This window comes from Etheostoma cragini, chromosome 20, assembly GCF_013103735.1.
Source record: "Etheostoma cragini isolate CJK2018 chromosome 20, CSU_Ecrag_1.0, whole genome shotgun sequence".
Taxonomy (NCBI): domain Eukaryota; kingdom Metazoa; phylum Chordata; class Actinopteri; order Perciformes; family Percidae; genus Etheostoma; species Etheostoma cragini.
This window is the reverse complement of record NC_048426.1, coordinates 19,518,250-19,590,338: the sequence shown is the minus strand read 5'-3', so window position 1 is coordinate 19,590,338 and position 72,089 is coordinate 19,518,250. Positions and strand designations below refer to the sequence as shown.

At 39.0% G+C, this 72,089-nt stretch overlaps 2 long non-coding RNA genes across 2 annotated transcripts; both read right to left on the bottom strand.

Annotated features, from left to right (window-relative positions):
- Positions 1 to 36,227: 36,227 nt before the first annotated feature.
- Positions 36,228 to 49,670, bottom strand: LOC117935834. Its single transcript, XR_004654830.1, has 4 exons — positions 49,492 to 49,670; positions 42,630 to 42,636; positions 39,737 to 39,740; positions 36,228 to 36,237 (listed from the first exon to the last, which is right to left on the bottom strand). It is a non-coding gene; the product is annotated as an uncharacterized LOC117935834 (long non-coding RNA).
- A 1,365-nt stretch (positions 49,671 to 51,035) lies between these two features.
- On the bottom strand, positions 51,036 to 67,214 carry LOC117936315. Its single transcript, XR_004654917.1, has 3 exons — positions 67,071 to 67,214; positions 54,312 to 54,315; positions 51,036 to 51,048 (listed from the first exon to the last, which is right to left on the bottom strand). It is a non-coding gene; the product is annotated as an uncharacterized LOC117936315 (long non-coding RNA).
- Between the last annotated feature and the right edge of the window lie 4,875 nt (positions 67,215 to 72,089).

Genomic DNA, 72,089 nt, shown 5'->3' with positions numbered 1-72,089 from the left:
TCAGGTTGCCCAAGCCAACTTGTTTTTTAATACTGGCACTCTTAAACTGAGCTCCAGGGTCAAATGAACATGTTAATTAAAAACCAGCTGTTTAATTAACAGGTTATGTCTCAAAGAATATGCAGAAGACATTTTGCAGTGTTACAAATGTGCCATTTAAACAAATTGTTTGGCAAGGCATAGGGTTAAATATAAAATATTATAAAAATATTCTTGTCTTTAAATTTGTTGCATCTCCAACAATCATGGTCCCATTACTGTTTATTGCAATTTGTGCTGCAATTTGTGCTTTGTGCTGCAAATTTAATCAGAATTACCATAAACACAACACTAAAATAAAAAGCACTCTAGTGTTCTTGATGGCTCAGCAGATTACAGCGCACACCCAGACACACAAACACAGAGGTTGCAAAATTGAAATTTAAAACAGGATTGCAGGGGAAAAGTCAACTTCCTACAAAGGTGCTCAGCATACAAGAGGAGCTGCCCCTCTGGACCAAAACAATTAAATAGCTATAATGAATTATTTACATAATAATATACTTATAATTATTAGTAATATAGCTCTTGTCACTTCCGCTGGCGTCAGTGTTGTAACTATTTTTTTTAACCCAGAGGTGTACCAATTTTTTTTTTTTTACCATTAGGTGGGGTTGGATTGTGTTGAAGGCACTGCTGAAGACTCTTTGCCTCAGCAGTGCATCTTTAACCCCACTCTGTGCACGATAGGCAAATTGGTTTCGGTCTAAGGATGGTGTGACCTCATATGAAAGCTGTTTCTGGATTCATATTTCAAAACATTTCATTACTGTAGATGCCAGGTCAACAGGGCGCAGGTCATTAGGTTCCCTAGGTTTATTGTTTTTGGGTACGGGCACGATCAGAGATTTTTTTTTCCATAGACATGGAACTACACCAGTGTCTATTGACAGCTGGAACAGCCTTTTGAAAGGGCTGTGCCAACTGATCTGCACACCCTTGCAGGACCTGCTGCTAATACCCTATCGCCCACTAGCTTTATGGGGATTTACATGTCTAAAGTAATACTTAACATCGTCAATGACCCCACACTCTTCAACACCACAATCCCTTATGTGATGTGTCAGTGTGGTCTTGTTCATCAGCTAACCACGCCAACTTCAAGACATCAGACTGAAATCATAAAAATTAGCCATGGACAAATACAGATTATATACTTATAATATACCATACTTACATTTAATCATTTTTCCTACATATCAAGCTTTGTTCAAACACGATATCTCAAGTGATGTATTCGACCCCACTGGTCAGGTTGTCACAAAACTGGGATGAATGATGTGAATTCATATTGAATTCCAGAATGTAAAATATAATGCTGAAATGCATAATAGTGAAAGTCATAAAACATTTAATTTCCCTTTGCGGGATCAACAAACTATGTCTTATTCTTAATAAAAGGTCAAAATAAATTGTTAAAAATAAAACTTCTAATCTCAATTCTTACTGGACAATGTGAATCATGTAAGCCAAGCTTTTCAAAGCCTTTCATTTTAGCCCAAAGGTTTTCTGCATCATTTATAATATGGATAAGATTATATATCCATTATAAATGATGCAGAAAACCTTTTCTTAGTTCTTAGCAACTAAAAGCAGTTAGCTAACTCTCATGGGCAGTAGAGAGACACCCACAGTATGATATATTTGGATACAGGACACATTGGTCAGCTAATCAGAACAATCAATTACTTCCTGCTTCTCCACTTATATTTCTGCTCCCTGAGGAGTGTATGACATGGGCTGGACTGGCGGGTTGAAGTTTCACCTTCATTAGGCTGATCTGGAATCAATACCAGGCTCTGATGTCCCACAGCAGCTGAACATATAGCAGAGGTCGGTACAGAAGAGGAGACACTGCCGGAGTTTTCACTTTATCTTACGTAAGACACATTTTGCTGTAATAGAAATTGAAATCGATTTAAACAAAATTAGTATGGCAAGGTATACATACATTATATCCATAGATGCACACCGATGGCTAATGAAACATCAGGATCAGCTTTCTCACAGCAAAGTTTCAGTAATCTTTAATAAAAAAACATGCAGGAAATGGTCACTGTTCCCCCTCAAACCCTGTACCTTCTGCGTCGAGGCATACACCTCCTATATATGTGCGCCTTTGTCTTGAAAACTCTTCTGAAAGCTGTACCATGTTGTTGATCTGAATGATGGCTGTACTCACTGGTCTGGTGGTCTCACTCTGAATAAGGCTAATCAGAATCTCCATTAATAACTTTGAACTGAGCGCTTTTGTGTAAAAGAGTATCTCGCCTTGATAAATTGAAACAACAAGATCATTTGCATTCTCAGCAGTCAGGTTACTCCCGTTGCCAGTGTGCTGTTTTTTCTGCACAATATGTCCAGTTTGCAGCGAATGTCAAATGGTTTTGGAGTTAATACATATAAACTCCTCTTAACTTGTCTTTAAACACCAGTTTGTTCTCCAGAGGTCTAGTCACTTGCTGTGAACGGTGTGTGTGTGTGTGTGTTTTATTTCTCCCTTTCTTTCTCTCTGTAGTATTCAGCTGTTCACAGTTGAGTCTTTACATGATCCTATTAGGACACTGTTTGCTCCTAACTGACACAGCAGCTGCCTCGGCTGCATGCTTACAGACACAGAAAGCCTTCCTTTCAGACTAACCATTACACATTTTTACCATCAATGCTCCATTTGACCTTGTTTAAGAAATGATCTTTGAATTGCGAATTTCTCTCCAAGCTTCAACAAAGCAGCCAAGGACTTTTGACACCTACTATAATTACGTTATAAATTAGAAGTTCTATCAAATAAACTTTTTTAATGAGAAGGAGTAGCTGTTTTCTCAAGATGGATAAATATGTGGATAAATCATATTTATATGCATTTTAATATAAAAATCCAGACATTTAGCCATGCTAGCAGCTCTATGGACAGCTATGGCAATGTCAAAATTGTTGTTAATTTCTTTGGTTTATTACCAAATACCTGCAAAACTAATGACATTATCACTTTTTAGTGATAATTTGCTTATGCTAGCATGCCAAAAATGCTAAACAAAGTCGATGAGCCTGGTAACATCATATCTGTTAAACAGCAACATGTAGCATTGTCCTTGTGGACATGTTAGCATTCTGATGTTTCAGCTCAGCCAGTAGCATGGCTGTAGACTCTTAGGCTTGTTCGAATCTATCTAAAAAAATTTAACTACATAAAGGTCCCATGGCATGAAAAATTCACTTTATGAGGTTCTTTTAAGCCTGCCTGCCTGCCTGCCTATAGTTTCCCAGTGAGAAGAAATGGTGATAGGTGTAAACCGTGCCCTGGGTATCCTTCTCTGCCTCTGAGAAAATGAAAGCTCAAATGGGCCAATATAGAATCTTGACCCTTGTGAGGTAGTAAGGGGCAAGATTACCTCCCCTTTCTCTGCTTTGCCCTCCCATGACTTTCAAAAGAGCAAAGTGGCAGTTGGTCAAGCCCCTTTTTAAATGGATAACATGTCCCAGTGGTAACTGTGGTTAGCGATTTAACCCTTTTTCTTAAAGTTTAACATCTATGTGAAGATGAGCAGGCCTCGCCAAAATTGCTGAAGGCATGAAAGGGGTACGGGAAGAAAAACACAGTAGCAAACAGTAAAACAGGGAAAGCACAAAGACAACCAAAACACCAGTGGAACCAAAGAGATTTTCTGTTAGATACAAATGAAAAATGCTTTAATTGACTACGCATAACATCTCATAAGGAGAGCACATAACTAATTCAAAAGGGATCACAGAGACATTACTAATTAAATCAGCATTACAAAGCTTTGTGCAAAGCTGCAGTTTCAAAATACTTCACATTTCTACTGTTCTGTATTATATCCCTTACCTTAACGTATATTTTGTCTTTACTCAGTTAAAAGGTCCTTATGTCCAGGGACTTAACATATGACGTCATGTTAACATAAGGCAAACCATCTGTGGGAGGCAGTGTACCGTAAAAAAGCACATGTGCGCCAACAGTAAACCCTCACTGATCATTTTGATTCCAGAAGAGCAGGTTGATATGTGTGCATGTAAGAAACAGATGTTTGTATAAGAGGAAAAGCCTCTGCCTCTTACCCTGTATACGGCAGTTATAGTTGTCTATGGAGGTGGTTTGTTTTCTCTTGGTGAGCTGCCTAATCTTTGGGGTTCTATGAAAACCTGTGTGGTGGAAGGAATCTGTCGTTTGGTGAATGTAGACGGCATTCAGCTCCCTAACAGCTGCTTAATGATATCCATAGTGGGCCCAATGAAGGTTTACCTGATTTATTACACTAAAGTAAAATAAAGTTACTGAGACTAAAAGAAACTATTGCCTACTAACTATTACGTCTTGACATAATTAAACCACTTCCTGCCTTGCAGAATGTGGAGAATCACAATGCTTATTTCTGAGTCAACTGACTTGTCTGGAACCAGGTTTGAAAATTAGCACTTGCCAAATGCGAGTAAAAATCTACATTGGCGAATTAAATAAATGAGGTTGGCAACTCACTTATAGTTGCTTGCTGGGATGGGCCTACTTCTCTACAAGCTCATCATGACAACACTTTTAAATAAATTTGCCACGTTTTGTTTTTGCATAGACTCTGCACACTTGCACACAATGGTTGCATGCTCACAAGCTTACTTTCTTATTAAGCTTTAATGTGTGATACTAGGGACTATTTAGTTTTTTTTAAATTGGGGGGAAATACTAATCACTCAATGACAAAAAGCTGAATGGCCACAACAGTAGGGTGGGTCCAGTTATTCACAAGTGCTTCTAACATTCAAACCTGTTAAAAACAATAATAACAATACACATATTTGAATGCTGGGGGTAGGTCCCTCAAATGTTCAAATTTGCTGGTTTCTGTTTAATGTCATAGTAAATTGAAAAAAGTTACTACAATTTAACTGCTCACAATTATTGAAAGACCGATTCTATCGGCCGGCCAACATAGCAAAAAAAAAAAAATCAGTATCAGCACTAAAAACATCCATATTGGTCAATCCCTGCTAAAAATCCATTGACATGCCCCCTTTTGATATGGGTTTGCATGTAGACATTACAGTGCTTATAACGTTTTTCAGTAGGAGCACATGGGCCCCCAACTGAAGATTTTAGGAGCGCATCTAGAAAATTTAGTGGCACACTCCGTATATTACCAAATATATATATTTCTACTAATTTCTACTGTATTTCTAATAAATAATAATAGATGCAGAAATTACAATATGCTATTTCAGCTTCAGTGTCACTATTTTATTCAGTTCAATTTTATTGTGCACTGTCATGACAGCCCCATTGGTGTCATGACAGTACAAATATTAAAATATATACTGTATAACATAAGTATAATATACCATACGTTCAGAATATTCCATTCCTTATCCTTCTTACAGTCATTGGCCTGCCACAGATTCCGAATACATTGACGTGCCCCTTCCATGTGTCTAAAAAAAAAAAAAAGGGGGTCAAATTGACTGATTAATCCGACCATTTGGTTGCAGTCTGGAGCCCTGGTTAACGTTTGGTACCAAATCAAAGCAGTGTTCACTTTTAGCAAAAATGTTAAGTATTGTCTTATCGTTCTTTAAGTCAGTGCGGCTGTATGTGTTACTCAGCCATGTGTAGTGTGTAGTTACGTACAGGTGCCAACAGATGGCAGTAGCTACATTGGATGTAAAACGGGTCTTATTTCGTGACAGCAGCAACTCGGGTGAAAACGTTGGGAGACGTTTTGACATTGACCCCAGGAGAATCCGAAACTGGAAAAAACAGAAGGATGAGCCAACAAGATTAGCCGACAGGAGCAGAGCACAGGTAGCTAGCTGGAGGTGGGAGGAAACAAGTTAGCCTGGAGCTAGAAACGAGCTAGCTAGCTACCGTCTGTAATGTTAATAAGATACTGGGGTGCTGCAAAACAGCATGCTCTACTGCAGGGGTCTTCAACAGGGGGTCCGCGGAGGTACTGCATGGGGGTCGCAAAAGTTTTGGCTGATTAGACTTTTTTTTTTATATTTATTTTTTCCACTAATTGAAATGTCTTTAAATACACATTAACATGAATTCAACACACTGTAGTAAACAGATAAATGGAGGCAGAAGATGTCTTTCAGTCATCAATGCACACATTAAGCGACACACAGGAGCTCTTTCAAGCTGGGCACCGTTTCATTCACAACATGAACGAAATTACTTTTGTTACATTACTCCATATGTTATAGACATTACTTACATATATTAAGAATATACCCTACTCACTGTGCCTCGCACATAAAAACAGTTTAAAATAAAAACATGAATATATGAACCTGTGTATTATTTGAGTGTCTTAGTATTGAATGCACAATAACAAGGTACATTTACACATGGTACTATAGGACCAGTTTGATATAACACAATTTTATACAATATATATAATTAGGGGGTCCCCGCTCCATCTCGCCATCAGTTTGGGGGTCCTTGGCCTGGAGTGCTCTGTCGCCCTTCTTAGCGCTATATAAATAAAATTGGCTTGTGAACCAGGCAGTTTTGTTTGCTGTGAAACCATCACCAAGTTTTCTAAAATTAACAAAATCTCAGTGGGAATGCCTTTTTCTAAATATTTTGTCTCAGACTGGCATTCTAGTGCGTTTTGGCTCAGCTCCACCCCTAGTAACACCACAGAACGACACATATTATGCAAATCTAGTAAAACATGCACAGGCTGCTCCGTGTATCTCCTTTTGTGCACAGCTGCATTACTCTCAGTTTTCATCAGCAGCTCAAGCTTGTGCATTGGGATTCTTTTTTTCTTTTCTTTTTACAGTCCATTTTCATTCGCTTTCACATCCTTTCTGTCTTACTTTATCACGGCGCTGTCTGTTAAGCTGCTGTCATTGTAGCCGTGTTTGTATACTGGTCATGCCACTTATAGCTTGAGTCGACAGGGTTTTTTTCTTTTCTTTTTTTCTTGTTTTCATTCTGTTGTTATTGTTGTTTCCTTGGTCGTGCTCCAAACCAGCATTGACCTTTGTAAAGGGATAATCCACTAAATCGCTCAGTCGGACATAAAGAGCTTTTTATTTACCGCACACTGTCTCGTGGCATTTTAAACCCGCCCTCTCTGTCTCCAACTCTCCCATGATCCTCCCACTCACTCTCTCCCCTTCTTTCTCTCCTCTAGCTCCCTGAGTTGTACCTCACTCACTTGAACTCTGATCAATCTTAATCTCTTTTTCTTGCCCTTCTTTTGTACCATTTTCCTCATATTTCCTTCATATCCTTATTCAGCCTTTATTAATCCTTTTTATTCTTGACTTCTTTCTCCAACTAATACTCTTTTCTTGCTGCACATTCTCTCTTTTCACCTGCATATACTCACTTCCACAAGTCTCCCTCTTACCTCGTTTGGTGTCTGAATGTGCGTGTGTGTGTAAGTGTGTCTGTGCCGTTGTTAATTTTGGGAGATTTAATTATCAATCCTCTAGATGAGGGAGTTGGCACATACAGTTAAATTATCGCAGACTGCATTAATTCACTCAGCGTAGAGAGATAAGACATAGACAGGCGCACACACACACACACACACACATACACACACATATACAGAAAAAACATACACCTAGTCAGAACATTACACACACAAGTACACAGACATGTGACTAGTGTGTCACAACCAGTTAGACAGATACAGACATACAAAAACACCCACACAGTCTGAGCCATCGGTACATACACAAACAGTGTGCCACAAGCAGTTAGATGAAGACAGACAGAAAAGTGAGACACACACACACCAGGTTAATACACACAAAAGTCTGTCACAGTGCATTACAGGACATAACTAGAAACATGCACAAGGTAATCGGTGTGTGTGTGTGTGTGGGTCATGGAGAGAGATTCTGCATCTCAAATACACTACACTGTGCTGTATTATATTTTCCACATTTTTGTTGTTTTGCTGGCGAGAATAATCCATTGTGTTGCAATATGTGAACCATAACCAAAGTTATTTAGACAGCCAATACACATTAAATGGATTCATATTTAAATACAATATGGCATACAATTTCTGATTGTTTTCTCAACTCTAAGCGTAAGCTCGTACCATAGCTGGAAAGTGGATGCTGGAATGGAGGTTTGGCTGATGAATATACTAAGAAAACACCATACGTAGCCTAAAATGAACTGTGCATATATAAAGCGTACTACACCGATTTAGCATTGCAATCCTCACAAAAGACAAAACAAAAAGAATAAAAATCAATGAAGCCGTACCGAAAATATTGTCTTTTTCTTTCCATGCATTCTTCTTCCTTGTCAAAACCTGGCACCCACATTACCTGTAATGCAACCCAACCGCACACCGTGAAAATGGAACGCTCTATAACACGGCCGACTCTCTGGCCAAACAGTCTGCGTCTTTCTGTCTAGTTTTCTCATATTATACAAATACCAAACAAACACACACACACACACACACATTAATTAACAATATTAGCATTGCTACATTTGAAGCTGCCTCTACAAAAAAGTGCACACAATAGAGTTATCTGTGGTGTTCTAGGACTTGTCGGATTGCTTTTGACACACACAGATGCACAATAAGACACATGGGGAAACATAGTTGCAGGTGGTGCTTGTTATGAACAACATGACACTGATGATCAAATGTAAAGGGGGAGATTTCAAGTCTGGTTAACGGGTCTTGTGAGCTTGTTTCAACTTATTACGTGGAAAAATGCTAAACAATTTGCAGAGCCGTTTTGATATCAGGAACCATCTCTATGTCTATTTAAAAAGGTTTAAAGTACATTGTGATCAAGCCTGGATAAAAATATCAAAACCCTTATTTATAACTATTCAATGTCTGGTCACTGAAAACTCTGACATTGCGTAGTGCAGGGAGGGAGTTCTGATTAATCGCAGTCCAATTTGTTAAATTAAACCTTGAGATTTTAGTGGATGGATTTAAAAACCAGTGAAAGGCATTTCTTCAGTACAGGGACAAACATCAGGTTGTCAATAGCTAACGGATTCTGAACTCAGGAAAGGCGTGTACCACAGGATCAGGCGGCTTCAAGCGGCTGCACCTTTCTGATGCCCAAGCCAAGTTGAAAATGAAGGTATCTAGCTGTCAGCAGAGTAGCTCTTATAATAATATTAGAAAATGCCAAAGAGACAAAAACAAATGCGTACCGTCATACTATCACTTGTTTAGAAGTTTTCCGCCTCCAAAGCTATAGAAGACTATCTGCCTGCCAACATACACAAAATAAGTAGGTTTGAGTAGTAAGTTGTATATAATCTCCAAGTCCTCCAGACGTTGTGGGGCTTATACTTTGTCTGATTGTTACTTAGATAAGGGGAGAGTTAGGAGCAGGATTAAGAAAGCATCTGTGGCTAACTACTTCTTTATAAAGGACGTTTCATTAGAACCCTCTGAAATGCAAGTTTTAAATTAGCTTGGCATACAGTCTCGGTCATGGGAATTTGACCAGCCAATAAAATTGTGCTGACAATGGACACAGAAGCATGGCTGATTTTTGAAAATGGGTTGTGTAGGGAGCAATCTAATGTGTTTTCTCTGGCAGGTAGGTTGAGAAGGAGCAAAATATCCACTAAACCATTGTCAAAAAGTACCTATTTAGCTAGTGATGCTTTCCCCATAGTGAAAGGAGAAGTTACTGGGATTTAACCTTTAATAAAGTCTGCTTCCAATATGGCCGCACTAGTCTCGCATTGCCAGACCTTCCACCACAGCGCTGCGGAGAAGGGTCTGGATAGTCCACACAACATTCCGGGATGAGAGAAAAACTTTCCCAGGGTTAATTGGTATATTTTTAAACCAACCACAATTGTCTTGGGCAGCGCGAAGCGTAAGGCTCAATATCACTGCCCCTGCAAAATCACCTCGGGAAGGAACTTATTTTGGTGGAACATGCATACATTCAAAAGTTTTTTGTAGAAAACTTGGAATGGGAGAAAAACATGCTCTCATTTCTTTAAAGCAATCACATTCACCTTAGGTGGTGCTAAGTGCCGAGCGGAGCCACGGCGGCAAAATGGCCTTGTTCAAACGTTGCTTTAGTCGTGAACAGAAAATTGAGGACAGATGGTCTGGCTTTCGTTCTGGATTTACCCTGTAAAGGGTCTGAGGAGCAGTTAACAGTAGTCCTCGTGAATCCAACAGGGTTTAAAATGCCAACACAAAGAAAGCCAAAGGGGACGGATATCCGGCGGAATTTGGTTATGCACTATGGCCACACGGTTTTTGTTTTTAGTGAGAGTTACTTTGTGACTTTGCCGGTGGTATATATAACGACTCAACCACATCCTCATAACAACCCTGACTAATATTTGGACTGGCGTTTCACACTTCAACTCCCTGTCCACAGGATTAATCTAAAAAAACAACAATAGATGATTAAGGGTAATCAAGGCTGTGCTCTGATGACTTTGGAACTGAGGGTTTGGTGTACACTTTTTATGCCTTGTCTCATGGAAAACACTACCCCTGATTAAATACTTTTGGAAAAAACTTACAACCTGACAATCTCTCTAGGAAATAAACAAAAACGTTTATTTTAGTAGCACCTTTTTTTTCTTCAGGTCATCAGTTTTAATTTGGGAGGCAGTGGGTTGTGAGACCTGCTTCTGAGGTGTTTGAGTGAACTGTTAGCCATGTTTTTCCGCGGTAGTTGGATGCTATTTCAGTGTGATTGGGTGGTACGTAGGGACGTCTTGTTGCATATAGAGTTACCATTACAATGTTGAATCTGTTTTAATGAGCCACTACTGTATATCCCAGGATCTTAAAAACAGGACAAGAAATGTAACGCTTATCAGAGTGGATTTTTATGACTCATTTGATTTATTCTATTAGAATCTATAGTCTGTGTTGGGATCACCTCAGGTTCTAATATTTTGAAGATGTCTTGGTATTAGTGTCTATCCATTCTTTCAAAGCATCTAAAACATCTGTGGTATTGGGGGGGGGGTGGAAATAAATCAATATTTCCTTTAAATTTAAGTGTACAGAATGCTATTGTTAGTGCAAATACAGTATGAATCACAAACCCCTCCACACAGAGCCACGGCTTTATTTGATTTTGTGTGTGTGTGTGTGTGTCTTTAGTTATTGTCTTGGAGGCGATTCCCCTGACAGACCCTAAGTGTTCCCTCACACATGCACATACGACCCTCACAGCTATCCGAACGAGCTGACTAAAAAGGCTTTGATTCCATACGGGCCTGTCTGTCAATGCATCAGCTCCCTCTTTTTTTCCCGCGCTCTCATGCACACACATACACACTCACACACACACAAATTGGAAGGCTGATCAAGCATTTTTACTCATGGGGTTTCTCGTTGTGCGATATAGAGGGAGGTCAGAATGAAAAATGAGGAAAGAGAGGTAAATTGGACATCCACACTAAGCTGGGTAAATAGGAAATCTAGGCCTTCCATCCACACAAAGCTGGCTTCCATGGAAAACGGAGCTCCAGAATGGAAGAATCTGAAAAAGACAACCTCAGATTTCAATGTAGGCAAGAGAAACTGCACAGTCAGAAAACAATGAATAGTGATCTGGGTCTGTGAAGCTGCAGAGTTCAAAAGACAATTTTATTTGAATCCTAACATAACTCAACTCAATTTTATTTGTACAGCACTTTAAACACAACACAGTTGATCCAAAGGAAATGCAGCTGTTAGACTTCTAACTGGTACATGAAAAATACAACACATCACTCCTGTTCGGCCTCACATGCATTAGAAAATACAGAATTGATTTTGAAATGTTCTTATTTTTCTTTGAAGCCTTAAACTGATTATCGCCACAATAAAATACTGACTAGGGCTGAATGATATTAGGAAAATTAATCTATTTGGGATTATTTTGACTGATATTGCGATTGCGATATGGTTTACGACATTGGACGGAATGATTATTTTTGTATCATCATTCTCATAATAAAAAATGAAGAAAACGTTTTTTTTTGTTTTCTGTACCAACCAAATATGTTTTCCTTTAGTCTGTAGGCTAGGATTTGTAGGCCGGGACGTCTCTGCAGCACCACAATACTATATTTTGGAATGGTTTGAAAACATGTTTTGCCTTTAACAAATATTGCGTCCCGCTCCTGCGATTTCGATATTGCACTATTTCATTTCTCTCAGATCATCTTCACAACAGCTCTCCTAACGTCCTTCTTCTTGACTTGACTTTGGTGTCTTCATATCAGTTGTTTTGTATTACATTTTGCATTGTTGTTTGCTATGTACTTTGTATCTATTTAGTGTTTTCTTTGGATGTAGATGTCAAACCATCTGCCTTGTTTGTAAAGCCCTTTGGGTCAACTTATGTTTATTTGTATATCTGTAATAATCCAACTTTGCACAGGGAAACCGTTGATGTCCACTGTTTTCTCTTTAAAATAAGTTTTATTTATTTTTATTTATTTCTGTAGCCGCATTTCAAGACCCCAGTAATTACTTTTTTGAATACAAAGTTAGTATAACCAATAGAAGCAGAAGCAGTGGCCCAAGATTTAAGAGACAAATAATGATTCAAACCGCGATGCTTTTTTCTTTTGTCCAATAACAGAAATAGAAAGCCACTTAAATTAGAAACAACTCACGGGTTGTTTCACACTCTACCAGATGTTGGCTGTGGTGCACAATGATATCAACAACTAAAAGGACAATGACGAAGACGTTCAGCTGCTTTCTTGTTGTTTTAGTGTAGATGGAGACCTCTATGTCAACACTCTAAAAAATGCTATGCATATTGTTTGCACACGTAAACAGCATTTGTTTCCGATTTAGCTGGCTTAGAGTGGGCGTTTGAGAAAAAGGTATGGATAGGGTAGGGAAAGGGCAGACAGAGCGAGCGAGAATAGTGGAGGCGTACCAGGAAGGAAGATTAGTTTGAGTGTAAGGGTTTGATGAAATACAAGGAAACAGAAGAGATAGAGGAGAAGAGCAAGAGAGGGAGAGCATAGACTGACGTGAGAAAAAGAGGATGAGATTGAGGAAAGAAAGGCTTTTGAAGTGGCAGAGAGAGAGACCGAGAGAGACAGGAAGTGAGAGAGATCTATCCTGTTACCACTGTAGAATGGGTAATAGGATTTTGTGTCACATTGCTCCAGCAAATTGCTGCTGGCTTACAGAGCATAGCCACTGCATCTTGTTGACATAGAGCCAAGCAGAGACGGACGTGGGACCCAAAGGTGCTCTATTGCAAAGTTTAAATGGCTGTCCGAATCATTCAACATCATTTTTTTCCTGGGGTCATTCTCCATAGATGCATCCTCCAGGGTGACCTGGCCTTTAAAACTCATAATTCATTATGCAAAATGGAAATTGTGTGCACGATATATAAACGGACATGAACAGATCAATGAGGTCAGTCCCTGTGTTTGTATGCACATTTAATAAGAATGAAAAGGCCCTAAGAGTAGGGCACTTTGCCATGTTAAAGTTGACCCGGAATTTGTTTTATGTAAGGACATTTAAATGGATAGATTCACAGCTATTGCACATACATTCTAGATTTTTCAAAACGGGATGAAAACCTTTTTGAACAACTTCTTCTTGGCTCCCCTGGGTGGGCGTTTCCCATGGTCTCATGGCAATGGTCAACTGACATCTGAGAACTGGCCTTGCTCGCATGTGCTGTTCATTGCAATACGTCGGATTGTACAGCTTACAAATGTTGACCACTTTAAAAAGTGATTGGTCACTCGTTCTCAACAAGTCCAGCTTGGTTAACGGACCAATTAATCTATCTGTCCTTTACAACATTTACCATTTGGGAAGCCATATTGGGCAATTGCGTTTGTATTTTTACTCAGAAAACACAGAAAGTAATTACCAAGATAGATTGGCTAGCTCCCATTTTGGAAAAAAGGAAGCGAAACAGCCTAGCTTGGTAAAAGAAATACGGACCCTAGCTAGCCCAGCTCACCTGCAGTCAGAGAAAGCTTTGTTTTCACACAAAAAATTGTACACCAAACACTGTGTTTTTGGTTCTATACTGATATCATTTGCTCTCTTTGCTTCAGATGCTCATGTGACTTCATTTGCATGCTCTGGTGACATCAAACAACTTACCGGGCTCTGTGGCTGGAAAAATTATAACAATGTATACTTTATTAATCCCGCAAGGGAAAATTACAACGTTTTCACTCTGTTGTTAGTACACACAGGCCATGCTCAGTACCTAAACATGCACTAATGGTGACATGTCAGAGTGAGGGGGCTGCCCAGCTACCAGTCCACCACCATATTTTGGTCCTTACGGGGACTTGAACTAGCAAACCTCCGGTTCCCAACCCAACTCCCTACAGACTGAGCCACTACCACCAGAAATGTTAATAACCAGAGTACGTTTTTCTCCCACCCTGGAATGCTGTGGGGACTAGCCAGACCCTCCTCCGCAGTGCTCTGGAGGAAGGTCTGGCTTTCACAACTATGGAGCCTGTGGAGGTTCTGCAGGGGCGATGTGGTCACGACAGCGTGAACGGGTGAGCAGAGTTGTTGTTTATGTAGGACTTTGAATGGTCTACCGTAAGAAACACTATTTTGAGTAGTCAATTCTGGATGTGGTTAAGGCATGGATCAAGGTTTGAGCAGCAGAGGAGGAGAGTGAGACAACTTATTTTCTTTTAGATGAAAAAATGTACTTCTGGTGATTTGATTGACATGGTATTTGAAGGAGAGATTCACACCAAGATCATCATCTTTCTTTCTGTTGCTTTCTCATTCAATGCCCTCTGTCTCTTGGGACAGTACGTCTATTGAATGTTAATCATTTATACCACTGAAAGACAATGCTACTGCATCATAACAACAATGCACACAAACACACATACAAATAGACAGGCCTGGTGGTAGATGCCAGTACATAGTTCATTAGCTGAGAAAACCAGCATCATTTTCATCTTTGCTGCATTTGATTCAGAATGATGTTTTGGTGCGTGCATGTATGTGCACAGTACGTAACGAATTGTCTTGTCCAAAAGCTAAACAGACCACTGGGAGTGTGACTAAAAGGTTGTTAGCTTTTAGTCTTTTGTTAGCATGTGTGTGAGCATGTGTTTGCAAATGTTTAAAGATGTGAAAGAACATTGACATTTTACCAAGCACATAATTACTTTCAGCCCTTTCTTGGAATAATGTGCATATGGGTATGCATGTGTTTACAGATAAGGGAATGAGAGGATTTGTGATTTGTTTTGTTAACATTACCATAAGCACCAAATTATATTTACAGCCCTTTTGTGACATACATCAAAGTCTGGAGAACATTAGCCTCCAGGTAAAACTCTTTAAGAGCGCCTCAAAGCTAATATACTGTTCTGGAAACTGTTCTGTCAGCGTTGTGCACTATAAGAGGTGAAATCCTGAGCTTAAAAACATAGTGATTGTGGCTGGAGAATAAATATGAATATGTGTTGTATTTTGAGCCTGTTAATGGTGTGGTTGTTTACAGCACTTCAACAAGATTGAGGTTAAGTACTTTGTTTAAGGGCACCAAAAGAAAAAGATCACGTCACTATGTTATCTCCTTAAGGATAAGCATAGGATGAAAATGGTTGAACTATGGTTTATGATCAATTACAATGATGGGATATCAAGTAGCAACATTATCACATGTGCAGTGGGTGAGCTGCAAGCGGACATGCTCCCAGATGGGCCTCTTTTCATCGATCAAGGCATTAGTAATACATCACTGTGTAATGAATTGGAAAATCAAAGCAAGCTTTCTGTGATCCTGCTAGTCATTTGACATTTTAAACGAGCAACAAACGGGCTCTAAAAAAAAAAAATAGACTTACATGGCAACCTGGCCCTAATTCACCCGCAGCATACAGTATGTGGAATTTAGTTCATTGGCTTTGTGACCAGTGGAGACTTATTTTCTAGATTAAATGATTTTCCAGGAGAGATTATGAGAATTTTATGAATGCATATGACAAACATTGACACAAATAAACATTTTCTTTTTCAAATTCACACGTCATCCTTGTATTAGTAAAACACAATTTCATAAAGTACAATGATCATATTTACGCCATGTGAAATGGGGAAGCCCAAATAAGCTACTAAAAGCTTTTCGGGGGGGTCCGATAACAATACACATACAACTGAGAAGGTACTAAAAACTCAATTTACATTAGACACAACAGAGACAAATACAACAAAATACAGACACTTGAACAAATACAAAACTACTTAGATTTAGCCAAAGTCCATACACTTTTAACATAAAAAGTTGTGTCACCTGATGTATTTCCTGTCTGCGTTAAGACATCAGGAAGCCTAATCACACTCATTTACACATCAAGAGCTGCCTAATTGACCTGAATGATGGATGTGTGCCTACATACGCACATTACATACAAGGTCATCCTGCGTGGATCAGGTCAGGATTACCTATTGGTAGGCCTGCACGATTAATCGTTATAAAATCGCAATCTCGATTCACCCTGTTCACGATTTAATTTTTAAATAACTTTAATTCTCAGTTAATTTAACTACTTTCTTGTGAGTTTTAAACAGACTGCATAAAATAGGTTTTAAATGTTATGTTTACAGGCTTCTGGTGATGAGCAATGTGTGATAGCTGCCAAAAGAAATTGTTTGGTACTGCCAATTTGTTTTGTTTTGTCATGTTAAAACAAATCATGGCAGAGAATCGTGATATCAATTCTAAGCAAAAAAACTGTGATTCGTATTTTTTCAGAAAGGATAGATGAATATTACTTCATTAGTGATACTATATTATGAATCGAATGGTTGTCTGTCTCTCTGAGTTTATCCTATTAGCTTATTTCTTCATCTTCATTTCCCTCACTTGCTTCCCTCCCATGCGTTTTTTTTAACCCACTGCAGTTCCGGGTAAGTCCCGCCCTGTCCTACTCGGCTGAGGTAATGGACCCAGATTTGTTCAGGTCCTACATTCTGACCAATCGCCTATCCTAACCTTAACTATTCAAGGTCAATGCCTCACCTCAACCAATCGGGCTGGATCGTAGGGCGGGTCTTGCAGTGGGTTCCTTAATTGAACCTCTTCCATACCCTGGTGACATTGCATCCGATTCAACATCTGATGCACCACCCGTGGCCTACATAGATCATTTTGCTACTTCTGAAAAAGTTACATTGTTTGTAGTTGCTGGATGGAATATACTCCGATAGGGCGATTGCGCACCATCAATGTCCATCTACAGATAATGGAAATGGATGGATGGTTACTATTTATCCTTTTTTTGGCTTTGTTATCCCAATGTGTTTTCATTATCCAAAGCTGGATTCTCTACCAACTTGGTAGAAGTTTCAAAGTAAACAAAGTAACAGCAACTTTTGATGTGTTGAATTTATTTTAGTATTCATAATACATAATAATAATTTGCTGTTTCTTAAGTGGTGCTTTATACCCATATGCAGTTGGATTTGTTCTTTGTAAGGGCTTTGCAATCATTAGAACACATACACTTGAGATTAAATGGCACCAAGTAAAGCACTTGAAGGCTTTGCTAAGAAAGTGCATGATATACAGTATGTCTTATATATGGATGTGTGAACTGTGTCTGTTTGGTCTGTTCAGATCTTGTGAAATTTATGTTTTATTTCATTGTTGTATTTCTGTAATTGTATTTTCTGTATATAGTTTCTTTTTCGGCGCTGTATTGGGACGGATTGACACAGCAACGTATTTAACCCTGTGTCTTGTTTGCATTTATTAACATAGTCGATTGAATGTGTCAGCTAGAGTCTGTTAAAATAACATCTGTAGTGCAGTAATGTTTCCGTGCTCTCTGTTGCGGCTTTTTCAGAGCTTATTTGAATTTTTATATTACTGTAAGTAAACTCCACCGAAGTCTTTGCATTGGAGACATTCATTTATGACTCAAGTGATAATTTCTCTCATGAGCAATTAGTTGTGGCTGAGGTGACAACTAATGTGCAATGTTATCATGTTGGGATTTTATTGGCTGACTTATCAGCCTGCAAGAATTTCTACATGACCTCAAGAAAAGAAATAACACTCTGAGTAACACTGCGAGAAACCTGTTTAAGGTGAATAGTGGAAGCAAATGTTTGAAGTTTTAAGTCAAAACTACTTAAGAGTAGGGCTGGTTGATAGATAGATAGATAGATAGATAGATAGAGACAATCTAATATCACAATATTCTTAACCAAATACCTTCATGGCGAATAAATTAATAATCCCCGGGGAAAATAAAAACAAAAACAAATGGAAAGAGCAAAATGAAATACACTTACAGACATTACAAAGCAAAGTAAGACAGAATGGGTAAATTAACAAAATATACACAGTTCTTTCAATAAACAGTGAATCAATTATAACCGGCTAAACGGAGCAGAAAGAGTAGAATAGAGTAGTTTGTATATCTGCCAGCAGTAGTTTTTCCTAATGAACGGCCTTTCATTTCCTTTAATTTAATCCATGTTTTAACCCAATTACACAAGACAAACACGCACACTTACATGGCAGTTTGGTAACAAACAGTTATTCAAACTGACAGAGAATTGTACACATTTACATACACACAAAGCGGCGTGTTGTATTAAAATAAAACTACAGGGGATTTTAGTTGTGTGTCTGTGTTTTTTAATGCGTGATTTCTGTTTTGGTATGTACTGTTTGTTTCCAATGTGTATGTGTTTGCATGGGAGGGCGAACCAAAGTGAAAAAGTGTCAATTTTTCTCGTATTATTCCTTCATGTGCATCTTAAAGAGGCTTATGTCTTTCCATGTTTGAGCCTGTCCTGTTCTCAACAGTTAGAGAAGACAGGCAATGAAAAACAACTGATTATGTAAAGATAATCTTCAAAACAATCTTAAATCATTGAAGTTATTGTATTTCACTATGACGCTCACGAAAGCTCACTTTAACAAGACTGCAGCACTTAAGACATTATTTCCACCCAGTTTGGCTGCCATGTGAAAACTTAAAATGAATGTGCTTTTATTCTGAAACTCGTTATTCATTTTGTAAAGATTTGCTGCTCTAACTAGTAGTTAATTTAAAATGTACTTTAAGTAAAAGTTACTGAGTTACACTGTACATACAACAAAACTCTGAAACAGGGCGGGGAGGTCTCCTGTGAAGTGAAAATAGGAAGAAGGGGTCGGCTAGCATTTCTCTCTGAAGCGTCGTCACTTTCCTTAGCACCTCCATCTTGTTCTGTATCTCTTACAGAAAGACAGAAAGAGTTGGCGCCCTGGTATAGTCAGTTTTTATTTTATTTTTTACTCTGTAACAGATGGTATTTGTAATGTAGTGAAATACAATTCTTTACTCAAACCCAAACAAGTACATTTTAATAACTCCAGGAAAAATACAAACCAAACCACAAAACTACTCCATACAGTAACGTGAGTAAATGTATTTCCTTACTTTCCACTTCTGCGTGTGTGTCCGCCTTGGAATAAGGAAATTGAATGCACTGATGCTTATGTCATTCGCTACAGCTGTCATGTTACTTGCCAGGTTTCCATCCAAGCAGTAAGGAAGTTATCCCATAGCTTTCTGAAGCCTTTTACACTCACCAGAGAGCCTAGAAAGCTGAACACTCGGGCCACAGATTGTCTCATATTTATTCTCCAGTGTTTCACTATTGCTTTCTTTTGCAGTACACTAGAGAAGCATGTCTCAACCTTTTTTCCATTCTTGATTCTGTGACTCTGACCGCAGAACACTCTGACAGCCAGCACAAGTGGTTGTGTGCTACGTTTTATGATTTTGCTTTTAATTAATTTCACCTTTTTGTAACATCATTATTATTTGAAATTTACTGTAACTTTCTCATAATTTTCACATGGATTTTTGTGTTTTAATTTTTTTTTTATTATCATCAACCCGTCTTTATAAAATTGTATAATTGTGTTGTTTTAGCTTGTTTTGCTCCAAACCTTTTTCTCTGCGCTCAATCCAAAATCTTCCCTGGTTGCGCTTGCACTCTGCACCAGCAAAACACTGCTACATTACACACTAGTTCACTATAAAAGAACTACTTCCATGTCCCTGTTCTGCAGGTATTCCACAAGTGCGCCCTCATTTAGATGAAGTCTCCCAGCTAATCCTGCCTTGTACTGACCAAATTTGGATTAAGAGTTATCTAGCTGATGGGATCTTACCTAGCTATTGCACATCTTCAACTCCCAACAAAGATAGTATAGAAGTGATGTGTCTCACTCTGTAGCTAAAACAGAGACCTAAACACACAGGGTGAAAAGGGGATCTGCAGCAATGTGCGGTACAACAAAAATATGGTGTTTTATGAAAATGAAACCATGTCAACTTGTTCTGGTGCAAACTCCAAAAACAATTATAAACTGAAAATGAGCATCATATGGGTGCTTTAAATTCTGTTCTCATTGCTGTACAAATACACTCTCTCTCTGGGTTATCTTGATCACAATTGAGTCAAGCAATTGGCAGCAATCCAGCAGAGTGAAAATCTTGCTATTATGAAGTAGCGTGTGTGCGTGCGTGCGTGCGTGCGTGCTTCTGCACTCACACATTATACATCTCCATTTGGGTTGGTGTGCTGCATGCGCACCTGCACACTGAATTTAATGCTCCAGTAATTTAGGAAGAAGACTGCTGATAAAAGAGTGCAGGTCTGTTTGTGTGTGCATGGGGGGGGGGACAAGGAAGTGAGCATGGTCCTTCTTATCAGTGATTGCGGGAGTCATGGACACCTCACGCTGTAACAGTCAAAGGGTTGAAGCTGATCAATACAGACACACACACACACACACACACACACACACACTCACACACTCACACACCCCACAGGCTGTTTTGCAGGCAGCTGCAATCAGTCTGGCTGTGCCATCCAGCGATGGCAGATTGATTCTCTCTCTCCCCTCTTCTTTTTCAGGCGCTGTTTACCCTCTTTTTTCTCTCTTTGTCTGATTCTTTCCATTAATTTTTGCTTCTCTCCCACTGCTCTTTTCTTCTTCTCTCCTAACTTCTGCCTGTCACTTCCTCCCCTCTCTGCGAGCACTCACTCCGTACTTTTCATCACATCCTATTCCCTATTGTTTCTGTGCAACTTTCCATGTATCACTCTCTTTTGTTTTATGTGGTGTATTCGTCTGTCTGCCAGAATGAAAATAGTTTTTTTTCCTGAGACATATTGCTTTTTTGTGTTCTTGACACTTGAGAAGTGCTACTGGCGTTTCACTAGTGATGTACGAATGATTTATAATCACATTTGGATTTAACAAAGTAGGTAGATGGGTAAGCCTAAACATAAATTAAATTAGGGAGGAAGATGTAAACCATGGCAAATGATAAACAAAAGTGAAAATGAAGAAAACCAATGTTGAACATGATATAATAAGATTAACCTTTTTGGGGTCTATTGTATTTGTTGGCTTTGGATTTATTGCTTCTTTTCCTCAGTGAAAAGGGGAGCCAAATTCATCCTCTCATACTTATTGATATTACATTTGCACTGTATATCTCAAGAGCCAGAAACAGAATAATTCAGACTGAATCACCTGTAGCAGCTTGAAATACAATTATTACAACGTGGTAAAGCTACCTGCAGCAAAATATAGCAACACTGCATCTATCTGCAGCCTATCTTTGTAGCTACTTGTCATTTCCATATTAGCCTACTGGATGTGTGATGATAATGTAGTAACTATGAGTAACTTAAATGTACCTTCAGTGTTTCTATTTTTTTAACTATTTAAAATGAGTAAGATCTCATTTCATTCTAGAGCTGCACATTGATACAGCCCCTCTTTGTCCCTCTCTCTCTCTCTCTCTCTCTGTTCAGATCTATTTGGGAATAGCCCCATGACCAGCGTCTCTCCGTGCACACCTTGACTGCCTGACCGCAGTAAGCCTCTGGCTTTACCGTACATCAGTGGCAACAGCATTCACAAGTTCCCCTGGACCTCCCAAAACAAAAGTAAGTAGTTCTCTCTGCCCAGAGTTTTTTGTATACAAACGCATGACATCAGTTAAGTTAACTTTAAAGACTATAAACACTAAGACCGGGTACCAAATTCAACACTTTTTAGGCATTGATAAAATTGCCTCCAAAAGTATCAAGTACCCAGGTTAAATACTTTTGGAGTAAATCTCGTCAGTCAGTGAGCCACTAGTCATGCAGCATGCTTCTACCAAGATGTGATAGTGTTGGCTGTCTTAATGTTACACGTCGTAGAGACACGCAGGAAAAACTCTACTTTACTCACCGAGACAGGTCTCACGTGGTAGGAGCTGAAAAATAAATAGGAAGATGTTCATAATTTGTAATGCAATTAGCTCTTTGTTTCATAAACTTGAGACCGAAAAAGTATTGTTTTGGAACCGGTATCGAAGGGCTTGTATTGGTATCAGTCCCAGTATTAAATACTTCTGAACAATAGCCAGCCCTACTTAACACCCACACAGGTGTTTTTGATTATGCTGGCTGAGTAGAGCTCCGCTTAGGTTAAAGGTGGGGGGGGACGTAGATGGGAATTTATTTAGTCACTAATCTTTTCTACCAGTAAGAGCTATGAAAATGTAATTTGCACCGGCCTATCAAGTGCAACAGAGCTAACAGGAGACTCAGGGAGATGTAAATCAATCTATTCTATACACACCCACACAGTCCTGGGTGGAGGGCCAATCAGCCTGATCAACTGGACACCCCTGTGTTGGTTTTCAGGGTCTTTAACCAACCCGGTTCTGTGTGAAAAAAAGTTTGGGAGTTCCAGGTGTACTTAGGGCTGGGCGATATAGAGAAAATCAAATATCACAAAATCTTTGACCAAATACCTCAATATCGATACCGTAACGATATTTTAATGTTGACTATTGGTGCTTTCACAAAATATTTAAATAATGAGATTTTTGATAAATAATCATACGTAATGTGGATATAATAACTAGGTGGGTAAAGGCAAATAGAAGAACACTTACAATAGTCTGAGTTCAGAAAAGGACATCACTTTATTGTAATGCAACATTTATGCCCTATTACGATATCCAAAATCTAAGACGATATCTAGTCTGATATCACAATATAAATATAATATTGATATATTGCCCCGCTCTAGGTGTACTCACAAAATAAATTTCCATATGCTGGCTGTGGGTCCAGAAAGCAAGTTAATCAAGCTCTCAATGTAATGTTATTGTCACTGACACAATGTTCAGGCACATATGTAACAAAATGTAGGAAAAGAAAACATAGGACAGAGTCAGGATCCATCCTTGCCCCTTCCCTTTAAACCCAATCTACAGTGACAGAAAGCTGAACGGAAATAAAAATAACTTTAAAAAGAAAATGACACTGAAAAAAGAGTGCTGATTGTGATTGAAAATGTCATTAGAATGCAAAACATGTATTTCCATCCATATCAGCTACCACCACAAATAGACTAAGTCTAATTTTGTGGGAAACACTGACCTTGCAGGGCATTCTTGTAAACAAGGTTATGTTCCATTAAATATTATTCACCTAAACACGTTGTGTGTCATTGAGATCTGACAAACGTGGAGTGCATTTTCTTCCACATAAAACCTTTGCAAAATCAATATATTTAATAAAAACAAAGGCAATTTTGCATTGCTTATCCATGTCTGCTACCTAGCTGTCTTCTTCTTCACTGCCTTTCTTTGGACATTCCTATGTTTCTCTGCATAGTACTCCCACCAACTGTTGATCAGTGGAATAGTGTGAAACTGTTGGTATTGCGTTTGTAGTCCGCATGACACAAACACAAGAGGGACATGCTTGTAAAAAACATTGCTTATGCTAATAATGGTCAAAAGCACCACAGGGTGGTTTGGTTGGGCTTTGCTGGAAGTGTGCTCTGTTGCACCTGTAACCACACCTAACAGTGATGTCACAGTATACTGACACACCCTGGGGTACACTTGTACATCACTGCAGCAAGGCGAGAAGTCAAACCGCTGCAGGTCAGGAATTACAAGAATATCAGCAGCTGAAATTCTTGTATCAACAGCAGCAGCGGGTGCTACACACCTAACTCTACCTAGTTTTTATCCCTTGTTAGCCGAGGCTTCTGCCATGCACAGTACTGTAAGTTAGTCCTGCACATCCTACCTGGGAACACTGCGTATAGCACACTGTTTAGATTCTATTCACACTGTAAGTCAGAATTTCATTCATATGTTTTCAATGTATATGCTTTAGTGTGCAAAGGGTACAGAAGAGGATCAGGGCCACTGGTGAACATTTTATTTGAGTTCTGACTTTATTCATTGAATTCTGACTTTAATCTCAGTCAGAATTCTGAGTTTAAAGTCAAAATTCAAATACATTTTCACCAGTGGCCTTAATCTTCTTCCGTAAAAGGGTAACTGCTATTCTCTGTTTGAATTCTCAGTTTTCTATGCTGTATCCTGTTACTATTTGCAGTACTGTGACCCAGTTTCCCCACAAGCACCATTAACACTTTTGACTGTATCTTTATTCAAATTGTCACCTGAGTTGAATATTGATATTTTCCAGTAATATCTTTTTTTTTTTTGCCACAGCTAGTCTCTGAAACTCTGGCAGCATCTGCACTAGTGAAATACCAGCCATCCATCACCTACAAGACACCTGTCATACACATCCATCATCTTGCACCACTGCAGAGTCACACACACCATACAAACACACACAAGTACACACACATACATAAACATGCAAGTCACTCACAAAGAAATGCATCCTTCATCTTCAGCCCGGTAAAGTCATACACACTCAGGGGAAAGACACACGGTACACACAACGTGACGCGTACGCACACATGGTAGTCATTCAGTCAGACAGCTGTATTCATCATTCAGCTGTGGACAATCACAGTAGCAGTCACGTTCTGCTGGCTGAACTTTGCATTAGCATGTACTCTGAAGTATTCTTGGCCTTTTCGTGCAGTTAAGACAAATATATCTGACCAGCTGTCCATGTTGATACTCTATTTGACTTCCGGTGACTGTCACACACACATTTCTGTCTTCATGCTGTCCAGTACATGCTGTATCAAGACCTTGGAGCCAAAAGTGAAAGCTGGATGTTGAATCTATTTGTAAAGTAAACACCTTCTAGTATCTAGTGTCCTGTATGTGCTTTGTGCAATGACATCAAATACAACTTGTGTTCATACTATATATACTCTAATATTACACGGCTTGGTTGAATTATAATGTAAAATGCGGTCTGTTATTTTCTTGATAATATGCCGTTGATAAGTATGATACACCGTTGCCATAGACGCAGTTCTGTTCCCTCTGGAGGACAGCTGTCAGTCAATCCACTGAAAGAAGTCCGGATAATTTATCAAATGTGGCAGAAAGTGTGGAAGCACAGAGCAACTTCTGTCCTCCAATTCAAGCAATGACAGCTGATGTGGTGAGGTCTATCACTAGCTACATCTTTATACACCGACTATGATCGCTATGCAGTAACAGCCGTAGGGACAACAACGTTAATAAGTAAGATTAGCTACATTGCAACATGTTTAACGTTAGCTTACAGGGGTGTCAACATGCAGCGCCCGTGCAAAAAGGAAACGAGATGAATGAGGACATAAACGTCAACATAAATATTCCCAAAGAAGCTGTTCATCGTGTCTCACGGAAAGGACTATTCCCAAATCTCTCTCAGATTAGGCTTTGTCGTCTTCACGTAAATCAACGTTCTTCTTCACCCTCTAAAGTATGTTTTCTTCCCAGGTTTTGCGTTTTGATTGACATGTCAACAGGCCCACTTGCAGACAGGGTCTGTTTAATGGACCGTCCAACTGATTCAGCCACGTGTATTTTCACATACAGATCCTCTGTGTGATGTCTAGATAAGGCTTGCACTGCATGTGTGAAAAGGGCTTTAGTCTCGCAGTCATTCAGACAGCTATATCCATCCAGCTGGGTAACTTGCAGCCTGAGGTGTGAAGGAGGTTTGGGTTGAGTTCTGGTTAGAGCAGGGATGCAATGCAGCAAACAACGACTATTATTTAAAGCTTGTTTGAGGAAGAGGCACGAATTTTTGAGAATCCAACGTAATTTTGTAGTCTTTGTCAAAAAAGACATGCCAAAAAGACAAACTGTCAGCTGTTTGTTATTGCAGTCACGAAGGTGACCTATAACCACGGTCAATAAGGATCTGGAAAGAATTAAAAAATCAGCCCAGAGTAATGTAGCACAAGAAACGGCAGATGCTGAGTTTAATCTGGCATTTAATTGAGACATTGGAATTTCTTACACACCATCTATGCCAGCCATATTTTACCTATGTTCAAAGGTTGTTTTTTTGAAAAACTGTTGTCTTTTAACAGTTGTGCAGTGCATAGAGGGACAAATGTCTTGTCTTACAGTTTAGATGATATGATAGCATGGTAACGTGATCGATAGCATGACAGCGTTCACTCAATCGATTGTTGTCTTTATCTGTGTTCTGTTGCTGGTCTTAATTGTACTCCCTAGCTGTCCTCTGCCATCTTTAACACAACATTGCCTTAGCAGAAAATGTACCCTGAAGACTTCAGTGTTCCCCCGATTTTCTGCTAACATTATAAAGAAGTTGACATTTGTGATGTGAAATGTTCAATCAACTACTGGCTGGAAGTCATGAAGAGATCAAGATGGATCACATGTGTGTCTGCTTCTGTTTTTAATGTTCTGTAATGACCTGCGTTATCTTTCTGCTGTAGAGAACAAATGGTGGGGAAATTCATCCTGGGTTGTTTTGGACTAGAGCCCGACCAATAAAGGATTTTTAAGGCTGATACCAATACAAATATTTGGTTATTTAAAAATCCAATATTGGTATAATATATTGGTTAAAAAAAAATATTGGTTAAAAAATATCCAGAAATCCAGAAACGTGTAACAATACAAACAGATTTCCCTAACATTAGTTATTTGTAGTTAGTCATGAGTTCTCACTGAATTAATATGATAATGTTTTATTGTTACAACAGAACAGAGCAACTTCAAAATATATTTAAGTTCTGAAAAATGTTTAAAAATACAAACTTAAAGTCCTTTTTGATAAAAACACAATAACAAAAAAGAATAATCAATGTTGCCAACGGGGACGTTGTAGACCGCCCTCTGGTAAATATGCAAGGCCAACACTCATTTTCTTTTTAAATATTAGAATCATTTATTTGTCATTATAAACAATTCTGATGAATTAATATATTTTTTAAATCGTCCATTATAAATGCCCTTACCGATAATTTGGGAAATGCCGAATATTGGCCAATAATATCGGCCCGCCTCTGAATTTCGGACGGTAGAGTGGTGGAGTTTTGGTCCGCCTTATTTTTAACCTTTGTTCTCTTGTTGAAAACACTGCATTCTGTATGCTGCAGTTGGTGTCAAACTATTTGCCGTTAAAGCCCAGGAGTATGCAGGTTTTTCATTCAAACCCAGTGGCATGTGACAGGCTGGAAATGAAAGGGTACAAATCTCTACCAGGGTGACCTTGGGGCTTAGCTACTGTCATATTTCGGGTCCAAATTCAGCCTTAAACCTTTGTTGCGTGACGTCCTGTCTGTCTTTTTGTCACTGTGAGGTGTCCATTATTTCAGAAATACGATTAATTTAAGAGAATTATCTCGGAATTATAAACGTGAGCTAGAACTTCTATTTTTTGTTAGATGAAATGTTTGGAAATCAACCAAAAAAAACTCTTTACACGTGACTTTTGTAGAGGATAATGGGGTGTACAGTATAAGCATAGGCACACTAGAAAAAACATAAAATGCAATTTTGCAATTACATATGACTCGTTTAAACTAAAGAAATAAGATATTAAAATTTAATTTTCTATTAGCAAGAAAAAACATGGGTAGGTAGAGCAATGGGCATCTGTAATTAGGGTGGTTTGAAAGTTACTCTACTCCATCAGTACATGAATAAAATCCACACAAAGCTGCACAGATATGTTTGCACTATTCCAATCTTCAGGCATTGCATCTGAAATTAATGTTTTGCTTGAAATAAAGAGGTGCTGGATCTTCCTTATTTGCCATACACTTAGCTAGTTATACAGCATAGTTAGATTCCAAAGCCTGTATTTGTCAATTTCCTTTTATTTTGAAAGAGACACTTTTTATTTGGACAGATTGGATTTCATAGAGAGGATAAAAACATTATTGTAGTCCTGAATTGCTCACTGCTGATTAGTAGAGGTACGGAAGCATATTACATTCACCATAGAAAATAAAAATAGACCCCTTATCTCCTAATATTAAGAAAATAACTCAAGATTTGGAGAAAAGATCTAGTAGTTATTAGATAAATAGATTTTCACAACAACAGAAAACAGCTCTCTTGTGTGAATCTTCCAGTCCAGCTGATGCCATTAGGCCTACGTCTCACCTTTTCATTTTAATCAGTTTTTATTTGGGTTTGGCTTTAAGACATTGGGAGATGCTAATGTCTTTAAGTACTCTCCATGGGATTCTTATCAGTTTGTCGACTTTGTGCAGGCTCCTCAGGACTTTGCGGTTGTTCTGGCGGAAAGCCCATTCTGATCTGTTGGACATTGTAGTTAGTTCATTTATTTATAAATTTGCTAAGATTTCAAACACACTTTTTTCACATGTTCATTATGGGGTATTGTTTAATGGAATTCAGAGGGAAATAATGACTTTTAATCCATTACAGGATAACGTTGTTACATAACAAAATGTGGAAAAAGTGAAGCGCTGGGAATACTTTCCGGATGCACTTTATACTAACTCCAGTGTAGAGCCCAACCGATGAAGGAATTTTAAGGCAGATATCGATCTAAATATTAAAAGATCCAATATTCCGATATATATTTAAAAAGAAAGAAATATCCAGAAACGCTTAACAAATAACTAAAGTAAGTGACTTCAGTCACTCTCTATCTCTCGCCACCATATATAACGTTACCGTGCTCTCGGAGCTGTTGTTGAGTCTTCGTCTAAAATTCTGCCATTTTGTACAGATGTTGTTACGTAGAAAAAAAATGGATTATTTATAACTTTATTTATATATTTTATAGCTGACTTCACCAGCTGACTTCCCTATTGGCCAAAACATGTAAAGTCTCTTCTAAAACTAGCCTCTGCCACTTGAAAAGCTTACTTACATCGACAACATCAGCTGGTTTGAGTTGACCTGAGACCTTAGGATTTTAAAATGAACGCGCTGTCTATCTTCTATCACAGACGCGATGGCGGAATCTACACATCTCAATTCTCCTGCGGCAGCCACCTTTGTTGGAAACAAAGCGCCACCCCAAGGGTTTTTTGGGGACCTGAGTGATCCAGTTACTGTTGATCATCTGTCCATCACTGTATAAAGCCCATCTCGACAATTTCATTCGTCCAAACAGCTCTTGTTTGAACATAGTTGCTCCACAATAGATCAAGTCCAGACCAAACTTCCCGACCTTAAATGTTGTGGGCGGGGTTAAGTTCAGCTGACATCCAAGCTTGTCAGTTCCTTTCTCCTAGTTACGAGATCTGTTCTAAAAATTACAAGATCTGTTGAATGAGATCTTTTCTCAAAATTATGAGTTATTTGCTCAATCTTACAAGATTAGGTGTCTACATTTTTTTTTTCTATGGTGAATGTAATACGCTTCGATAGTAGAGACTTTCCAACAGTTGTAACACATATGCTACTGTCCCTGCTGAGAGCCATCTTCACAAACATAGTCCCAAAACTGTCTTCCCCTTTTTAATGCAGAGACTTTAGTGGCTGTGCTAAAAAAGTTGCTGGTGGTTGTCTAAAAAATCGGAACGTTGTTGTCCTTTTAATAAGGGCGGAGTATTGTTCAAACATTTCCAATACTGGTACCGATACCACTAGCGTGACTTTGATACCGGTTCCTAAACTACAATTTTTTTGTTTTGTTTTTTACACCAATTTTATAAAACAAAAATAAATTAGAACGTCTTCTTATTTATTTTATTTATTATGCAACTCCTACTACGTGAGCCCCATCTCTGTGCGTAACGTAGAGTATTTCTTGTGTGCCTCTACAACGTGTATTGCTAAACAGCCAATCGCAAGCATTATTAGATCTTGGTAAGCGCATACTTTAGAGGCAATTTGGATGGAATTGGAATTAGGTATGTTTGTTGTAAAAAAAAGTAGAAAATGCCCTTCAGATGCCTGTTTAAGCTTGTGGTCAGCAGGTGATGCTACTTTAGAAATTCCAACCTCTGAACTGTCGGGATATTGCATCCCACCATGAGTTGAATGCATCAAGAGACACTAGAGAAATCTCCAGCAGTGTCCAATCACATCATGCAAATGCAACCCCTGGGTGTGCTGTGCTCTTGAACGATAATGAAATCTGTAGCTATCAAAGAGACACAGGGTTTCAGGACAGCATCGCAATACTTGGCAAAAAGCTACTTGGTGAATTCCAGGCGCACATCCCAACAGCCATTTACTACATGAAGGACTAACTACAGCAGGCCCTTAATGTTAGGCTTTTATCTTCAGAGCGGAACCAGTCAGGGTTTTTATATCAGTGATCCTCTTTGTTGGACCTCTACCCTGACTCAGCCCTGCAGGTCTTTGTGACGGTGCTGATGCCTGAGCAATATCTCATGCCGTGATGCAGCACGCTGTAGTCTCAGTTTAGCTTCTTCTGACATAGTTCACAATTCACATACAATTTTTTTTTCATATTAGAACATTCACTCTTTATCGCTGTTACAGTACAGGGCTGCTCAGATGACATGTCGTTGGCAATTGTTCCATTCATATTTCTAATAGTTTGGTAAATATTCTAAACAACAAAGTAGCCCACAGGCCATCAAATCCCTCTTAATCTCTCACCCGTGATCAACTCTACATCATACATTAGTTGATTTTTTTGCACACAAATCTGACTTTTTAAGGATGGAGGATGCTGCTATGTGCTCTGAACTTGAATGCTGAGATTAATGAGGAGGGACTGGTATGACACTTAGTTTGTAGGTCTTGCAGATGAGAGACATAATGAAGAAGTATGTGTTTTTCAGAAAGAACAAAACATGTAAACTGGCTTTAGATCAGTTTTCACTCTCTGTTGTACATTTAAAAGGGCACAGCAGTCTGGACACAGCTTATAAGCATTCGTACTGCTGTGCAATTTATATTTCACATTTTTAGCAAACAATCAGATTGCCTTATTATGTATTGTTCACATTGGCACGGTGACGAAATAATGTCATAACATTTCACGACAGTGGGACATGAAAATGGAGTCACTTCTGTAAATGTATCCACTTATCATCCTAAACCAGTCTGTGTATTTCTACACGTGAAGAGTTTTGGGCTTTCTGCGTTGGTGTGCAGCGGAGTCGTTGTTCTATATCGAGAGACCTCCATTTTCACAAGAGACCACAGAAACAAATCCTTAACAGTCCCATTGTGCATTTATGTTGATGACTGATGGACTTAAATGGAATAAATGAATGGTTTATTTGAACGTGATCACTGCTTTCTCTCTTTCTTTACAGTATTATTAAGTCCCATGAAGACTAATTTGCATTAGATGAAGAGATTTTTCTATATCACAGTAAAGATGCGAAGGTTTGAAGTTACATTTTCATAATAATACATTCATTTCCTTTGGCAATGAATATAACAATGTGCACAGGGATGAAGGCAGATGCTGCCCAAATATAAAGGAGTTAAAAAGAAATATCAGTGCACCCTATGATGTGGTATTCTAACAGATCAAAAACTATATATAGTGAATTTCAAGCTGCCTGGCTCAGCTTCTGTCCACATTAACCCCAAGTTTATTTGGTATTTGGAAGTCTAAAAGCAGCATTGGAAACTGTGTTAGTTAGAGTGTTTGCTCGTACTCACAAGATACTTGGGCTGCCTTTAAAAGTCTTTTTTGATGAACTGGCAACAAGGGAGTGGGTAAAAGCAGCAAAAGACACACTCAGACACCCAGATCAGAGGAGTGAAACTGGGTTACAGTGTGTGGAGTGTTTGGGTGTGTCTGTGGAGATGTCCTTTTTGAAGCAGTTTTTTTGCAAAAGCAACATAAGCTTGGTGCTGGTTCAATTATTCATCATCTGTACTGAACCCTGTCTTCTCTCTCCATTTGTCTAATGTTATCAGTACATCATGCGCTCTCTCTCTCTCTCTCTGTGTCGTGTTCTTGATTGACAAGTGTGATGGTGTTTGCCTTTCCTTTCCCTGACCTTCAACTCTCTGGAATGCACACACATAGACAGACAGCACACAGCAAGAATGCTAATGGATTCTACCTTTGCAGACCATGTCGCTAGGGAATTACAGTCTTTATAGACCAGAAAGGAAAGCCCCAGAAATACATTCAATATTCATGCAAAGAAAGAAACAGTTCTGGCCCAGACAGGAAGGTGGGTGGACAGTTTCAGAATATTACCGCATGGAGCCACGTAGCCGCTGCAAAATAGCCCCAGGAAGGAACTTGTTTTGGTGGAACATGTATACGTTTAAAAAGTTGTTTTAGTCGTGCTACAGAAAACTCAGATTGGACAGATAGCCTAGCTAGCTGTCTGAATTTACCCTGCAGAGATCAGAGGAGCAGTTAACCATAGTCCATCCGAGTTTAAAATTCCAACGAAAAGACAGCGCAAGATAACAAGAAAGACATTCAGTAAAATGTTCGGCGGCAACAGAGAAATGCCGGAAGTGGAAGCTTGTTGATTCCATGACTCGACACACAAAGAACAGTGTCACAATATTTTACTACTGGACATGTAATATATCTTGCCTTCTTGCCAGTGCCCAGGAGGTGAACTGGCACCATACTTTGGTCCGTATGGGGACTAAAACCCAACCCAACTCCCTACTGACTGAGCTACTGCCACCTCCAACAACAGATATGTGATGACATAAAAGTGTAAGGATGTGCAAGCATTATGGAGTGAAGTGCCTGAATTATGCTGAGTGGAGTGGAATTGCTGTCAGTGATCACTCAAAGTAAGGGGACACACATATGCCATGAAAGACATGTAAGGGTTGTGTATCCTTGGGTTGCAGAAAGGCCAATCTCAGTCAGCGTTTGAAACCTTTCCTCCCTCCCGCTCCTCTGTCTTCTTTAATTCTTCTGAGGCACAACAGTGCTTACTGACAAACCAAAGTATTCTTGCAGGGGCAAAAATATAACACATGCAGGCCATGCAGACATCAGTGGATTTAGTTAAATCCAAATAATAAAAATGACGATTTTTTATGCTCTCACCCACTAAGTCCTTCATGAATGCCTTCTTTTGATTCCACTCTACCCCTATCTGCTTTTTCCTTCCCATCCCACTTTCTGTCCGCGTCTCCTTCTCTTTCTTGCTGCTCTCTCTCTCTTTAATGACAGTATTATCCTCACTTAGCCATCTGAGTCTCTCTGCCTAAAATCCCTTTCCCTCAGAGCTGTAAAAGAGAGCGAGAGAGCACACAGGAGAGGGAGAATTAGACTGACTCTTTAGGGAGGACAGGGAGAGAAGAGGAATTTGCAGGTGGGGACATGCATGCCCCCTGCAAATTATATTTATATATTTTTACTTCTCAGATTATTTGTGATACCTTTAAACACAATTTAACCCTATACAGATTTCCATATACATGGAGAATAGAATACATTCCATCCACTAGAAATTGCTACCTGTCAGTAATCAGTAACAATTCTTTGACCTTATTTTGAGCTATAATTGTGTTAGTTTTAATAAAGATATGCATTACATTATATTTAGCTGACGCTTTTATCCAAAGCAACAATTGCTATATATGTCAGAGGTTGCACGCCTCTGGAGCAACAAGGGGTTAAGTGTCTTGCTCAGGGACACACCAAAGGTTTGTGACATATCCACTGCGCCCTCCCCACCCTGGACATGATAAATGGGCTTGTCGACACAGTTACAACCTACTTAGCCGCCCATTCCTTAAATACCCCATTTAATGCTCTGTTCAGGTCATAATTGTATTTAGAGGTTGTACCAGAAAAAAACACCATATTTTTGTTGTACTATGTTGAGCTCTCCATTTTAGCCACCGGGTGAGGCAATAACTGCTATTACATCTTCTTTGGGAGGCACACATGGGCAGTACCTAGGTAAGGACTACTAGCCAGTCAGAAGCAGAGCAGGGCGGGCCCTGACAAGCAAGCTAGTGTGATCCAAATCAAACCTGTGGCTTCGGCTCAGCTTAATATGTTACATTTTACTCAAACTCGAGTCTGAGCCCGAAACACAGGCAGAACAACCCAAACAAGCTTTGCAACCTAGACTGGAACAAGACGTTTCATTGTTAAGTTTTTAACTGTTAACAAATTAGTCTTTCATACGTAATGTTTTAATTAGCACTGGGGTTTAAGGGGTTGCCCTAATAGCAGCTAGGCCAGCATTATAATGTGTGTTACAAGGTGGCAAAAAGTTACGCACGTTGGTCATGGAAGTAGAGGCTGGACTACAATAGAGCAGTTTCGAGCACAGTGTCTTCGGTGGAAGGAGAACTCCCTTTGGGGTTTACTTTGGGCTTTTTCAGTTTGTAAACCTTTTATTAAAAAAAAAAAAAATATGTTAAATAATAAAGTAATGGGGAAAAACGCTCCATGTAGGATCAGTTCTTGGAAGCAGCCCGGCTTCTATTCTGACCCATAACCCTTTGCTGCGTGCCATCCAATAACAAACGTTAACATGGAACATTTGAATATTAAAACCAATGAAAGAACATCCTATCCTTACAAAAACAATTGCAGCAACAAACACAGGACAACCAACAGTATTACATTATTTTATGTGTTATTACCAGACTAATATCATATAAAAACAGTTGTGTTCAAATGTAATCTTGTAAAATGTAGTTTTGGGCTAGAAAATGTAATAAATGCAGTTATTCATGTAGATAAGAGAGGTTTTATATAAGCTTGAAATAAAAACGGAATTATGATCATTACAAAGCTGCATTTGTTGTCAATTTCTGAAACTTTATTGAAATATAAATTTGTTGGATATATACTATATATATTGTTGATACATAGTTTTTTAATATTTTTCTTTAGACAAAAGTTGTGTGTCATAACTAGGTCCTCTGTCAGTCGGTGTCGGTAAACATGTTCCGAAATGGCTTTCCCTCTTGGAGATATTTTCCATTCATCATAAAGTGCATTTCGTATGTTTGTTAGTGCATTTTGGGTTCATTGTTATTATTGCACAATAAGCCCAGTTCTTTCAATTTCAAGAACAACATAGGAATGGCAGTAATAGTGGCATAGTAGCACATTTCATACAAAAAGCAGGCTTTCAGAATTTATTTGGGTGGCCTGTGCCCCAGTAGGGCTTTATGTCTAGCAACGCCCCTGCCTGCTGTTTTACACATTAAATAAGCTCCTTAATAGCAAGACTCCCCCATGATGAGAGGTGAGTGCAAGCAAAGAAAAACAGAAATAAAGTCAGCGGAAATCTTTCTTTCAGACCTGATTAAATCAGCATGGTTGGAACAAAAACCCACTCCACCACAGCAAGAGAAAAGTTTTTTTTTTTTAATCCTATTGCCATTCCTGCATTTAAATCAGCAACTTCAAACACCACAGCAAAAGGCCTACAGAAAGAAAACGAGCCAAGTAATAAAGAAGAAAGCAGCGCTAGTACTTCAGTATTATTAGTATTATCATATTTACATTGCACTCATCTAAACAGAATGCATCAGGGTTTTACAGCATGAACAGGACAATTCAGGACAAGATTAAACCCAAGAGGGTGAGTCCATAATTTAGAAGAAGAAACTACAGAAAGATACACATGGATAAGTGAGGACCCTGAATCAAACACAGTGCATCCTTGAGTTATTACAGTTTAATTAAAGCACTAGAAAGTCATTCTTGTAATAATGATCCTGTAATTGTCTTAAATTACAAGAGGGGAAGCTTCAACACAGAAAACCATTCCATCTTCTCCAATAATATTAATATTATCATCATCAACACTTAAATTGGCCTGGGGTACATAGGGTCCCACATGTCATTAGGGGGAGCTGAGTTCAATTAGGCTTTTTATAAATATGAAATTCATTCATTTGTGTTGTTATAATGTAGATTAAGGTTAAATGGTTCCTTAAAAGAGCCTTAAATGTTTTTTTTGTATTAAAATGGCTGACATTCAGCATCACCAGTGGTGGAAGTGTTTACTTGCTAAGTAGCAGTACCACTTCATGATATATATGTTGTACTCAATTATGAGTATGCATTCAAATTCCTACTGAAGTAAAACTACAGAGGTCTTATACATCTCAAAGCCTTATGCAGGGTTTGATTTGTAGAAAATAAAGCAGAGGATGGGATGTTTTTTTAATCATGCACAACAAAACAAACTTCAAGATTCAAATCGCCCTTTCAACACCATGGATAAACTGCCACTTGGCCAGCCATGCAAAAACAGATATTTATTAACTTCAATATTCAATGGAAAATAATCTAAAAAATGAAAAAGCACAACGGGGTGTCAACTTAAAACACAGCGCTTTCAAGCCGGAGAGAGTGCACTTTGCGACAAAAACAAAATACGTTGACCCAGGAAACACTTGTTTGTTCCTCGGGAGTGTTCTAATCCAAACCACGATCTTTTCTTAAAGGAACACGCCACCTTTTGTTGAAATAGGGTTTATCACCCTAGCTGTAGATAGGGGGGCCAACGCATTGTTTTAGTCCAGTGAAACACCGGCAGCGCCCCCACTAGTTAGCTTAGCATAGTGAATGTAATCCTATGTTGCCTGTTAGCATGTGTGAGTGAAAGTGAGCCAACAAAAACATCAACCTTCTTGTAGCGTATTCACAATGAGTACAAATAGCAACGCAGATTAAGATTAGACGATTTCTTAGGCAGATATTTACTTGGGACCAAGGTTATTGTAGTTTTGCTTTTTTCAGTCATTTTATTTCTGTTTTGTTTTGACTTATTGTTTTTAAATTCAGTTTAGTTTTATTTAATTTTTAAAGCGTGTTGCTAGTTTAGTTATCGCTTTGTTTTTGAAAATGCTTATGTATGTGACTTAGTTTAGTTTTTATTAGTTTTAATGTTAGTCTTAGTCTTTCTTTGTAATATGTGTTATTTGTCTGGGGATTCACAAAGGTCAGAACAAGTATTGTGTAATAATAACTCAACAAAAACGTGAAAAATGTAAAATGTAGCCTACATAGATGGTCATACATTTGTAAACCGTCTACACAGGACGCAAGAATGTGTAAGTGACGTGTTCCAGGAGAAAAACCTAAATTGCCAACAGACTAAAGAAGACATACATGAACAGGGCTTTTGGTATGAGTAAAGTGGTAAATCTTTTGAAGTCAATCGACTCACACAGTTGTGTAGACATCCCAGCATCAATCCACATATTAACCCACGTTCCCCCCCCCCCCGCTTTTGGTGTTCCTGCGTATTTACTAACCAGCTATTGGGTCGCCAGTGAAAGCCCTCCTGTAGTGTTCTCTGTCCTGCGGTTGTCCCCTTCTTGCTGCCTGGCCCTATATACGGTGTTTTTGATGCAGACTTAGGCAAGCCCTTTTGATTTCAGTTGTTACTTGAAATATTGCTGTTTAACTACGCTTAACATGTGAGCTAAATGCAGCTTATTCTTTGAGCCAGTGACAGCAACTTAAACCCCATGCACTCTCTGGGATGCAAAGGATTAGCTTCTCAGGGCATTGTAGCTGGTAGCGTATGATGGGTGTCAAAACACCAGTGCCTTTTGTTCCCACACACCTGGGGCATCTTGTCACATCATATCTTCAGAAAAGCAGCAATTGTATTACGTTCGCTCCCTCAATTAGCAAATGTGCTTTGACTAGTAATTCTGTTCGATGCATTGTTATATGACAAAACACCATGAGATGCAGCCAGGGGAGTTTTACTGCCACCCACCTACAATGACAAAGTTTAAAGTTAGGAAAAAGGACTATTTGAGTTCTAAATACACATGTGCTGTTATTGGGCACTGCTGGCGATTAGGTTGAGATGATGTTAAAATGTTAAATTACCAGATGTCTTTTTCTGTTTTATGATGTCTGTTTCTTTTACTGTATATTTTAAATGTGGAACTATTGTACAGTTGTCTTGGCCAGGACACTCTTGAAAAAGAGATTCTGGATCTCAATGGGATTATTCCTGGCAAAATAAAGGTCAATAAATAATAATAATAAATCCTCATTTGCAGAAGAGAGGTGGAGGGAGAAGTTTCTACAATGAAGCACATTACTGAGCAGCCGCTGGTTTTGTAACTCCCTTTTTTTATGCACTTACTTTTTCCTTGTGTGCCAAAATAATAATCAACAGACTTACCTTGAATCTATTTTTTTTTTTTTTTTTTTTTACAGTTTGTGACAAATGACAAAATCTGACACTGCCAACAATGCATGCAATGACACTGGGTGATGACACTATACCTCGTATACCAGGAGCTGGGTAGTTCTTAAAGATAAGCACAGTTAATGTTCAGCAACTGCTGATTAGTCGTATTCCTTCTTATCCTTAAACAACAACAAGCATTTCACAGGTACGTGTGCATTTCACAGCTGTAAGTGCTTCAAAACATTCATGGAACACATTCCACACTAATCCTTTCCTGTTATATTTACAGTCCTGGATCTTTACACTGAATAATGAAGGTTTGTGGGAGTAGAGCGGAGGGGGAACACCGTCGGAGAATCATCCTGAATACATGTAGACTTTTCATGGTCAAATAAATTCAGGATTGTGTCTTTGATATTGCGTACAGCGAGAGCAGATTTAAAATGGTTTCGAGCTACTCTACTTCAAACACTGACGCACCGGGGACTAAAAACAACAGTGGAGACATTAAGGGGGCTTTAGATATGCATAACCACATGTGATTTACTTGGTGAGAGAATGAGAGAGAGCCTGCGTGTGTCCTGCAGTGTGTATAACTTTGAGAGGAGCACTGAAGACGATCCCACTCCACTCTGCATAATTCAATTGGCAGACAACACTCTGGGGTTGCATAAGACATGCCTTGAGAGACTCGATACGGTGTGTGAGTTAGTGTGAATGTGTGTTTAATATGGTAAAAAGGTACCTTTTAACGAGGCTGATGTCAAGGCCGAGGGACTTAGCGGGTGTCCTGAAGACGTTAGGAGGAACGCTAATCTTTTCTCTACCTCTTCACCTATCTTTTACATCACCAGTCCTTTCATCTACACCCGTCCTCCCTAACTGCGGTCCCCTCCTCCACCCACTTAGACATGGCTAAGAGTCTCATATATATATATATATATATATTTATTTATATATATATATATATATATATATATATATATATACATATATACACAAACACACACACACACATATGAGGGCTGAGGAGCAAGCTTTGATGAGGGATCAAGGAGGAACTATACGCGAGGATACATGATAGCAACCTTCCCGGAAGCCGTGCAGCTAAAGGAGTTGCTAACTCTGCCAAAACAGCTGAAGTATTCATGTGACGCTTCAGAGGAAAGGATGCCTCATCCGTCTTAAACACATTTGCTTGTTTCCTCTCTCCTCCAGTGATTTCCTCTCCCTGGCCTCCTCCGTGGGAGGGACTAAGCCGCGAGGAAGGGAGGCAAGGAAAGGAGTCTCAAAGGCAATTTAAGCTCCATAAGAAGCAACGAATGTTCAACTGATAGCTACGATACGTTAGATGAAGGGGATCGCCCTGTCTTGTGCGTCCCTTTTTGTGTAGCTTCAGTGCTCCAGGCACAAAGCTGCCAGAGAGAAGAGATAGAAAATGATGTTTGCACTGGTGCATGTCTCCACTTGTCTTTGTCAATGTAATATTTAATCTAAGGTGAAAAATGCACGTTGCTTACTTCCATAAAGTTGGGGAACTCACAAAAGACAAATTATACAAGATTAAGAGTCTTCAGCCTTGTTGGTGGCTCAGTGAGGCTGCACTGTACAGTGGTGCTTTGAGCTAAATGCTAACATCCTCACAACAACAGTGCTACTATGCTGATCTTAAGCAGATATAGTATGTACATGTTCAACATCTTCAATTAGTGTGTTAACATACTAACATTTGCTTAAAGATGATCCACTTGCATGCTATGCCTTGAAACAGCCCTATCCTGATTACAGGTACACTGATCTTTTTGTGTAAAATCTGTGGAGTGCCCCTTTAATGCTCTCTCTCACTCTGGTCTGTCTTTCCATCCTATTCATCCGTTCCTGCGTCCAAAAAACTCTTGGGACATATCTGTGAAAGTCTAATCTTTCCTGCTTTGGATTAAGGCTGCCGTATCTTTGGCTTGAGACCTCCCAAGACTTTATCAGGGACTACAAGCACTTTCTCTTCTTGATAACCCGCCAGCTAAACCATCTCTGTTTAATTGAGCCAGTCCGCTGTGTGTAGGGTCGCACTCTACATACCGAGACAAATGTAGTGCTGTTAAGCTGTCATTTTTTTAGTGTAACAAGGGGCTGCGTGGTCCCTTTATGGGTTGATGAAGCCTAAAACCTAAAACACCCCAGGGGATGGACTGATAGATGCCTGGAGGTCAACTTACAAACCAGTGGGAGTCATTTTTTTTTAGGTAAGTTGAGTCTTTGGGGGTAACTAAAAAAAAGCGCAGATTACACAATTAAATATACAGTACAGACTTTCATCTTTCTTGATGTGTGTGACAGAGAATAGCAGACAGCGAGAGGAGATGGACGGACATGATGTAGATTGGGATTCTGCTTTCCTCTTCCTTGTCTCTTCTGATAACAATCACTGTGGCCCCCTGTGTATTTGCTTCATCCTAACACTGTACGTGTTTGCAAGGTTTGGGTATAATTTTGTGTGTGTGTTGCACTCTGGAGGTAATTTGGATTTGATAGTAATAGGATAGTGTGAAACAGTTCAAATAGATTTGCTACAACAACACAGAGTAACACACAATCATGGCTGTGGACAGGTAATCTGGTTAGGCGGAGGACACACTAGCGACACCATCGGACAGACTGAGGAGAGATTTAAGATCAAAACTGAATGATCCAGATAATGAATTTTCCCTGTTCTCACTCAACGATCAAAATGATCTCACTGACTTTGTCCTAGTATTTCAAAACATTGGCAGGTTGTATCATAGGGACATGAGCAGATAGGGATTTCTACATCTTGAGTCTCAGACACTGGATCTGCCAGCTGATCTTCCTGGGGTCCAAAACAACATTGAAGCCGATAATTTTAATACATTTATTCATTTTCTTTTAGACTTCTATGCAAAAGCAGCTTCTTTTTGCAACCAGTGGAGTCACCCCCAGAAGCTCTGTCCATTATTTTTACAGTCTACAGTCCCAGAACCCTGCCTCTTGCACAATGCATGCTGGGATAGGCTTTGGCCACCCCTGACCCTGCAAAGAATAATTAATGTTGGAAGAGCAGAATGCAAGGGCAGATGTTTTGAAGATCAATACAGTGTGTGTGATGTTTATTGGAACATATTTCGAAAGAAACAATTTATTCTGTCCACATATTTTAGGCCATTGATGAAGTGCCAGTTACGCGGGTGCCCGGGAGCTAAAGCTAAATTTGGCGCCTACATTACCCACAATGAAATTGAACCACAGAGTGTAACCTGTTATGGTTTGGGTGTTTTGTCTTGTGTTATTGTGGTAGTCAGTTTTCCTGTCCTAATTTCTAGCCTGGTTTTCTGTCTTGTCTTGTAATGCGTTATTTTTGGTCTTGTTTTGTATATGTTCAGTTCCATCCTGTTCATGTTCTGTTTCAGTCCTCGGTCGCTCTCTTGTTGTTCTTTTGTGTCAGGTCTCCCTTTTGTTCCTTGCTGCCGTGTTTCCCGTGTCTCTGGATTTACTTACCTGCTGCTTACCTGGTTGTAAGACTCTTTTTGTTTGGATTCCATTTGTAGTTTTTTCTAACTGCTGCATTCTCCTCTTCCTGTGCTTGGGTCCTAACCTCCTTAAACCTTACAAATCCACTAACTCCTTACACCAACCTAACAGCAACCAGAGATTCAGGTGTGCGTAGCCAATAATGCGGCCTATGCCAAGGGTATTTTAACCGCAAGAGTACAAAACCTGCACCTTGACACATTCACTATATGAAAGCTTTCAGTCTGCAAGTAACTTTTTCTTATTGAAAAGATGAAGGCAGTATATAACCTTGCATACATAACCTCACCTAAAGCAGTAACATAAAAGCACATTTTTATCTAAACTCTACACCCGAGTTCTGAAGCTTTACTGACCCTGTAAAGAAATATAAATGTTTGGGGTACAACAACACACAGGCATGCATAGCCATTGCACAGAAACACACACACACACACACTCATTACACACAGTGATCAAAGTTAACAGTTGGTAAATGCAGAGTGGCTCTGTGGAAGAGTGGATGTGGAAAGGCAGACCTGATGTGATGTAAAATTGGGCCAGATTAAAAAAAAAATTGAAAAGAAGAGAGCATAACAGAGATAGAAAATAGAAGAGATAGCAACTGAGAAAGGAACAAAGGTTTGTTTATGGAGCATTTCAGATGCTCCTCTCCATGCTGTGCCGAGCAAAGCAGCTGAGAAAACACACGCACACACACACACACACACACACACACACACACACACACACACAGACACAGACACACAGACACGCACACACTCCCTCCGAGTAACAACCAAACGGAGACCAATGGAGTGAATTGAGGCCAAAAGTTTGAAAAGAGACTGCTTGTTTTTGTGTGCATCCGAGACTATCAAGATAGCAGCTAATGTGCTGTACAAACAGTGGTCAAGGACTCAATTTGGCTCACAGTATCCTACTTCACATTTCCAAAAAAACTTTATTTCAGGCCTTAGAAGGGGCTCATTTTAACATAATTGATTTCACCAACAAGATGGTAAAGAGACACTGTGACTTAAAGTATGTGGCCACCGACATACCATTAAATCAGAGAGCTCTTAAAAGACAGCTTGGCATTCTTCAAGTGTATCTTGATCTTGACTTAAGACCCATTCTGTATCTTGTCTAACTGCTATCTGACTGCTCTAAGCGATGTTTGGTGATGGCACTTCTTGTTAACTTGTTGTAGTATTTTCTAACAAAACAAGGCTATTTGTATTAGGGCATTCCCATTAGAGGATAGGCTGTTAGTAAAGGTGGTAGTTTTGTAATAACCTATTGAACAATCACATAGCAGTAGCTAAGTTTCCATCCACTTGTTAATCAAATTATTTGAATTATGGTAAAAACAACTCATGCGAATGTGGCTGGTGAAAGTGTGTTCCCATCCAACGGCTTTAAAGCAAATAAAAACCTGTGCATAATGACGTCACATGCTGGTTTGCGATCACATTATTATATTGAATTGATTTGAGACATTTTAAAGTGTTTCCATTCATTTTCGCACTGGATCGCACAACACTCAAGTAAACATTTGCAAACAAAGTTTTGCTAGATAAAATTAATCTACCAACAAATGATCAATATTGCACAAGTTGTAATAGTGCTTATGTGCCGCTGTGAGTCAACTCTCTTTTTTGAGACATGTTCCGCTGTTTGAGCGCCTTCCATTTACTCCGGATGACGTCCCACAGCTTGTCGTAACCTTTTTAGCCCATTTTCTTTGCAAGTTCCTGATAAATTATGAAATTTCTTAGATTTTTGCTATCTAAAATAGCTGTTATATTTTGCTAGTAAATTTAATTCAAAAAGTCTCTCGTCCCTTTGTTCATCCACTCATATCTGTCTTGGTTGACATCCGCCATGTGTGCAAACAGAGTGGAAATACTAGGCGGAAAGGAACTCAAACTTTTTTGTTGTTTTGTGGTGAGTTGCAACCAATAAATGACCTAAAACTTAATCACAATTCATTATTTATTCAGCAAATAACGTTTCCATCAGCGTTTATCACATAAGCTGTATTTCGATCAAGATAAAATCAGATGAGACCGAACGTATTTCCTTTGAGTCGATATTCATGAAATTCAATCGAATTTTACCGTTTTTATGAGGCATTTTTCGTTTGATATCACCTATTTTGTATAAAAACGTGTGGATGGAGCATAGCTAGTGTAAATTGCAAGCTCACAGTTTATTTACATAGACTGTATCAGAAATCCGGCGAAAGTACCAAAACTAAAGAAGAGATCCAAAACCAGAAGACAAAGCAGGGTAAAAAAAACTCACTTTAATCACACAGGGAAAACTGGCTGGAATGAGTGTGTTTCACCATGAAATACAAATAGAATCCATTTTTCACCTGCCTAGTGGAGATAAAGCCATAGCTTAATATGACTTTGTTTTTCAGTGAAATTACCCTTTAATTTCATGGTAGGCCCTACCCCTCTTACATTAAAACCTTTCAGCTACAGAACAATCTATCTCAGTAAGCAATGGATTGCCTGAGTGTGTGAAGTGTGTTCTGTGGGTGTGTGTACGGTTACGAGGTCTCTGCGGGGAGAGGATGCAATTTATAGTACAAACATGTTTATTAGTTTTGTTTTGAGGCTTTTGACAGAGTTTGTTTTCAACCGTCATGGCCATAAAGAAGACAGAATAGAGTGAAATTGATATGTTGAGGACAGAAATACAAAGTGGAAGGGGGGTTGGACACAGAGAGATTCTCTAATCTTCACAGTCTGAAGAATAGATGCCTTCATTGATACTGTTTTTATCTATACAAATTCATCATCTTCCTCTGGTCTGTGTGACCATATTCTTCTTCCTCCTCCTCCCCTTGGCTCTTTTCTTCTTTCTAAATGTATTGCAATACAAATTAAGGATAACAGATCAGCATTACTGTACAGGATCAGTCACATGGAAATTACTTAAACAATGAAACTATTAGGGAATTTAAAGATAGCTATACCCGATTACAGGTTGAAATTTGGGGATGGATAATGGATGCATGAATGATCGATGGATGGATGGATAAATAAATAGATGAATGATATATTCCTAGATGAAAAGGTTGATGAATGGCCTTGTGGATGGATGATAAATGGGTGGATGGCCGCATGAATGATGGACTTAAGGATGGATAGAAGGATGGTATATGGTTCTCCATCCGGTTGGATGGATAGATGGATGATAAATAGCTGGCTGGTTGGAAGATATATGGCTGGTTGGATGGATGATGTACTAATTGATGAATAATAGTGATGGATGTATTAATGGCTTGATGAATGACAGACAGGGCTGGATGGATGACATATGGATGGTTGGATGGGTTATTGAATGGATAAATGTGTCCCTTTGAAGACCACAATCAAAAGTAATAGAGTAAGGACATACTGTATAGTAAACATTTGCCCTACTGTTCTGGTTTATCTGAATTATAAATAATAACCGTAACCTTGAGTTTTCAGTGGAGCTCAGCAGCCCATGTTCTTTGAATTCATTCAATATATTCCAGTTCTTTGTTGTGATAGTGTAATTAATGCATCACATATAATGCATTTCACTGTATAAATTAAATTGTTTATACTTACACTGCTCCTTCCTGATATGAACTAGTTACCCAATTATAGCACAATCAATTGGATTGTGATTGATGCCCTTCCAGCTAAGACTAAGACACGGGGAATTGAATCCGACCAGTTACTAATACCGGAGCTGACAGATGCACGTTATGGCTCAGAGACACCCATCTTAGCCATTTTTACACTGTGTGTAAGGGTTATGAATTTCAGTGAATTACAGTAAGCCCTCCCAAACTACACCACAGAGAACCTGCAGCTAGACCAGCAAGCCAAAGCAGCTTGGTAAACTGAACAGATTTCTGGGAATCCTGATAAATTGACCCTGTGAATATGAAGCAAATAAAGTGTCCTGTTAATATGTTTTTTGCTCAGCTTGGGACCCTTGAATCATCACCTTGTGTGTTGCCATGCAGAGCTCAGCCAGCAGCTTGGGTTTTATGGAGCATTTATGGAGCGTAACAGTTCTGGTTCAGGAGAGTTCTGTCGTTTCTGATCCATTAAAATCCAAGCATTTCCTCCTTTACACCTAACACCTTTACACCAGGGTGTCTATAGGTGCCAAATGTATGAAAGCTCAGGATACTGTGTTGATCCAAGACCTTGAAAAGCATTACATTCTATTTTTTTTTAAATTATTTATGTATTTAATGTGAGTGCCGATGCTGAAATTATTAAATTTAGCACTGAAGCAATTAGTCAACTGGTTTTCTCTTATTGCGTTCATACCAATTCTGAACAGGTATTTTTTCCCTAGCTTTTATATTTTAAGAGAAGAGTGTCAGATCAGGTGTCTGTTTGTACAAATGAATTGTTACTGGAAGTTACAGATGGTTACAAAGAAAAATGAGAAATCAAGTGGTGATTGGGTTTGACGGCTTCTCTTTATGTAAGTGGGATGTTTTTCTTGACATATTCCTAATACGGCAGCAGTTAAACTGATATAATAAGCATTTATTTTCTTTGCCATGTTGGAATAGGGGGAGCTGAAAAGGTGGGTATTTAACTGAACAAGCGAAATACTCAATGTTAGCCTAAAGCGTAGCCAAGCTTTACAGTATATAACAGGTTGTATGCAAACAAAGTCGGGCAAGAATACTGGGATTATAGGAAAACCGATTTAGAATTAGCGGACTGTGAACATTATTCTCTAGCCCCGTACAGTGCTGCTGGATAGCAGTCAAGTACTAACTGTCCTCTGACTCTAGCAGATAGTGAATCTAGCAGATAATCAGAACCCCAGAGCTAAGCAGCTTGCCTTGTAAGCCTGTGAAACATTAGCTAACGTTAGTTCAGCAGCCAAAGTGTAGACAGACAGCTGTTAACAGGATCAATTTAGATGATGTGTGATGTCTTAAGCTTTGATTATCAGACATGACTTACCAGCAGCTTGTCATTATTACCATTAGTAAACAAATGTATAGCAGTCGCCACTAAATAGGATTTTATGTCTGAATGGAATGATGAAACTGACCGTCATGTAGCTGTAGACTAGAGTAAATCAGGTTTTCTAATTACAGAAGATTTACGCCAACAGTCAAGGCGCAGTCTGTATTGTTGATCACCCCCTTTTATATCCGTATGATTTCATAAAATCCTAAACAGTACCATTTGTTTAGTGTAATCCAAAACAAAACTAGTTATGTCTACTATGTCTAATATTAATTATCATGTATTTTTTATTATTTATTAGAAAAAAACTTTTTTGGTTGGGTATCATATCCCTTATACATATGTATATTTCCAACATACCAACTATTCCTATAAAGGCTCTCTGAAACCCAAAGATAAGCCTGACACTGACAATTCATCCTTATTTCAGAAAACAGTACTCTCTATTTCTGGAAATAATAGGCCAATGAGTCATTAAATCAGAAAGACTATTAGAGACTATTACTATTAAATAGACTAGGTCTATTTAGATACATAAACTGCAAAATCCCCTGCAACTACCAACATTTGAGTAGCTCAGTGGGTAATACCATAGTCTCTCCTGCGGGAGACCAAGGACAATCACCCAAGACAATCTTTGATGGGGAGTTTTTTTTCCCCAGCCACTTTCCTGTTCAACTGAAATCCTCTCACAGGCAATACTGAAATGGGCTCTTAAACACAACTAAAGTGCTCTTATAAATATTCCTGAGATGCTTTGATAAACACTACTGAAAAACACTCACATGCTATACTGAAACATTGTCATATACACTATTGAAAGATAATTCCTGTTTCAGTTGTGTTAATGAGAGCATTTGTGTTGTTCGTGAGAGCGTTTCAGTAGCGTTTATGAGCAACTCAGTTGTGTGTGCGTGAGGTTTCAGTATAGTATGTGAATATTATCTTTCATTACTGTGTATGAAAGCATTTCACTAGTGTGAGTGAAGTAATTGTGAATAATGTCCCTGATGGCCCCTCATAGCCTGTCCCTCTTTTTTTCTCCATAGATGGACTGCAATATGTCTACTGCATAGCAACTTCATAGGATGTGTGCAAATAAAAAGAAGATTTTTATTGGCCAAATTATTTTTATTTTTTTTCAAAACAAATGTTCTTTATATATGATAAATAAAGAAAAAACACAATATTTACATACATGTGGGCAGTGATGGAGATGTTGGCTGATTGGAAAATGCTTCATCATGGCAGCTGTGATTCCTCTCTGTAAAAGAAATAAGAAAGGAATACATTCATTGTCCTCACTTCTTTTCTCGTTTCCCTCTCCTGATCTAGTACACGTTACTAATTCACACCAAAAAAGAACTCTTTTGCAGTCATTTTACATTCAGTACAGAATGTACACATTAATACATACAATTATATGATATACACAGTCTCATTTGCACAGAACAGTATGTTAAGAGTGGCCAACATGTACTGTATTTTCATCTATAGTGTTTGTATGTGAAGCTCACTTTTACACAACGGAACCTTTACTAATGGAGTTTCAATTGTTACATGGATACAGTTTTGCGCATTGCACACAGAAGCAGCATTTGGCCAAAAGTGCAAATTTACGCACCCATAATTTTTGTAAAATAAATATTCTAACCGATCTTCAAATGAATCTTCATTATTACGATATTCCTCTTCTTCTGAGGAATTGAACCCCTCTGACTGAGCATCTGCATCCTTGTCGCTGCTTAGCCAAACCAGTTTCAGAGCTTCTTCCACCGTATACTTCTTGCTTGACATTTAGCCAGACTCTCTGTATGAAATGACAACTAGTGTTTCCAAGGTGGTAGGTAGGTACTTAATGATTGACTGAGTGTCCATTGGTTTTAGAGGAAAATGGCAAACGGCATGCAAGTCCACCAATTACGCACAGAAAGGCAAGTGAAGAGTGTGAGAAGCTCTCTTTCTCCCCTCTGCCTCCTAATTCACTGTGATCTAGCCAGAAATCGAAGCAGTGCTTCTGCCAATTCCGGCAATATCTGATTCACATTTTTGCACTGTAATATTGCTGAAATAATAATAGAAACATCAGGAAAACATAGTTTGGGTTACCAGACCATGGAATTTAGAGAACTAGTACAGTGCCCGTTCAAAATGTTTGCTTGGTCTGTGGTGGGGCTGTGTGTAGCTTTCTTTAGAACCATTGTACCCTGAAATTACTTACAGAAGGACCCCAACCACTTAAAATGCAACTCCACTGTATAGCCTACTGACTAACCGAGTACTTCTACGTCAGAGGAAGACAGTGTACTACTACATTTACCTGACAGAGAACGTGGCACATTCACATTTTAATCAGAAAATACCACAATTAAATTGTGGAATAATCAAACAGTTGCCTCATGAACTCATGGCAGTGCGCTTGAGATATAGAGGTTCCTATAGCTTAATAGATAGCCTATTAAATAACTTGAAAATACAGAAGACAAACCATTTTGTAGATTGATGCATCATCATGTGATATTTGCAACAAAATGACTTAAAAGCAGTGTCTGGTGGCATCACCCTCTCACTTGTCTGTAGCTGGTTGTGCTTTGCATGTGCGGGCTTCTACAATGTCCTAAATTTGGGAATTGTTTGTTTTTTGCACAAAGCAGTGCTACTTTGCACATTTTTGTGGGTCTGAGGTGTATTTCACATTGTAGCTGCCAAAGCTCCGCTGCTTTGTTTGAGTCTGTCTCTGGTCCTGCACTGTGCTCACTCAGTGTGCAGTGTGAGAGGGTGAGTGGCCAGCAGCTAGATCGGCAAAAGCCAATGTGTGCTTCTTTTAGCGATGTACCATATCCTTTGCATTTCTTATCCTATATATATCTATATATATAGATATATATCTATATATATATATATATATATATATATATATATATATATATATATACGATAACGATATGCTAAAGACACACAGACAGATAGTTCTTATTCCTATATTTATTTAACACTGAAATATTTCACCATAACTTCACTCCTGCTCTTGCGACAAATAATATTTTCTTGCATTGTCTAAAACTAATCATTCATGTGATGGAGCACGAGTCACAGTTTGATTGAACGGCTTTGATCTGAATTAGCCCCTCAGTTTTACCCGGTAAAGAGTGTACTGGTCACCTATAGTGGTAAATATATGACAAGGTCACTTTGCATGAATTGTAATACACGAAGAAATACAAAACATAAGATTCAACATTGGTTTGTCTAAGGGCTCATGTTTGAGATCTTCAGTGTTTCTTAAAGATGTAATGTTTACTGCAGCCAATCAGAATTAAGAAAATGTCTAGCATACAATCTGTGTTCTCTCCTTGTCTTGAATTTAATGTTTTTCTCACCTCTTTGTGTTCCGTTGTCCTCCTCCATCTCCTTATCTTTTCCCTCGACAACCCAGATACCTGTTAAACGCACACACAAACTAAGACATCAGCCGCAGTGATTGAAGCCTACGTAGTAGCAGACTCGATGCCTGTTCACATTTGTTTGAGACCACTGCTGATTAGCGCCTCAGGGGTTTTGATGTCGGCGAGGATTCCAATGATTTATCTCCAACTACTGAAAATATGCTTTAAATACACCTGAGGTGATGTGAGGTATTTTTCTACAGACAGACAAGTGCACCCACGTGCACAGACATGCATGCCCACTAGTCAAGGCAATTACATGTAGTGTATAACATGTTCTCCCTCATTAAAAACATCTGCTTTGTAAAGCAATGCAATGCTACAAACTGATTACAAAGATTTTTTTTCCACATTTTGTAAACATACTACAGACACATAGGCATATTAGTATTTCATCATATTTCATGTCCGTACAAACAGGAAAGACACAAGATATTAAAAGTGCTCTAAGCGATGTTGGGTGACGGTACTTCTTGTTGACGTTCAAAGTATTTTCAAACAAAACAAGACCAGCTTTCCCCTCCTTCCCCCTCATCCTGTCCCCTCCCTTCTGTGCTTCTGTACCCTAACCCCCCACCCCCAAATCCTTCTTGTCAGTTATTGGCTGGAACACAGTTTGTGTATGCTCCACAATGCAGGTGAGCAAAGTTTATTTTTGTTTCCGTTTGTGGGCTGAGACCATGTTTTTTTACAGTGTGCTCAGACAGCTCAGGGATAGTGATGGGATGTTTGCTGTATGTGACAACAAATGTTGTACCCTAAAACACGCTCGATATTGCTTAGAGCAGCTTTAAAAGTAACTACAAATCCAATCAAATTAACATTGGGGAGATTTGTAGGCTTTGTAGAATGAATTTATAGACTTCGTATAGTGGCAGAAACAGTAACCTAGTCCCACTAGAAGAGCATTTCAGTTACGGTTATCCATTTACTAGTCTATACCCACAACATTTCCCTACCGGGATTGCTCTGGTGCTGCCGGAAATCCTAACGGATCACCCTCTATTCGCCCGGATGTCCATTTTCTCCCGCTTCATTTATGTTTTAAAAAAAATCAAAACAAAAAACATTACCAATCAGAGTTTTCTGTTGCACAACTAAAACCACTTTCGTACGTACACGTACACCAAAATAAAGCCACTAAACAAGAGCATGTTTTTCTCCCATCCTGGAATGTTGTGTGAACTAAACAGACCCTCCTCCCCGGCGCTGTGGTGGAAGGTCTGGCAAAGCAAAACTATTCATTCACCATTTACATACTGAGAGTGAGAAAGTTGCGTTTTCATCCACCTGTTTTGTGCACATTTTCAATTTGTAAATAAAACACATGAGCAGAGACTACATTTCATAAAACGTTGAAATATTGCATAAATGTTTTTACACTTTCCACCGAGATGGAAAAGTTGGATAAAAACAAAAAATGTGAAACTCTGCAATAGAAACAGACGAAGCAAATACATTACATGTTTAGTTACACTGAAAAGACAAAAACAGCAGCCAAAAACAAACATGGGATCTGTGTGAAGTGATGAGGAGACTGACACAGTCCTCTTCTGCTGGAGTATAATGGCAGCCGACTGGAGAATTAGCGCTACCAACTGTTTGTCTTGCCGCAGCCAACTGCTAATATTCGCAATGGTTAACAATGTAAAATAACAGACATTTGCTTCTGCCAATTTTGTGGTTCATCTTGAGACAGATGAACCCCAGCAATGGTTTTAATGCTAACAATGATTTGTGTCCATTTGTCCTACCAAAAATGATTATGGCTTTTTTTTAACCATGAAAGTGATGTTTCCCTAGCCAAACACAATTAAATTGAGTTGCCTCACTTAACACGTAAATATATGGGGCGGCTGTGACTCAGTGGTAGACCGGTTGCCTGCCAATCGGGCGGTTGGTGGTTCAATCCCTGGCCCTGCAGTCCCATGTTGAAGTGTCCTTGGGCAAGACACTGAACCCCGAGTGTGAATGTGTGTGAGTTTTTATCTGATGAGCAGGTGGCACCTTGTACGGCAGCCTTGGCCACAGTGTATGAATGTGTGTTAATGGTACATGTTTCCTGTATGAAGCGCTTTGAGTAGTTGTTAAGACTAGAAAAGCGCTATATAAATACAGCACATTTACATTTATCCACGTTCCACTTCCGGGATTGCAAGAATGTGGTCCAAAATCCCGCCAGATGTCCCTCTTTTCGGCCGTTACCTTCCGCTTTTCTTTCTGTTGGATCTTTAAACTGTGGTGGATTAATGAGGGCCATGGTTAGGCTCTCTGTCCAATCTGAGTTTTCTGTTGTACGACTATGATGTTCGACCAAAACAAGTTCCTTTCAGCGGCTTTTTAGCAGAGGCCCCGTGGTTCCAATTGTGATTGGTTAAAAGAAATGCCAATAAACCAAAGCATGTTTCTCTCCCATCCCAGAACGCTGTGTGGACTAGCAAGACTGTTACTTAACCATACCAAATTGCTTATGAGTAAATCAATATTTCACCATACCTACTACATTTGTCTTCCAAAATAGCAAAAATGGCTCCAAAAGATTTGATACACTGACAAACAAACAATTCTGTTGTCTAGAAATGACAAAAAGCTGCCTCTGCTCACATGCCAGTGCCACTAGCCTGTGTTATGAAGAAAACTTTAAAATGCAGGACTGGGGAATAGAAGAGCAGCAATCAGGGGCACTCCGTGGGTATGTTCACCACTCCACTACTCCCATTAGGTATTTTTGCAGCATTTTCACACTTTGTTCTCCCTCAGGTAAAAAAAAGAAGACAAATTGCATACTTTTACCAAATATGAAAGAAGAAAATAATATAAAAAATGAACTGGGAATGAGATGAAAGGACTGGAAATGTTGCTCTAGGAGACTTTTACTTTGATGCACGCTTACTCAGGAAACGTTACTACAATTACAACAATGAGCTGGAAGGTAAAACCTTATGCCAAGCTACCCAATGTTTCATCTTTAGTGATTTGTTTAATGGTACCTGTTTTCACTTCAATACCTGTCTCAATTTTGGTCCCAGTTTGTTTGGACTTCTGTTCTGAAGTCAATTATTTATTTATTTTTCATTTTAGATTCAGTTCCTGCAGCTTTGGGTCGTTACTGGTTAATAAATATATAAGGAAACACTGACAACTGAAATAAATGACTTCCTTTGTGGGCCCGAGGTGAAAGGACCGTAATCATCAATATGTAATTAGTTGTCCAAAAGTTGGATCAATTCAATGCGAACGTTGTTACAAAGTACAAAGAGCAACAGTCTGTATGGAAATAAATGTATCCCAAAACAACATTAGCAGGTGATATTTAGCTTTAGCTCACTTTGTGCTCCACTAAGCTTCCTTCAGTGGGCTGAGATGAGTGTATGTTTTCAGTGGGTATGACTGAGGCTATTCTGCTGAGACCAAAAGCAACTTTTTGCACCTACACCTGATGAGGTTGGCATATGGCTACCAAGTTGAAAGTGGTTTGATTGTGGAGTGCCAAGTCCTTCAGTTTGGTTTTTTTAAGGAGTGAAAAATGATGCCATTTGAAGTGGCATACAATTACTACTCTAAGATGTCCATGAATCCAATTCCAGAGGCAGTCAGTCAAAGCAGAGAAAGATCCTTTGTCATTTGGGTAAAGTTACACATACTGGATCTGATTTGTTTGTCCTGTCTTTTAAAAGTTTGCAAATAGCAGTTTGAAATGCTGAGCTAGTAAATGACACATTTGACAACTAATGCTATTGCAAATATCTTTAAAGTGGTATTTATGGAATTTTTTTGGGGCCACCAGTGAGACTTTGATTTTTGTTTCACAACGTTAACCACATGTTTAAAACTGTGACTATTTCAAAACATGCGCCCGCCGCTGGAAAATGTTTCCTCGAGACGTAATTGATAATGCCATTTTGTTCTATAGGACCATGTTTTAGGAGACAGGGTTGTTTCCTGAGCTTGTCACTCCCAAGTGACTCCTTTTATATAGCAAGTAGTCATAGCATGTAATCCTTTGACCCATTGTAAACACACAACTGCACACTTTCAAAATGAAATTTCCACTTCTTTCCTCTGCTTCTTGTCTGACATCTCTCTGCACTGTAGAGAGAACATTATGCATGCTGTGTATTCTCCAACTTAATGGAAACAATGTATTTTTAACTCACTAATGGTCTTACTACATTGAGCATCTGCTTTTAAAGCAATTAAAACATGCTGTTATGTCTCCACGTTTTGAATGAGCCCCCAATGGGAGAGCCAGGGTGTCACTGTAAGAGACTAAAACTCACCAGTAAAGGTTAACAGTACAGGACAGTATACCCTGCAGATTTCAGCCACTGCAGCCCTAAGCTGTCCAAGTTGCACAATGTCAACATAAATCATTTAAAACTTCCTCAACACTCTGTTTGGGAATTTACAAGATTTTCAGGTCTACATACAATTTGAATGAAAAAAGGAGGTTAAGATTTGGACTAAAATAGGATAAATTTGACAAGAAAAACATGTTGGCTAACAAATGATGAGCAGATCACAAGCTGTTTGTCTTTTGCCTTTCCACTGGGAGATGCATGACAGCTATCACTGTCAGCACAGAGTGAAGGGTCTGCCTTCACACCTGGCAATAAAAATAGGTTACATATGCAGGAAAATCAGATGAGGATTATGGTAATTACTTTATCAAGTGTTCCCACCTGACTAACCGAAAGTCAGTGGAAAAAAGCACAGAGTTGATGGAACATAGGTAGAATCTGAGACATTCTTGTAATCTGTAGCCCTAGGGCATGGAGGTGTGTGTGTGTGTGTGTGTGTGTTTGTGTGGAGAACAGAAAGATAAAAAGTGAAAACCAGAGTTATGCTAATGTGTGTCCCATTTTTCACAGGAGTCGAGTGTTTTCGTGTTGCAAACAGTTCAAATGATAATGGGCATGGGAAGCGCGGTAGAGGCATGCAGTCAAAGCCGGCGATGGTTAAGTGAAGTGCTGTCACAAAGCTAGCATTGCAAGTAATGTTAGTACACAGATGGGCTACAACCATCAGTTAGCAGCAGCCAATTAAAAGTAGCAAATCAACCATCTGCCAATTAGCAGGCTGTCAGCTTTTAAGCAGCCATTTTACATCTGCCAATCAGCATGCAAGAAGGTATGTAAAGCCGATAGCTGTGGCTGAAGCAAAGGGAACACACAGAGTCCACAGTCACATGTAGGTATTCAAATATTTTACTTTCTTTAATACGTGTGCTCTTGTCTGTATCCCAGCTGCCATGGTAGCTTACGTGCTTCATAGGACATCTTAGTATTTAGCAAAAAAATGAAGCAATTTGATGGGAACTATTCAAATTGTAGACTATTTAAAGGGGAATTTGTATGCAGCACAGGTCCTCCCATATCCAAAACTGTTTTTTTTAGTGCTTACATCACGCTGATGGACATCTGTCATCATGGCTCACGGCTCATGGTATTCCAGTGAGGCAGCATCCGGAGCAATATTGCTAACGGAGACTTCACACAATTAACTGTTGAGTGAGTCCTTGGCAGCAACATAGGTTAAGAGTACAGACAACACCCTCAAACAAGTAGCATTAGCATAAAAGAACAAGCAACTTTTATCAAATTCCTGCACTACACATGTCTTGTGTTATTGCAACGATGTAGATTTCCTGTATTGTTAGGCAGGGGTGAATGTACGCCGGTACAGTCTGCTTTTCTGTACAACTAAAAGATTGAAGGCCAGTACTCAGTGCAGAGAAGAGGGGACAGCAGCTGCCTGTCAAAACCAGCCTGGTCTCACAGAAATCCGGGAAATGATCACAGACTGTTAACACCGCATAAAGCACCGATATAAGCTGAAGCTCGTGACCCTACCCTTTGGTTACGACCAAATAAAATTAATTAATTCATTAATTCATACATATAGTCCCATTTCCTGCAGAAAACAACCTACTAATATTAGGTCAACATAAACAACTGTTATTTTTTAGCCGACTGCTTCACAAATGCTTCTACTTCCTTCCGTGACGTTTAAACATAGACTGTATAAAATAGGTTTTAAAGCGCTCCCAAGCGCTGCAATGCTCTCCCTTCTCTTCTTTGAAGCCTCTTATGTTAACAGGCTCGTGGTGATGCACAATGTGCAATGTGCCACATGTGAAACATTCCAAGTGCAACAACGTGGCACATTTTCCATGCAAGCAAGCTAAACCAAGTCACACAGTAAAACTCTAAACGCACGTCAAACTGATAACCTAAGCATTACAGAGCCTAAATCACTAAACAGCCACAATAACAGCAACAATTACCATAACGCAGTTTGTTCCTCAACAGTTTTTCTGCAAAACAATCTACTACCTTTTAAAAATCAAGGATTCTCTCACTCTGAGCCACAGGGAAGTTTCCTTCTAGGGATATTGAACATTTACCACCCATTACTTTTCTCTTTGCAGTTTAATGCACAAAACAACTCCTCGTGTGGATCTCATAAACTCTGTCACGTCTCACAATAACCGTCTGCTTAACCCTGCAACTGTTGAGTTGAAAATTTACGCTTGTGTCTGGAAACAATTCTTCACACAGTGCATTGAGACTTTCAGGCAAATGTGGAATACTTTCTCATGAATTAATGATTGCGGAAATCATTTGAAAGCGCTCTGTCCCTGCTGAGGAGAATGTAAATGCATTAAAAGTACTCTGCAGGGACAGAAGAGTCTTAGTCCCCCTAATTTATAATGCTATTTCTTTTTTTTTTCACTTTTTATGTGGACTTAATCTTCTGGTTTGACTCTCGAAGCTGATTTGTATGTCACCTCCGGTGGGTTTGTAATTATAAATGTGTTTTGGACTGTGGTAAGCTGCAGGAACATGGTGACCTTTCACATGACGTAGGTGAGAAGTCTATTAAAAGGGATTTATCATGTGCTGTCATGTCTCAACACAGTCTGCATGAACTAAATACCATGACCATGTCACCAAGGATGGCAGGGTTTAACTCCAACATTAATACCCTTTGTTTTCTCTGTAAGAATTTGACCTGCTGAAGTCTGGTTGAAGCAAAGCTTTTTGTTGATTCCTTCTGTTCCGTTCAAGATATGAGAGGAAATTCAAAGGTTCATATTTGGAGTTGGTGTGTAAATGTTGAGAACTTCACTTTAAGTATTTTTACATTTCTACTGGATTTACAGATGAGCAGGAGCAAGAGCTTTTAAAGCTCACAAATAAGACAATTTCATTTTTTGAATGTGAAAAAAAAACAAAGGAAGGAAGGTAAGAAGGGAATTTTACCCCTTCCTTTAAAGCGTGCGTGCGTGCATGCGTGCCTGCATGCTTGCACTATGCAGAATAAGAAATGTAATTGTGTGTTGAGGGAGCATGGCAAAATAAAAAGAAGATTTTGCTTGGTTTCCATTAAACCCAGATTGAATAACAAAAGCAACATTGCAAAAAGGAAAAAAAGAGCAATAAAAATAGAGAATAACAAAGGCCCCAGAGATAATCCTTAAGGTACACCTTTTTTAAAAGTTATACGGTTGGACTGACCCCCATTATACTGTGAGAAACACAATGGCGTTTGTTGTGAAGGTATGAGTCAAACCATAGTAAAGAATGTCCTGAAAAGCCAATAGAAAAAAGTTTGTCAAGGAGAAGATAGTCTTCAACCATGTTAAAAGAGTTGGTCAGATCAATGAAAATTGCAACAGTGGGCATGTTATTATCTAAAGAAGAAGATATATCATTTGTGAGAATTATAGAAGCAGTGCTTGTAGAAAAATGTGGACCAGATTGGTGTGGAGATAGGATTTGAAAGTCATTGACATATTCATTGATATGTGATTAAAAATTAGCTTTTCAAACATCTTTGCTATGCGGTTGATGTTGGAAATGGGTATGTAATTATTGAGGTCAGAAGGGTCGCCATCTTTGTGCTAAGGGGTAACTTTGCCAATTTTCCAAATTGATGGAAGTGTGCATATGGATTAGGAGAGGTTAAATAAACAGATATAGGATTAACAGGAACATAAGAGACGATAATCTTAATCTCCGAACCATCTAGGCCAGCCCTGTTAGCTAAACTCAATCCACAAATAACCTGCTCGAACATCAGCCGGGGGAATTCTGCTAAAGGAGAAGGAACTATGGCATATAGGGTCATGTGGTAAGATTTCAGAAAAGGAAAACTCAGAGAACTTTGAGCTGCTGATGAAAGAAAAGTACTGGTTAAAAACATTGACAATTGAAGAAGAGTCATTGAGATTTTCATTATTGAGTCTAATATGAGAACATTTTTAGCAGGTTTATCAGTTACACTGTTAATTTTATTCCAGATGTTTGGGGTTATTAAAATCATTATTTAAACAGTATTGACAGGACTTAGATTTAGCATTTCTGGTTTTGGTTGTCATGGATATATTTTGAATATCCTAGTCATTTTCACAGTAGCGCACAGTGCAGCAGAGTAAGTGTAACATGTTCAGATGTCAAAACAAACAGTTACTGGCAGAATAACTTGCAGTGTACCATACAAGTTAATGTATTTTCACAGCTTTTGTGTGTTTCCTGGGTTTTATTCTAAAATGGTCCTCTTCTAGTGAATAAGGTTAGTCTTCACCTTGCCATTCTTTTCAAAAGGCATTTTGTGACTCTACTTAAATGTAACCTTTTTAAGGCAAAGGGTTGGCTGAAGTTTGCTATACATGCCTTTAGGTCAGGACTTATAGATACATTCTACAGAAGGTTTTTAGTGGAAACTCTTTGCTACATGTTTGTTACTAAAACAAACGTACGCAAAAAAAATACTTATTTCATGTTATATTCACTCTCAAACTCCACTGGCATCATAATCTTGTAGAAGTAAACATAGGAAGCACATGCTGACCAGTTAAAATTTGTGGTAGGCCTACGTGGTAACTCCGTAGCAGCCATAGCCTTGGTCTGTGGTTATATTTTTTAAGGGAAGTCTGACTGCTACGGTGTAGCTATGCAATCTAAGCCTATAGCAGCATATCTAGGTGCTGGTCCAAGGCAAACCTGAGTCAGCCCTAACCATAAGCTTTATCAAAGAGGAGAGTTTTGAATTTAGTCTTAATTGTGGAGACGGTGCTTCCCAAATCAAAACTGGGAGCTACAGGCAAATTAACAAAATGAATACAACATGGTAGCTGTGTATTAAACCTTTATTTGTGTTTACTACAAGTGTTTAGTGAGCATATAGATGCACATGGCCTATATCCATGAAGTTCTACTTCCAAGATTGCTCCGTTGCTAAAATAAATACTGCGGTGTGACCCTCATTTACGCGGGATATTTGTTACCTTGGGCTTTCATGTGTTCTCATTTTGAACTCCGGTCTATATAAGAGGACTATGGTTAACTGCTGAGACCACTTTTGAACACACATGTGTTCCACCCAAACAAGTTCCTTCTCAAGGCTATATTGCAGAGGCAACGTTGCTGCATACGGTGCACAGCCCCGCCCACAGCAATTGTGATTGGTTTGAAGAAATGCTAATAAACCTGAGCCTGTTTTTCTCCCATCCTGGAATGCTGTGTGGACTAGCCAGACCCTCCTCAGCAGCGCTGTGGAGGAAGGTTGCTATGCCAGGCTAGGATGGACATGTCAAAGGATGCTATGCCAGACTAGGATGGACATGTCAATCAATTCTTCAGGAGAAGTGAAAAACATTATGAAGTATAACCTTTCATGCTACAGTAGTTTCGGCTAGGATTGAATACAAGGTCTCAATTCTCACCCACCAGTGCATCTATGGAAATGCTCCCCCCTACCTGAAAGAACTACTCATCCCTCATACTACAACACGATCCCTCTGCTCAAACAACTCCAACCTCCAGCCTCCTACTTCCCAGAACTAAGCTCAGCACCATGGGTGATCCTGCCGCTCCTCGGACGTGGAATGCCCTCCCTAACCATCTAAGGGCACCACAGACTTTTGAGACTTTTAAAAAAGGACTAAAAACATTTATTTTTAGCAGAATTTAAAAAAAATTGTTGCACTATTTATAGATATTTTACACTGATGTTTTTACCTTGCTTTTATGATCTTACCTGTAGCACTTTGAGATTTGTTTGAATGTAAAGTGCATTACAGATACAATTTATTATTATTATTATTATTATTATTATTATTACACTAGCAAAAACATCAATCATCAAAACCTTCACTTATCAAATAGTCCCAACATGGAATACAGCCATCAACTATAAATGGACTACAAAATGTTATCAAGTTGCAAAATCCCAGTACAACTAACAATGAAAAACACATTTCAAAAACTATCAAAGCATGTTGTTGTTAGCGTTCTTTGGCAATAAAATCAACAATATGGGTCATTTGCATCACAATGTGTCAATGTTGATAATGAGCAGGATGGAGGGAAAAAGAGAGGGACGTAGAGAAAGCGGTTACCATAGCAACTGAATGGGAGAAAAGGTATGTTGGATGGAATGCATTTGCTGTGGCGTTCAAGTGGTGGTTCCTGTGTCAAGTTTTATACTCAGTTAAAGAATAATGTTACCTCATTTTAAGCACAAGAGTTTTGTCTTTGATCTCAGAGGTAGCTGATTGTCTTGCTCTTTTGGTGTAAATATAAAGGGGAAAAAAGGATAACAAAACACATAAGAATTGGAAGCAGATGATAATTTTATAATATAGATTATCGAGATGCCTGGATTTCCTGAAATTGCTCCAGGTTCCCTTCATAGTCTGTCTGGTGACTGACAGTAAATGTCCCTGTATATGCCATCCCATCTGTCCAGGATGTACTCTGCCTCTCCACCAATAAATTCTATTGGCTTCATCCCACTGAATAGGACAAGCTCTTTGAAGGATAGAAGATGTATATTCTGTAACCTATAATTGTACTTGCAACTAAAGGTCACCTCCGTTGGGTTTCCTTCAGCTTTTGTGATTAAATACCACTTTCCTTTCACATTAAAGGACAGGGTAGTTCATTCGTTGTGTCCTCTAACCACGAGTGTTTAGAGCTGTTAAAATTAGGGCTGCCTGATATGAGGAAAATATGCAACATGCAATAATGTTGCTGACCAATAGCAATAACAATAGTACTTTTAAATTAACAGATAAATTAACAGATACTAAAATGTCCTTAGTTCTGCATTTTGGCTTCTTTCAATATTCTGCTTGCTTGTTGATTTTAAAAGAAATGAAAAAAAAATCTTTTTTTAACATTTTTTTTTACAATTTGAACATTGAATTGGATATAAAAAGCACCACTAAAGTGGTTTTCTACTGATATTTTCTTTCAACCAACACAGAAAATATCTTAGTGTCTTTCGTGATATGTCTTAGCATTTTTATAGTGTAACAGTACACCGAGAAGAGCTTGGATTTTAAGTTATTAATTAATAGATTAATCGTAAAAAATAATCTCTAGATTAATTGTTTAAAAAATAATTCTTTGGGACAGCTCTACAGCACACTGTTGCCTTAAGATCAAAGTTGGTTGAGCATTGGTGTAAAAAGGGCGTCCTGCTGCACATGAACTGTGTAGATGACCTAACTCAACACCACCTCCACACCAGCTACTAATGTTGACACACACCTTCAATAAGTGTGTCTCTGGTAGCTTGATTGTTGGTCTACAGATTCATTGTTTAGGTTATGAAGCTAACGAATGTTACGCAGGTCAGACCTGATGATTTGAGAACTGTTGGTTGAACAAAGGTCTTTGTTGCCGTATATGGTGTCAGTTGTATGATTTAAAGGTCGGACCTTAATCTTTACTTCTATTTCCCTATATTACCATAGGGTCATTCAACCGTTCGACTTGCAGCATATTGACAGTTTTTACCAAAACACACACACACACACACACACACACACACACACACACACACACACACACACACACACACACACACACACACACACACTGCAGTAACAACAGCTGGTGTGGGTTTGGTTTGAGCTGTGGGACCTTCCTCCAGGCACCTGACAGCCACTAATGCTGAACAAGCAGGGAGTGAGATGGAGGTGCGGTCAAACACACAGACACACACACACACACACACACTCTCATAAGAGACTGCACACATCCAATTTCCCTCACACTTCTGCACACATGGCCTGTTTCTTACTCTGCATAGTGTTCTAACACACACACACACACGCACACACACACACACACACACACACACACACACACACACACGCACACGCACACGCACACGCACACGAACGTGTGCCTACTTGTTCCCACTGGGGAGAAAACCAGTTTCTTTTTTGTCAGTTGCATTTAACTCAACCAGCAGTGATCTCGTTAGCCGCCAGCTTACTGGCTGGGGTTCCAGCCAATAAAATCAATCTCAGGCCAAAGGGCAATTGCCGTTTACAATGGGACGATAAAGGCATATGGGGGAAGTGAGAGGTAAAAGTCAGAATATGAGGAGAGAGGGAAAGAGATTATAAAATCAGCAAAAATGAAAAGCGGTAAGGGAGAGCAGTAGATGGAGAGAGAATGTAAGAACGAAAAGGTCAAATGGGGTAACAAGGCACCTTGGGTGTTTTGATTTTTTCCCCCACAGTAATACTCAGACGAGGGAAGCCACTGTGAATGAAAGTTTGGAAAATTCCGACATGCACTTAGAGATTTAGTTTGACATTGACATAATTCAGCACATTTCTGTATGCCAAGCCAACATGTTACACATTTGCCAGACCTTTACAGAAGGTATATTTTTTTGGCTTTTAATTTCTGCGTGTCTGGGACTGGAGCCTTTGTATTGCACTCCTGCTAAGTCGCTCTGGAAAAGAGCATCAGTTAAGTGCCTGAAAATGCAAAAAAGAGAGTGATAGACAAGTTAATTATAATATGGGATTTTACAACTGGACATAAATCTGTAAGTAGAGACAACGGGAGAGTGACAGAGGTTGAAGTGATTGCCTCACATTTCCTGCAGAGTTTATGAGCAGAGATTAGAGACACTGTGATGTGATCATAATTCTGTGCTGCTGCGGAAAGTGACGGATGGATAGAGTAATGAATGGACCAATGGGGTACACGTTCTTTAGCGATACTTTGGCAAAAAATTGATGCTATAAATAACGCATGCGAACGGATGCATGGTCAATTTTTATCTTGTGTTAGATGCACGTCAATTTGATCTCCTTTGCTTTTGTTGCCCGGGCCAACATGTCTTTATAATGGAAATGTCAGCTGGCTGTTTCTGCAGCAAAATGGTAACGTCTACTGACGTAGGTCTAGAGCCCAACCAATAGGCCGATACAAATATTTGGTTATTTAAAAATCATCCCATATATCCGGCAAATATAAAAATGTAACTTAAGATATGAAACTTAAAGTCCTTAACAAAAGGACTGTTGGCAGACATCCATTTAAAATGTAGGTAATGGCATGTAAAGTGAGCCAGTTCTCCATGTCCACTGAAGTTTCTCAGCGTGCTGTCTAGTAACATCTGTGTGAACCAGGTAGCTTTGCCTTAAAAAAATGGTTGTCATTCACATGGCTACTTTTTATACTAAAGTAATATTCCAAGCCTGTAAGGTGCTACTTTTACTTGAGAAAAATAAGTTAAATCAGTACTTCTACTTTTACCAGAGTGTTTTTAACACAAGTATCTGTACTTCTACTTAAGTACGGGAAGTGAGTACTTTTTCCATCTCTGTACAACCGGCGCCTAAAGAAACACAAGTCTAATGGTTTCTTTATTCTATGTTAAAATGTAATACAGATTGTGTTCCATGGATGTTCCTTTAATGGCTAAATGGGAGGGAATCTCAGGTAAGAGAGTATAACCCTGAAAATCAAAATGGAATTTCAGTGTCTACAGATTGACTTGCCACTGACTTAACACACCAATATCACTAACACTATAAGCTCTGCTGGGGGACGTCTGTGTGTCTGCATGCTAAGTTGATATCAGAAACATGGTGGGTGCCATGTGTAAATTAAGCCACATTATTGCCTGCTGTGGTAAAACTGATTAAAGGATACCTTCATCAGCTACCTATCAGGGCTTTTTACTGCCTTGTTGGTGTAATGATGGCTTTAAACAGCTTTATGTGGTATGTCATGTCAAGATAGGAGAATAATTGCACACAATGATTTACATATTACTTGTAAAGAGAGAGAGGTCCCTACACTGCCAAGGTTAGAGGTACAATTCCCTCAAAGGCTACTGCAACACCCGGATGTATGTTTCTGTGGTTGCATACTATCTCAGAAACTCAGGATATTCCTCAGGGAAAATGTTTTTTTTATGATCCTACGTGGAGAGGCTTGGGTGATAAAAACTGAGCAAATTGACTCCAGTACTTTACATTGTAGTTGTACTTTGAACACTGTGTGGTGTTGATCGATCTCTCTCTCTCTCTCTCTCTCTCTCTCTTTCTTTCTCTTTCTTTCTCTCTCTCTCTCTCTCTCTCTCTCTCTCTCTCTCACACACACACACTCTTTTGCATCAGGTTCTGGCAGCTGAAATTATGCATATTTATGTACATCATCAAACATTTACCCGCATGGGTAACACTTTATAATAACTACACGCTATAAAGCATTACTTACTTACCACAGATCTCACATATAAAAACGGCTTTATTATTTTTTTTTGTCATGTGCACAGTTTACTGCTTTGTCTCAAATGTCCCATGATTATTCAAAAGAATTGAACACCTGAGGCCGTTTTAGTGGCCGCTACATGGGAGAAGCGTGGCATATAAACCAGAAAGCACGCACCCATGGGGATACCTGTTGAAGCTGCTTGACCTCAACCTTGGTCCCTATTCAATTTATTTTCCGATGTGCCAGCGCAGACACTGAGTGTTTTGTTATGATTGTAAATGATATGCAAAATCATGCAGATAAACATGTCTGAAGCAGCCTATTTACTGTAATAGTGTTTGCTCAAATAGGAAGATGCATCTCAATTTTGCGGTTTGTGCTCCTGTTTGCCATTCAGTGCATTTGTTTACTGTGCAGAATAGTTTATCTGATTGCACGTACTTCTGTATGTGGAACAGCATATGGCTAATGACTGGGATTTGCTTTTAATATCGATCAAATAGCACTTCCAGTTTTTACTAGGAGGAACCATGTTGCTTCTTTAACAGTGGCTGGTGGCTGTTAACAATTCTGTCTCCCTCAGTGGTCCACTCTGTGATGGCAATACACGCTGTTTTTGTGATATTTGGGGATGGGATGTTTTCACCACAACCTTTTGTTATGGTGTATTATAGGAGTAATATCTTGGCAGTCTTTTTTGTGTTGAATGATGTTTAATGTTTTTTTATGTCATCTCATTAAGACTGAAACCAACTCTGTCTGTTTCTCTCAGTCCCAATCCCACTGGCTCATACTGAAGGAGCAAATCCTTAAAGGGATACTTCTCCGATTAGCATTAAGCTTTGTATCAGTATAAACCCATTAGGATTTTCTAATGGCCCCCTAAAACAAAAGATGTCTGTATTATGTGTCTGAAAAAAGGCTAGTTCTGCATGTTTTCAACCCGTCCATGGACTCTTTACCTGAATAGAGGTGAAGCAAGTCGAGTGTCAGCTGTCTTGGAGCTAAGCTACAGCTCTCTCTTTACAGCAGCAAACCTTTATAACAATTATGTGCATTCAAACTACACACTTGAGTTGAGTTCAATGCCCCACTGTCAGTCTATGTCTGTAAACTGTAGGCGTGTCTTGGGAGTGGAGTCCCAATGCAAGGGCATTCTGGGAGTTGGTGTCTTTCAGCCAAATGAGCCGGAAAACATTTTCTGTCTTTTCTGGGCCTAGAAGGCACCAATTTCTAAAAAGAGTTCATATTTGTACTACATAAGAGACACAATTTAAAGATGCATTCATTTTTCCAACGTCGAAATATCCCTTTAATGGCTCATAAGTTTTATTTAGAGATGTACAATTTTTTTCCTTTTCCAATACTGATTGCAATACCTGATCGTCCGCATTATCCAATATTGAGTACCGATCCAATTTCAGTGCATTAAAAATAAACACAGTATGATTACTGTTTGTTGGGACGTCTGGGCCTCATACGTAATCTCATCTAGCACGTACACCCACAGTGTTGCACAAACACTGGGCTACTCCATTCTCTGGATGACAATTAACCAACAATACAACACTGTCCCAAAGCCCCAATTATTCCTAAACTAATATTTCTCCCTGACAAAGGCCATAGATTGGAACGTTACAGTGTATCTTTGAGTGTGTGTATGTATTTGTGTAAAGCTTGGGTCATCACTCTTCAAGGCGATTAAGGCTGCCTTCCCTGTTGTAACGCACACACACACACACACACACACACACACACACACACACACAGTGCTGATCTTGGTCCTGCTCAGCATCCCTTACCTAGCCTGAGGCTCTGTGAAATTATGCAACCGTGAAACAGACACACACACATTCTGTGATTTTTTGTGTCGTGTGTGTTTGTGTGTGGACAGTGGTAGGATACACAATGGGCTGGGCATGATTAATCAACGATCTATAATTGATCATTAAGAATTTCATCAATCACATTAACTTGTTATTGATTAAACTAATGCAGGTTGCGTTGCGTAGTGTGAGTCTTGAAGCAATGAAATTAATGTCACTGTGTGGCACCAGTTAAACATTTTACCACACAGGGTCAAAATATGACGCCGTACTCAGTTACCCGCGACCCTCAGTTTTGATTTTAAAAGAAGAAGAATCATGAAGCGGTCACGGCAAGGTGAGGCGTGGGACCATTTTGACTGTAAAAACAGCTTAGTTCACTGCTATCACTGCGATGCCATGTGTAAGTACAACACGGCATCCGCCCCTGGTTACTGTCGGTGGTGGTGCATCCTGCTCTCAGTCTCAACCTAGCATCCTGTCGGCGTTAGCAAGGAGGAGCTGCAATTCACAATGAGGCAAGAAAATTACCCGAGGCAATCTGTAAGTTCATGAGATGGATATGCTACCCTTACGTAGTGTGTTTAGGGCAAAGATTTTCAGGAACCAGTATATCCCATTCCGTCACAATGTACCATCACCAGGCTGGTAGAAACTCACTACGAAGAACAGAAGCAGCAGCTGTTAAAAGAATTGAGCACAGCTGAGAGAGTTGCTCTAACTACAGACCGATAGACCGCTTTAACAGTTGAGAGCTACATCCCCATCACCTGCTGTGCACACACCCTCCAGTTTGCCATACACAGATTTGTACTGTATCTATATCGGGTATCTATATAAGCGGCTACTCAACTCGTTAGCCACTTTAATCACAGCACTGCAGCAACCAGAGCGCTGCAAAAGAAACAGGAGCAAATGGGCGTCGGGACTCACCAGCTTATCCATTCATGTAAAACACGGTGGAACTTTGTGTGCGAGATCTGTTGATCGCCTGGTGGAGCAGGGGTGGGCTGTCAAGATGCCAGGATCTTGAAGTTGAAGGATGAGTACTGGCAGTTGATGGAGGACACACAGCCTGTGCTGTCAGCACTTAAATGTGGCACCACAGTTTTATCTGCGTTGTTCCTATTTAGAACCAGCTGCAGGTTCCACTGTTTTAGAGCACTGTAGGCCTATAGCGTTTATATCTTCAAATTTAGCCTAAAGAACATCCAGTTTAACTGCCACATGTTGATCTTCTTGTAATAAAGATCTCACTGACCAAACTCTAGATCCTTTTTCATTGCTTGAACACATTTTTCAAAACTCCATACACTTCTTCCATCAGTTTAACCTGAACCTGCACAACACTGTGGATTTCCAGCACTTTGTTCAAATGCTAACACATTGCTGTCAAAACTGTTAACCATGCATTCAAAACAGTACAGATTTCAGCACGGTGCATTTCAAACACTGCTGACTGCAATGGCACAGTATATAGGGAAGGCTCATAAACCTTTTTTGAAAATAAAGAAACCCCAAATAAAAATGAAACCATTTGAGGGAAGCGGTGAACAGCTAAAAGAGCAAAGACACCAACAGTTTTTCACAAAGTAATGGAGGTGTAAGCAATGGGTACACCACAGTTGTTTGTATAGATAGATAGTGTGGGTTTATGGAAAGAGAAGACATCCAATTTGTTGTTAAAACAACTTACAAATTAAACTCTATAGTTAAGATTCTATTCAAGTGTAAAACATAATATTAATGTTGTAATCAAAATGTGGATTTTGTGTGATTCAAGTTTTTTTGTAACAAAAATAAATAGGGAACCAACAACAGTTACTATGAATTACTCTTTCAATGGTTGTTCCCAATTGTAAGTATTTCATATATTTTCATAACAAAGATACACCATATACATTGATGTCCTCCTCCCTCTGTTAGTAGGCACAGATGGTTGTCATTCGAACAGCCTGACTGGACTAAAGAGAGTGGTGGTGTTACCTGGATAACTGTAGGAAGTGCCCAAATGTTAGTATTCCTTCTTGCAATGTGTACAATGCCATATAGCTAATATAGCATTATAAGATAGGTAGTGAAGACATCATGACATACTAACATTCTTATGGATTCATAAGGGTTTCTTCCTTCACACTCACTCCTTCCAGAAATGAGCCCCAAATCTTCCTTGTCCCAATAGGAGATGCAAGATCATGCAGATAATTAGCATTGTTTTCCCTGAAACAGAGGTATTTGGCAGCAGCTTATGTTATGAATCAACACCACAATGGGCCTCCTGTGGATCTGAAATATTCATGGTGCTTCAGATACATTTTCAGATTCGCCTATGGCAATGATGACCCTGTCCAGACCCATGAAACATGGAAAGGTTGCTGCTGTCTGCGGGTTTAATTTTAATGTAATTTAATTTTAATCTGTTTATTGATCCCCTATGGGGAAATTACAATCTAAACTCTGTGTCCACACTTTGTTAGTGTTATTTTAGTCCATGGGTATGCTTGCATGTGCAGAAATGTAAATTGAATGAGGTTGCGTGATTTCTGCAGAAGTCTGAAATCTTTGTCCTTACAGATTCAATTGTATTTAAAAGCCTCACATGTCAGAGCTTCTTCTCAGGTCAGACTTCAGTGTTGGAATGTAACCAAGTACATTTAGTACAGTTAAGTACAAATTTAAGGTACTTACACTTTACTTGAGTCTTTTTCTCTTCATGTCACTTTCTACTTCTGCTCTGCTAAATTAAGGGAAATGTTGTGCTTTTTACTCCACTACATTAATCTGACAGCTTTAGTTACTTTACAAATTAGGATTCTTGCACATAAAACAAATGTAGGTTATAATAAACAATGTTTTGTTATACGCCAAAAATGACTAGCTGATTAAAAGTTGATTGACACAACTGTATTGATTGTTTCCAGTTTCTAGAATGTGAGGATTTTCTGCATTGAGAACTTTTACTTTAAATACTTTAAGTACATTTTCCTGATGATACTTACATACTTCAACTTAATAAACCTTATCAATGCTGGACTTTTACTTCTACAGTAACAGAGCATTTTTTTGTGGTATTAGTGTTTTCACTTAAGTAAAGGATCTGAATACTTCATCCACCGTTTCAGATTTCTACTAAACCGCATTGCCCCTGACGAATAAACTATTAAACTGACTAAATACACTGTTGACCAAGCCATCTTGAGAGCGCTGAACTTTGAGGAAACGGAGAACCACAAAGTAAAAAATGCATGATGCTATCATAGTCACTAACTGTCGGTTAGCAAGCTCGCGAGCTGCCAGAGCTTTTCGTCCTGCTTCATGACTCTCAAAATGCCAGGGGGAAGTAAATGGCCCTATACATAACTAGTAACATGTTGTAACGGACTAGAATGAATGTATTAAAAAGAACTGGACGCTGGATTTCAGTTTGTCTTAAATGTCATCATTGCTTTTGTGTAACATTTCAGATCTGTATCCCAGGTTCCTTCTTACATCAAGCACTGGTTTAAAGCAAACACAACTACAGTTTAGTTCCAGTTAGATACATAAAGGTGTAAGTTTGAACAGTTAGTTTGTTTCTGCATACTCACACGTTTCTTTGTTCCTTTGTCTGGTCACCACGCAGGAATGTTGGTGGTGTAGTTCTAGCATTGATGTTCGTGCGTCAGAACCAAGGAATGAAGGGTTTCCTGTGTACAGTGATGTGGTATGTGTTTGGTTTACCCAGTTGAGGGGTAACTGGGTGGGATTGCATACCTCTTTGTTTAGAGTGTGGTAATGTTCAAAATGTTTTGGATAATCACCTCAGGCTGATAGTGGTGTGGTCCAGAGCTCAGTGAGAACCCTATACAAGCAGTTGCATTTTTGCTGTGCTGCCATAAGCACATGCATTGTTTCATCTAATTGAATAGTTTTGTTAAATTGCGCAAGTATTTCTTTTAAAAGTTTCAAATTTCAACTTTCCTTTGAATTTTTATTGAATCTATTTTCACTGTGTCTCATGTATTTAACCAACCAACAAAGGACTGTTTCCTTCTAATGCAATGTGTTCCAGGATAATAATGTTGGAAGTGAACTGTGAAACAAATGTGAGGGTGCTTACATTGATGTTGAAGTCAAAATCCGTCGTATCTGTCGACCCCAGTCGGCAGGTTTGGATATCACATTAACTGCTCTTCTACCTTCCTATCGGCTGGCCACACCAGCAATTAAAACAGCAACATTGCAAAGTAAAATTAATTAATTTCAATGTAATTATTGCAATTGTTCTATTTACCCAAAGGGATGAAGTACATGTGCATTTCTTTCCTTTCAAGTTGAACATTGGTGAACATTTGACACACAAATGTGCGCGGCTAACCAATAGGCATGTGTCCTCAAAGTGCTGACCTTTGAGGAGGCTATCTTACTAGCTCTGTCGCCATATCCAATTTTAAATGACGCTGATCTGTAAAAAAATGGCATTTGCGGGACAGGCCTAATTTATGATGATTTTAGCAACCAAGCTTACTGCTAATGTGCAAGTAGCAGTTGGCCTAGCTGCCAGTTAGCAGAACGAGTCAGCTTGGAGAGCTTTTGTTTGAAAAAATGCTTACACTTTCAGGATTAGCCTGCATATTCCAGTTTTCTTGCCAGCTGCAACACTTTGTAAACGGAACCTGTAAGTAGTAAATATGTCACCAAGCTTCCGGCACCACCTATTTCCTAAAATCACAGATTTCACTATGCAACTTCATGGTGTGACAAGGCTTTTGTACCTTAGAAAAGAGGTTCTCCTTCTTCGCTACTGATCTAGTTAGGACCTGGGATAAGCTATTCTGAATGCACATGGTGGCTAGTTTTTGTGGCTTTTCTGAAAAGGGAAAGTGGAAGGTTACAGTACAGTATATTTCTCATAGTCATTATAAAAACAATAACTAAGTATGAGTAATGAATCAGATAGAAGCACTGACTATAAACTAAAGATCACCAAAGCTTTCTCAGAAGCGGTTTGTGTGTACACACCAGAGTGAAGATGAACATATTCTGTAGTGACATTTCTCAGAAAGAGAAAGTAAGACTCCAGTATCTTATATATTTTTCATTCCCCTCCATTTATAGAATCTGTTCATTCTGGTGGGAAATAGAGTCTTTGCCTTACACTACAGCGTGTTCGTAAAGCTTTTTGAAAACACTGTGACACTTCACTAAATCTTTCCACAAGAGTAATTACTTAACTGAGTTATTCTTTGGAAAATGTAAGATTTTGATTGCAAAACAAATTAAATTATAAACCTTTGTTTTAAAACATGGTATTTGGCAAGTGACCAGGGTATAAGTGGGTTATTATCCTTCAAGGTGTCCATTGTCAGGTATTAATGGACTTCACTGCACGTTGGAGGGTTCACGCCTCGCCATCGTTCATTACTACCTGACAAAGGATGCCTTGTCAGGCAT